A 71,179-nucleotide genomic window follows, 5' to 3' on the forward strand; every position below is an offset into this window, starting at 1 on the left:
ATATTTGTTGAGCAGAAATTGGGAAGTGACGGGCCTGCGTGGTTCTCCTGATCCGTCGTCTTCATCCTCCATCCGCCGTTTCCCCTTGACGTCTTCGGGTGCCGCTTGATTTCTGGGGTCCACGGCGCCGCTTTTCTTAGCCGATTCAGATGTCAGCACCTTGGTCTGGAGCGAATGCTTCCCCGTGTCAACCATGTTGGTGGGGAAGGGGTGCTGATCAATCTTCATCGACTTGGCCGGCTTTGTTGGGACTTCAAATTTGAGCCTGCCTTGTTCGATGGCTGATTGTATCTGCTGGTAGAGATATGAGGCAGGAGACCCTGGAAGGCTATGTCGGCCAATTGAGCATCAGTCAGGGCTAGGAAGTAGCATTTGTTCCTGATCTCCCTGAACCTCTGCACATACGAGGATACCGGTTCATCACTCCTCTGTCTGAGGCTGGTTAAATCAGAAAGCTTCATCTCATGTACCCCCGTGTAGAAATACTTGTGGAACTGCCTCTCCAGGTCAGCCCATGTAATTATTGAGTTGGGTGGCAGTGTAGCGAACCATTGGAAGGTCGACCCGGACAGGATGACGAGAAGAGGCGCACTCATAGAGCATCTTGCGCTGCTGCTTCTCTGCATTGGATGATGAATCTGTTCACGTGCTCTACAGTTGAGGTGTCATCCAACTCTGAAAACTTGGTAAAATCGGGAACTTTGTACCGATGGGGAAACGGCAGTAAGTCATAAGTAGGTGGGTATGGTGTCTTGTATGTGTAGGTTTGCATCTTCGGTTTTAAACCGAATTGCTCTTGAATCACCTCCGCTATGCGTGCCGTCCAGTCTGGTTGTTGTTGATGGACTATCGGCTGCGGAACCGGCACGTGTTGGTAGACCGGCGACGGGATGACCGGGTGGTGGGCGAGAACGTGTGGCGCTTGATGTGATGTGGCCGGCTGCGTAATCGGGATCGGCTGTCTGAGTGAACCGGCCACTTCGTCATATAGCACGATCGGCGCAGCGCCCCGAAGTGCTTCCGTTGCTTCTGCCCCCCTGCTCATCTCCGGCACGATGGGCTGATATTGCGGCATCATCGGCCGCGCAGCCGATTGGAAAGGTGCCTGGATTGGAACGCTTCCATAGCTGGCCGATTGATCTTGGACGGCCGACGCCGATGGTGCCCCCCAAGGCATTGCATTCGAAGGAGACAACTGCACGGAGGATAACTGAATGGATTGCGGCTGGAGATATGGCGCGTTGTTAGGCCCCAGAGGGATTGATGATGAGGAGGTGCCGGGACCTCCAATTGGAGCCTGGATCGGCTGAGGAGCCGAGTAGGGTATATTTGAATGACTCCTGGTCGGGGCCATAATAGGTGGGGTATACGCCGGCCCCTGATACCCTTGGGATAGGCCGTTGGCCAAGGACCTGATGACGGCATTGTATACCATATTAGAAACCACCGGGGATTGATCAATGAAAGCTTGATAGACAGATTGTTGAACCATCTCGGACATCTTGCCCGAGTCCTCGGCGATTGTGATTTGGCGGGGAGTTGGAAACGGAGTCTTTTTGACAGTTTCCCCGCTCCTGGTGCGACTGAAGGATTGCAGGCACGTCTTCCGGTAGTATGCAATCTGCTTTTCCAATTCTTCCTTCTGGTCGTCCTTGAGGTCTGCTTCTGTCACCTCGATGACGTTGTCTTCCGAGACTTCGGCAGCTTTTGACATAGTGGCGGTTGTATTGGTCCCACTAGGCGTGCCAAAAGTGTGTTGGCGCTAGAAATCGACTGATCGAATCCCCAGCGTCGGACACATGACCCGGGAGAATCTGCTTAACTCCTGTTCGGGTGATCGCCCTGGTGCGGTTCGCGCGGCGTGCTGGCCAATCTGACCTGTTGATTAGCAAGAAAAGAAACGTGTCAGATCCCAGAGGTTGCGATCGGCTAAGGTTCCGATCTCGAGATAGCTTATCAGCGAATCGGCTGATTTGCTATAATAAATAAATCGGCTATAATGCGGCCGATTACCGGGTAGCGTTAGTAAAGAAAACTGCTAGAGTAATCTAAACAACGCTACACTAACAACACTAGGAATAGATCTAAATTGGCTATGCAGAAAACAATAGATTGAATAACGAAGTACAAGAAAGCCGAAAGTTCCAATTCCTAGCTGGATAACTGGTGATAAAACTAGAACGACAGGCAAGACCTAGGATTCTAGTGAATATCGATAACTAGTGAATAAATCTAAATGAAACAACAGCGATGCGCCCGAAGTTAAAGCTTAGATATTACTCGATAAACGGAACTTACAGAATCAGCCGGAGGTCAAATTGATGCAGCCCCGCCAACCCGTATGAACTCGTGAAAAAGAAGAAAAAAGTATTGGCGAAGTCGCCTGCTCGAAAGTAAGTGCGAGAAAATAGTAGTTTGTTGTATTGCTTTTTGGTGTTGTTTACAGATCTATGAAGGTGGCTATTTATAGCCTGTTACAAACGATTCCTTAACCGACTAGAACTCTATCTCTAATTTTAAACGAAAATGAATATTTACAAGTATGATTCATACTGGAGTTGATCATCATGCTCTCATGGGCTCACTCCCTCTTTATCTTCACAGCTCACTTTAAGCCCATACCGGCCCAATTGCTCCAGCCTCCTAATCGGCCGATTTCTACCAACTCCATCAACAAAGGACAGCCGAGTAACACCCGACACTCGGGACTACTACAAGCCAAGCTTAGCCTACATGTCGGGGGCTCCGACTACTCCGACCCTGGGACCTAAGGTCGGGCGAGGCGGAGTTCCACCCTCGAACGACAATCGGCCGATCCTCAACTGTAGCACCAATCGGCCGATTTCCAACCGTGACCTCTGTGTCTGGCCACATCTCCTGATTTCTTCCTTTCCTGACGCCGATTTCATACATGTCAAAATCTGGCATCAACACTAGGGTTTAACACCTTTTGGCCGAAGCATAGACACCACGCCTCCCACACCCTCGCCCTGTTGCAATTCGTGGACCTAACAGTCCGGCTTGTGATGCTTCCTCCCTTCACATGTGGATACCTTGGAGGTGTTGCACCTGCAGCACTTGGACGAGCCGTCGAGGAGCCACGACGAGCCAACGACAAGCCGCGGCATGAGGAGGACCTCGCTGTACGTGGACGAGCTGCTGAGGAGTTGCTCGACGTCGACATGATCGACTACGTGTTTGACTACGCTGATCGACTTCGCTGCCCCGACGCGATTCTACATCTTCCACACCAGTGCGTTAAGTGGTAATCCCGTGATCCATGTACGGCAGTTTTCCTGGTTTACGTGGTAGAAAAATTTTGTTCTGCGCTAGCGTAGCCTGCCTCGTATCCCTACAGTGGTATCAGAGCCATAGTTGTTTTGTTATGGATTCGGGATGTGTGCATATGGAGATATGCGAGTTTTCAGATTGATCTATGGTCTGTTTTCATGTTCTTGCTGCAATGGTCGTGTAACGACATACTCCTACCGGTCGGATTTCCACCATCGGAGTTAAGTGATACACATAATGCTAGTTGCAGCAAGCGAAGATTAATGTGATTGGTCGAATCGAAATCTAGGTTCATACGCCAGGCGCATGAGATGTGCAATAGTAGATTGGATCTACTACCGGGTCGGAATTTTTCCGTATGCGTGTTCTTCGGTAAAACAGCCGTAACTTTTCGGTACGATCTCGGATCGAGACGAATTTATATGCAAATTGATCTACAGAAAAGGTTACACATAAAATTCAATGGCTTCGCCATTTTCGGTGAAATTAGATTTCCCAAATTCGGTTTGGAAGATGGAGTTATGGGCCTCTGAAGTTTGGAACGTTAGAACGCCTAACTCTGTTTTGCAGGATGGATGGATCTTGTGATCAGTATAGCCCCTTTGTGTATGTCATGCATGTGTGTAACTCATTCGTGACCTGCGTGTCGCGCGTACAGCAACACGGCTGGAGCCATATATGTTGTCGCTTTAATGTATTTAATGGTCTGCGTACCAATCTGTGATGATCCAAGCAACTATGTAATCTTCATTACTAGCTATTAGGTGCAATAGCATGTTGTAGTTCTTGGAGGACTCATCACCAGGAGGATGACGCGCATGGAACATGGAGATGGAGATCACCATGGTGAACAGGTTCTATGGAGATGGAGATCACCCTAAGAAAATGGGCCATACTGTATCACAACTGTGTGCATGTTGTTCTTTATGTTTTACTTCCTGCATGATGTGATGTTAGAAGTAGAATGATCCCTCGCAAAGTTTAAGTTTGTATGCCCTCCCAACTAAAAATTGCACCGTCCCATGTCTTGTACAACTGGTGGTGGGTCTATGAAATTAGGGTGCCACTAGTTTTCCTTGACTAGACAGGTTTGTGTCGGACACTTACATGCATAAGGGTTGGTTTGCTTAACAAGGTTATCTTAACGGTTATGCATGAAGAGGCACAACTACTGAACTGCATACGCCAGGTCAGGTCGAGTCAGAGTGAGGTACTAAAGAGCCCCAGTAAGACTCGGATACTCAGAGCCGTCCTGGAGCTTGGCACCATCGTGTGTTGAAAGTTTGGCATGGGTGTCAACGGGAGTCGTTGTAGAGTGACACTCAGCCATACCAGCCACTGAAGTAGATCCAGGGCGTACTATCACTGAGACAGGAACAGGCCCTAGGAGGAACATGTGATGGAGATGCTGAGGAAGTGGTGTAGGTCACCAAGATCCGTGATGGTGAACTCGGAGTCAAGACGCCCCATGATGTGCCGAAGAAGAGTCGAGGATGAGGCGGTGAGGATGATGTCGTCACCGTAGAGCAGCAGGTAGGCGATGCTCGGCCCTCTTTGTATACAAAGAGGGAGGTGTCAGAGGTGGAGGCGATGAAGCCGAGCTGGTGAAGGAAGGAGGCAAACCGCTGATACCACATCCTCGGGGCCTGCTTCAATCCATACAAGCACTTCTGCAAGAGACAGACGTGATCGGGGGCGGCACGGGTCGATGAAGCCAATAGGCTGCTGGCAGTAGACAGTCTCCGTGAGGTGTCCGTGAAGAAACGCATTCTTCACGCCCAGCTGGTGGATCGGCCAGGCGCGTGAAGTGGCGATGCTGAGGATGGTCCATATCATCGCCGGTTTGATGACCAGACTGAAGGTCTAGTCATAGTTGATGCCGTGACGCTAGGAAAAGCCACGAACCACCTAGCGTGCCTTGTGCCGGGCAAGGGACCCATCGGCATGGAACTTATGCCGGAAGATCCACTTGCCCGACACGACATTGGCACCGGGCGGCCATGGGATGAGGTGCCAGGTGTCATTGTTGATGAGGGCCTGGAACTCATCGACCATGGCGGCGCGCCAGTTGGCGTTAGCCACAGCACTGCGATAGTTTGCCGAAATCGGAGAGGGCGGAGAAGAAGTCGAGGTTGTCATGCCGTGGTAATGGTGCTGCTGAATTGCCCCAGTCACAGACCGAGTGACATGGCATAGAGGGGCAGGTGGCGACAAGGAGGATGCGGAAGGCGCTAGGGCCACAGGCGTGGGGGGAGGACCGTGGGCACTTGCTCGACCGATCAGAGCGCTCGCCGGTGCGGTCGGGGTGCTCGCCCGACCAATCAGAGCGTGTGCTGGTGCGGTCGGGGCGTGCGCCCGACCGATTAGAGCACTCACCGGTGCGGTCGGGGCGTTCGGCGGTGCGGTTGGGCCGCTCGCCCGACCGATTAGAGAGCGCGCCAGTGCGGACGGTGCAATCGGGGCTGCACCCACGCGTGACGCGGTCACAGTCGAAGCAGTCGGGAGTGCACCCACGTGCGCCATGGTCGCGGTCGGAGCAGTCGGGAGCATTGTCGTCGAGGTCGGGGCCACACCCGTGTGTGTCGCGATCATGGTCGGAGCAGTCGGGGGTGCGATCGCGGTTGGAAGCACTGCAGTCGCGATCGGAGCAGTCGGGAGGGCGATGGAGAGCGGCGACCCGCCCATAGATAGAGCGGGGTACACGGTCGGCCCATGGAACAGGATGGCGGGGTCGTCGTTGGTGAGTTCCTGCAAAATAACTGGTGAGGGCTGCGGCTGCTCAATGTCTGACGACAGAGCGACCGAGGTGGAAGCAGGAACATCAGAGGGGCTCAACAGAAGGAAGTGGAGCTGTGATGGGTGAGTAGGATGGAGGAGAAGGGAAAGACGAACTTGTCGAAGACAACATTGCGAGAGATGATGACTCGACGGGTGGACAAGTCAAGGTAGCGGTACCCCTTGTGAGAGGAGGGATAATCGAGGAAGACACAGGCTGCGGAGCGAGGAGCAAGCTTATGGGTGCCGTGGCTAAGAGGTTGGGGTAGCAAAGATAACTGAAGGCACACAAGTGAGAGTACTCGGGAGTCTAGGAGTAGAGGAGGTGGTAGGGGATGTCATTCTAAACGGAAGAAGAGGGGCGCCGGTTCAGAAGATAGGTGGTAGTGGCGAGCACCTTGGCCCAGTATGGGACGGCCATGGAGGTATGAATGTGCGAGTCACATTATTAAGGGTGCGTAGGACACGCTTGGCTTTCTCATTTTGGGGAGAAGTGTAAGGACACGAGAGGCACAAGTGGATACCCCGAGAAGTCAAAAAGGATGTGAGAGTCTTATTGACAAACTCGGTCCCATTGTCAGCTTGGACGCTTCGAACAGGAAGACTAAACTACATGTCAGCTTAGGTGCAAAAATCAATGATGTGTGAGGTGACTTCAGACTTGTGAACTAAAGGAAATGTCCAACAAAAATGTGAGAAGTCGTCCAAAATGACTAGGTAGTAGTGATAACCAGAGATGCTTGCTACGGGAGAAGTTCAAACATCACAGTGAACTAACTCAAAAGGAGCAGAACTACAGGAGCTAGAATGTGAGAAAGGTAACTGCACATGTTTCCCTAACTGACATGAATGACATAGAGTATGACTATCTTTATTACAAGCAATGGACGAAGTTTGTCTAAGTGTGGCGATGGCGGCAGGACCAGGATGACCAAGATGGAGATGCCCCAAACTGGAGGAGATGGTGAGGCCGACGTGGGGCACTACAAAGTTGGTTGTTTGAGGCATGGTGTAAAGATCGCCAGTGCTATTGCAGCAAAGAATCACGCGTCTGGTCGGAAAATCCTTGACTGAAAAACCAAAAGTGTCAAACTCTATGGTGCAGTTATTGTCCTTAGTAAACTAACGAATAGAAATTAGATTACGAATCAGAGAAGGAACAGCAAGGACATTGTTAAGACAAAAGTGAGAGGTGGGGGTGGTAAGGGTCGAGTTGCCATGGTACGTAATAGGAAGGGTGTGACCGTTACTGACAGTAATGGAGGAGTGAGAGGGAGGGAGTCGGGAGAGAAGAATACCATCCGAGGATGACATGTGCCGGATGCACCTGAGTCAACCACCCAACCGTCGTTCTGCAGCACCATCTGGTTCAGGGTAGCAACCAGACCTGCCTGGTCCCGGGTTGACGCCTGAGTGGGCATCTGAACAGGGGCGTAGGCGGCGTGGGCCTGCGGAGGGGGGGCAAGGAGACCAGGGGTGCCGACGCACCAGCCCCCACCACCCGACGGATGCTAACCACCAACCTGCTGGAAGCCCGTGGTGTCATAGGAGTCATCCCTGGATTGAAGCAGAACCACGGGCCGATGGGCTGTGGGGGCCCGCCGCCGTGAGAGCTGCCGCCACCAAGGGGCACCTGGAAGCTGCCGCTACCCTTCTTCTGCCACTTCTTCTTGCCGCCGCGGCCGCTACTGCCGCCGTCGCCAGTCTGGACAGAACCAGACGGCGGGTGACACCCGCCTGTATAGCTGGAGGACGAAGAAGACGAGGAGGTCCTGGCAAGGAGGGCGGTGGAGTTGGAGATCTTCTCCTCGTTGGTAAGGCGAAGTTCCTTCAGGGCGAGCATGTCCCGCGCCTGGGTGAAGGACGGGAAGCCAGCAGTTGAGTTGGCAATGTCGTCGGCGGTGTTGGAGAAGTGCAGGTTGAGGCCGCGGAGGAGGTTCAGGACAAGCTGGGAGTCCTGAACGGGATGGCTGACGTCGCGGAGGGCGTCGGCGAGGGTCTTCATGCGGCTGCAGTACTCGGCAATGGAGGAGTCACCCTGTGTCATGGAGTGGAAGTCGTGGCTGAGGAAGATCGCCCGGGACTGCTTGTTGGCGCGAAAGAGGCCCTCAATGGCGAGCCAAAGATCCCGGGCGGTCTGATTGTCGTCGGTCATGGCGAGGTTGAGGATGGAGTCATCGATCGAGCTGAAGAACTAGGAGTAGACGCAGCAATCCGCTTGATCCCAGTCGAGGTGCTGGGAACGGGGCGCCACCGTGCCATTGATATGCGACTTGAGGCTGAACTTGCCGCACATGGACTTGAAGAAGGACGCTCATCTGGAGTAGGCGTTGGACTTCATCATCAGCGTCACGGGGACGTGAGACTTGACGGAGACGGTGGCGTAAGGGTGGACGGCGGGCGCCGCCGCCAGGTACACGATGAAGCCGTCGCCGCCGTTGCCGGGCGCGTCGCCGGCAGGAGGAGCTTGGGGCGCACTGCCAGAGGAGCCATATGTGCCAGGTGGTGGCACAAATGCACCGCCGTTGATAGCAGGGGCCGGTCCAGGATTAGCACCAGGAGCGGTGGTGTCGCCGGACACAGAGGAGTCGGCAGAGGGCATAGCGCACGACTGGGGGGGAGCCGATCGGGGGAGCCGGTCGGGGAGGTGCAGCGGAGTGTGGGTGGCGGTGGCATAGGGGGGGCGCCTAGGTTGCGCGGATCAGCGGGGAAGGCCCAAGGAGAGGAGGCCCACAATCTAATCTCGTGATACCATGTAGAGAAGTAGATGGAAAACACCACACACCCTAATAAGGGGGTGACCTCTATATATGGCCAATATAGCTTGGAGTACAAGTAATACATCAAATGTAAAAGGAAAGGAGAAATACATTTATTAGTTCCTTCAGTGTTTGGGAGCTTTCGAACGGCTGTCAAAGACATCGAATACCAGGGCTACCACATCGCCAAAGACTGGAAAGTAAGTGCCTTTTGCATCCCCTCTTTCTATCAGAAGTCAGAACTCACTCACACACTATGGTTCCGCTTGCGTTCATAATGGCGCAAAGCTTTACACATTTAGATGACAATTCTTCCTTGAGCCAGGAAAGTTCGATCCAATACGGTTTGAGAACCATGTTCCTGTGAATTGTTTTGTTCCATTTGGGGGAGGTCCAAGAATGTGCCCTGGAAACGAATTTGCAAGGGTAGAAACAATGGTGGCTATGCACTACCTGGTGAGGCAGTTCAGGTGGAAGCTGTACTGCAATGAAGAAACTTACAAAAAGGATCCGAAGCTAACACCGATCATTGGGCTCCCGGTCCAAGTCAAGTTGAGAAGTCCACTTGCAAGTGCTGAAGCATGAATAGTTGAAATGCTTCATACATTATTTCAAGTGAATAAGAGTGCCTTGATACATGGTATATATATGCTGCGTTGCTGTCCGCATGGTTGTAAAGATTTACCGAATACAAATTGTTAACCAATGTGATTTTGTGAGTGAAACTTTTAAGATCCATTTGTTAACCGTATGCTCTGAGTTTACAAATAGCCACGCAAACAACAAAGGGTTTCTTATCGCAAATCTTTACTTTTGTATCATAGCCTATAATGATTAGCTCATCCTCGATCTTTACTTCAATCAGACCTCTTGTTTTCTAATGTTGAGTGACAGTGCACCCTTTTTAAAAGAGGATTGTTCTAGGCAATGTTAGTTCAATTGAATTAAAATGAGGAATTATATCACATTGCCCACTATCCAAACAGACTGACATGCAGCAGTCTACAGCTTTGTCTGTGGCTTTATCTAAGAGCAAGAAAACTCAATTGTACCAATAACCTTTCAGGAACTTTTGGTAACAGATCTAGGCTACATACAAGAACAAATTGATTGTATCTTAGTACTCTAGTCCATATACTTGGGGGTGTGGACATGATCAGATCAAACTTTCGAGACTTTAAAATAGTTTGGAAAAGTCATGTGCATATTCATCTTGAAAACTGCTTCTGTAATATATAAATTTGTTGGATTTGATAAATATAATCAAGTGCATAATGGTGATCAAATATTTACACTAGAGACCAATATTTCATGTACAAAACAGAGACAAGTAGGAGACTGTTCTGTAATCTTATATATGCAGGATGGAGGAACACAGCTACATAGCTAGAGCATCCGTGCCCTGGCGCCTGAGCACACTTGTTAAAGAAAGATTCCTAACGTCGGCCAGTACAAAGGCAGTGATATGAAATTAAAAGCATCAAAAGAATGTTGAATCAGCCTTGATATCCAAAATGGAGTATACTCTGACCAGCGTTGTCAAACATTCATAAGGGCCTATGCCATTAACCTGTTTTCCCAAAAAAAAAGAGCAAAACACTTACAACTACAGTATTTACACGAACGGAAGATGAAACAATCATGCATAATCTCTACTGGGTTCTGATTGTGCACCTAGTTAAATTTAGTTCGAAAGGTTTGTCCTTCAAGTTGCGAAGACAAGCAGCATATTTACAATTTGGAAATATAGCTTCAGGCCTCAAGCTCGTCATTTACACCTTCATCTGTTGCTGAGGCAATCTCCTCTGATGCACTCTTATACGGTTTAACACCCTCCTCATGTCTATCTAGCTGCGATTCATTTTGCATCATCTTTTCTCTTAGCATTGTCATTAGATCTTCCTGGGCATCTCGGTTTTTGGCAAGATAATGTTTGATACCGTCTTTGCCTTGGAAAGTTTGCCCATTCATATGATAGAACACTCCTGATTTTGTTATGAAGTTGTGCTTGCAACCTAATTCAATGAGCTCTGATTCACGGCTTAAGCCCTTGCCAAACTCAAGCTCAAGCTGTACGGTCTTAAATGGAGGAGCATGTTTGTTCTTCACAATCTTGACTTGAATTTGCGCACCAATAGCCTTTTAAGTACAACTGAATTGGGTTAGGAAACAGCTTATACTGTTCTCAAATAAGGTAAAGAACAACAATGTCATAACCGCTACATGACTGGATCAATAGTGACTAAAAATTCATCAATAGGCATTCAAAGTATTCCCAATTCCTGTTTATTCACCATTAAAAAAATTAATTTTAGTTCGCCAATACTATGCTGGGTATGAGTTCACAGTAAACAAATGTATACATTACTAGATGCCCTATTAGCAAGTCAAAGTATTTCCTAAATTCGAAATGCAGCACTATGTTACATCTCACACTTAGCAAAGTTCAAATAGTACCATGATGATGCTTTACAAAGTTCAAATACTACCATGATGATGTTTTACCTCTTCACACCTTTTCATAAGACTTATCCTTTTGGTGTTCATGCGAACAGAAGCATAAAATTTCAAGGCATTTCCTCCACAAGTTACTTCTGCTGGTACTCCAAACCCACTAAATGTGCTTAGCTTTGATCTTACCTGTACACATTCCCAGGGATAAACTGTTATCCTAGATAAATATGGAAAATGAACTGGACATAATATCAAAACTTGAGTAAATTGAGAGGACTAGAGGAATTTTGAACATAAGATATTTTGGTCAAACTATTAAGCAACTACACATTTAAGAACCAATTTCACAAATCTAACTGATTTACTGCAATTTGTTGTGTTGAGCTATAGGATGTCACATCATAAGTATGAATGAAAATAGCATCATCGGTATTAGTCATGTACCACCCTAGCCCATTCCATTCAAAAACTCTACTTAGAATACTCCCCAGTCACAAATAAGTGACATTAGTATGTCACACATGGCCTTCAAAACACAATTTTGACCACTATTTGTCATAATCTATTAAAAGTTAAAACACATATCAAAATTATATTTGTATGAAACTACTCTTTGATACAGATCTACTCATCTTATTTTTCAATATCTAAACTCAAAACACAAAAAATAGTTTGTAATTGAAGTTTCAAATTGTTGACTTAGTATGGACCCAAAAAGCCACTTATTTGTGACTGGAGGGAATAGTTCCTGGATATTTAGCAATATGGTTGGCTAATAGTATTAGATATGCTCAGTTGTACTCCCTCTTGTACTACTAGCCTATACGGCTTCCACTTGTACTACTAGCCTATATGGCTTCCACTTGTACTACTAGCCTATACGGCTTCCACTTGTAACTGCCAGCCTACATGGCCTATATATGAAAGGACCCCCCCCCCCCCCCCCCCCTCCTGTGGTGTGGTGTGTTTTGCCCAACTCTCAATATGGTATCACGAGTCCGGGTCCTCTAGGCCGGCCGTATGCCCTCTCTTCTCGGCTGCCCCAGGCACCCTCTCCTCTCCTCTACTCCGCTGCCCAGGCGCCTTCTCCTCTCCTCCACCAGGCGCCACACCATCAGCACTGGTTCTTCTCCTTCCTCCAGCAGTTACTGCTGTTTGTGTCCACTATCACCAGCAATTCTTCCCTAGAAGCTGCTGAAGCCATGTCGGACGCAGTGAGTCCCTATGCCACCATCGCCGTCAAGTCCCACGTCCCCATGACGTTGGAGCTCTGTTCCTCCAACTACAGCAAATGGAGCTCCTTCTTCAGGGCCATGTACAGCAAGTTTGGTCTTCTGCGGCATATCAACAGGACTCCTCCCAATCCCATCGATGCTGCCTGGTACCAAGCCAATTGCTGCGTCCGCAGCTGGCTGTATGGCTCTGTCTCCGACTCTGTCCTGGACTTCACCATGACAGATGACCTGACGGCGCGCCAACTTTGGGTCGCCATCGAAACTCACTTCCAGGCGAACCAAGCTCCCCGCGCCATGTTCATGAGTCACGAGTTCCACTCCATGACTCAGGGCGATCTGTCTGTTGAAGACTACGGCAAGAAGATGAAGAGGGCTGCCGATGCCCTTCGCAACATCGGGCAGCCCGTTGCAGACTCCATGCTCGTCCTCAACCTCCTCCGCGGCGCCAACCCCCGCTACAGCACCACTGGGGACTTCATCACCGCCACGCCGAACATCACCTTCGCTGCAGCACTCGATCAGCTCGCCCTGAAGGAGCTGCATTTGGCGAACGCGGACAAGGTGGTGGCGTCCACTGCTCTCGTCGCCTCCACCCCTTCCCCTGGCTACGGCTCCAATTGCCGCTCCTCCTCTGCGCCTTCTGGCTCCCAGCCACGGTGCAAGAGGGGTTCTGGCAAGCGGAACAGCGACGGCGGCCAGCAGCAGCCGCGCGCGCCCTATCCCACCGGCCCGTGGTTCTGTTTCAATCCATCTGCTCCACAGCAGGGAGGCCAGGCCGGCGGCTCGGGCAGACAGGGCTGGCACGGCGGCCCTTCATGGGCTGGGTCCTCGGGCGGCCAGGGCTGGCGTGGTGGCCCGGGCCTCCTTGGCTCCGCGCCACAGGCCCACGCTGCGTTTGGGTCCCCTTCCCATTCTTTTTGTTCATTATGCTGTAAAAACAAGATGTCATGACAGTAGTGACCTACTGGCTACATGCTCTGGATAGTGTGGTATGCACTGGAACACAAGTTGTGTGTTTAATAGGTAAACATAAGTCCTCAAAAGTTCTGGACTGGAAAAAATGGAGTAGCAACTTAGTAGAGTGGATGGAGTGTCTGTAAGTGTAAAAAGTGAGTGAACAAAGCCAAATGGTGCATCGGATACCATTCAACATTAAGCGAGGATTCCAAGCCAACTTTATTCAGAATAAACAGAGGCATGTACGTAAGTTATGAAAACAATTCATCAGTAACATACTAACATTTTGGCCATCAAGAAGCTTATTTCACTAATACTAGCTCAGTCTAAATAAATAGCCAACCTGATTAATAAATAACAGGATTGTCCTGGAGCGAGACAGAGAATGGCTCAACTTGCGAAGCGCTTGACTCATAAGCCTTGCTTGAAGTGCAACATGTGCATCTCCCATCTCACCATCCAGCTCAGTTTTGGGGACAAGAGCTGCTACCTGTATTATACTGTGAGTGTCAGCAGTAAACAACCAGAACAACTGTTATAAATGGCAGTTTTGTTATGGGGTGTGCAGCATTAAGTTACTTTGGTAGGTAGTACACAATTCTAGAGTTTATCAGAAGTATAACAACGAAGAGCATTGAAGTTATATGACAACAATAAGCATTGAAGTTATATGACAACGAAGAGCATTGAAGGTATATGGCAACGAAGAGCATTGAAGCTATCAACTACAGAAGTCTCTAGGAAGACAAGTTTTCAGATTATTATTATTTAAGATAAAAATTGTGTGCTTCAGATCCTATCAGTAACTCCCAAGCACTGGAACACCACCCAGTAGGCAAAAGCAAAGCATTGAGAGCTGAAAGTACTAACATTCTACGTACACTGTCCACAACCACAACATCAATAGAGCCACTTCGAATTAGGATGTCAGCGAGGCCAAGAGCCTGTTCACCACAGTCAGGTTGAGACAGTAGCATGTGCTCTGCCTTCACACCTATAGATTCTGCTAAGGCTGGATCCAGAGCATGCTCAGCATCAATAAAAGCACAGTTTCCTGGACGAACATAAAACAATGAGCTGAGATGCAATCATGACAATGACATAGAAAACATATCCCCAAGGAGCATACAAGAATTTTGAAATGTTGATGCCCCCCACCACACACACACCCATGCCCACTCTTTTAGGAAAAACTAATTGTCACTGCAAAGAGTGTGGTGGCATCTCTCCATGAAAGGTTAGAGAAAACTCAAGAAACAACTTTCTATTTATCTCCATGTAACCTCATAAGCTATTAATTCTTGTATGGCTAAAAAATTCTGGTGATTAACTCCATCTTTTAACTGTTTAGATTATATGCTTTTGAACTTTTCTTTAATACAGGTATATGACAGAAGTGAATTAATTATGTGTGAGATATATTAGCTAAGCATATCTTTATCAATTTGCATAGTGCAATATGCAAATAGTTTATTTAACAAGAAAAAATACATAAAAGGTATACAGCCTAATCATTTTACTATTTGCAAGATAGTAGCCTTATGAATGAAATCCCTGTTGACATGGTTACGCATCAGTAGAGCACAAATAGTGGAATTCCTAATTCTCTGTATAGTGAAGAAAATTCTAAGGATATAATTAAGTTATCATGGTACAGCGATACATATTGCCAGAATCTCATTCACCAGATTGGTCTGTTTGAAAAATGATACAATTTTACATAATTGTCCTCAAAAGCAGTCTGTTTCCACACGCATGCTAGATAACATATGGTGTTAAAACGAGAATGTAATATTCCAAATGCCCATCCAACATCATTCCTAGATGTGTGATGCCCTTCAAGAATGCCACACTTAATCACATGGCTTTCTACAACAGATCATAAACCCATGATACGAAGCTCTTATTGTTTGCCCTCCTTTGTTTCTATGGTTTTGAATGCGAAGACATCTTTGTTGAATCATGATGCGAGATTATTAGTAACAGACGCTAACACTGATGACCCAGCCATTAGCCTCCAATACTATTTGTACTACATTTTTTTCCATTCATAATAACTTAAGAAGTATACCCTAGCTAAAAGAAACAAAGTCTAGTAAAGGTCAATAATGTGTTTCAGGGTAAGCACTTAACACAAGATCAGATGTCAGGATAACTAACTTACCTCCAGTCTTCTGAGCTTCAGCTATGACATGAAGTGCTAAAGTTGTTTTCCCTGAAGCCTCTGGTCCATAAATTTCAACAACCCTTCCCTGCTCGTAAATGTAAAAGATAAATGTAAAAGTTTAAATGTGAAGAAAAGAGCATAAGTATAATGCAAAATAAATCCTATTTGTGATTAAGGGAAAATTTCCAAAATCTTATTTAACAAACAACATAAGCAAAGATGTGAATATCCTTAGCTAGATGATCATTACCCTTCATTCTTCTGTGCGTATGGTTTAACTTACATGTTAACTTAGTGACATCGAGCTAATCACTATGAGTGAGTGTCAGATGTTCAATCACATTATCAATAATAGGCCAGTGGAATGGCAAGTGCAAATCATGCAATAATTACATCCTGTATCCCAAATCCTAACCAGTTACCACCTATAGTAAACCTTATTCTCTGTGTGCATGAACTTATATCTCAACTTATTGAGGTTGCAGGTTGCTGCGAAATTACTACTTATTGGTATAACACAAGTGGGTTCACATGATGAATTAGGCCAGTACACTGTCAAGTCATCTAATAATATGGCCTCTTTCCAAAAATTCTGAATTGCACATAAATTTTGTTGACAGAATAATTAGTATGAGAAACTGACCTTTGGAAGTCCACCAATTCCTAAAGCTGTGTCCAACGTGAAGGATCCCGTGGATATGACAGGAATTCCTTTACGACTGTAAGCATGATTTAACCACATTATTGACTCCTCACCAAATGCAGATGTAATTTGGTCAAGAGCTTGCTGAAGTGCAAAGTCGTTTTGCTTAATATTTTTCTTGCCATGTTCTTCTGCTTTTGATTGTTCTCTCCCTAACAAGCAGATAATAAAACATTGTGTCAGTGGAAAAATCATGACTGAAATAATCTGTAAATCCAATGAAACTTAACACATGAGATCCTTTTTGTTATTTTAAACACAGGTTCGAAATATCCAGAATCCACAAGCAAACATGAGCATCGTACAAAATTAGACAGGATATAGAAGGTTGGAAACCAATAACCACCAGTAGCAGCCATGTTCCCGTTCCCGTTCCCAGAACGTGGCACGACACTTATGAAAGGTTTTTACACTAAATTGTTCCCGTTCCCGGAACGTTCCCTGTAGAGAGGCAGGATTAGGGAGAACACAACACACCCTAATGAGGGGGGGTGACCTTTCATATATAGCCAATATGGCTTGGTATACAAGGTAATACAATCAAGTATACATGGAAAGCGTAATCAGCTATACAATCTCTAATATTACCATCCCGGAACGATGTTCCCAGAATGAGGAACGTGGCCACGTTCCACATTCCCAGCTGCTAACCAGTCCACCACATGCGTTGCAATGTATAAACAGAGAAATACATTCAAGAGAAAGCACACAGCATGTAATGTTAGTCCAAAGAATTTTACTAACGAAAATTGCAAACAACATTTACGGTTCTACCAACTTCGCCCAATTTTTATGCTGCATTCTGAATAGAATTTACGTATTGTCCTTGCAAGACAAGTCGTAAAAATTAATTTCTCTCACCTATGTAACAGGTCACCTAAAGGCAGTGTCCTTACCACAAGATAATTTTGTTCATTCTCCAACATACAAAAACATTTTACTAAAAGAATGCTGCAAAAGTGCCTCTGAAAAAAATATCATGTAACTCAACATCTTGTTTCTATCAGTTAACATAATAATATGATACAAAAATATTACAGGTAGAAGAGAGTAGATTCAGAAAATGTATCAAACCGAAAGTCATATCACTAGTTTAGTAAGGAAAAAAAAAGTGAGTAGCATATATACACCTTCTGCTGACAAGCTTCGCAGCTGAACTGTACACAGCACATTTTGATTGCAGCATCCCTGAAAAAACAATAAGAAGATGATGAAAATAGGTACAACTTGAACATGACTTTTTACTAACCACTAATTCTTCTGCTTATTCAAAATTTGGCTGAAAGCATAACATTATTTAGTCAGTTTTTCACAAATTAGCAAATACATAGGATTACGTTTGCCCCACTTTTGCAAATAAGGAGCAGGGATGAGCATACTTAGGCAAGAGTCACTGCTTGAATTCCATGATAGTCATGATATTGTAATATAGGAAAAATCAAGAACTATAGGATTAATCATGAACCAAACGGAAATGATTAGTACAGAACTATTATTAGAGCCGTGGAAGGTGATTTCAGGACCATAAACAAAGTTAAAAGTAAACACAACCGCAACATATCAAGACAAACTGCATGAATGGAATAGCGTGATACTGTACCAAATATAAATATAGGGTGTACACAACCACATGGTACCAACACCACAATGTAAGCATATGCTGCACACAACTGTGTCTGGGGCTCATCCAACTGAAGAGGTTCCAATTTCAAAGAAACGCCACCAGGACAGATTTCCGTCCATCACGCCACTTTGCCTTAACCGAACCAACCAAACACGCAAACCTGACAACGCCTGCGATCCCCCGTACAAAGTCCCCATGAGACCATGACAGCACCAGACACGGCCCGCATCTTGTAACCAATCAGGAACCGAAAGGGGCGCCCAAATCGACCACACCAACGAGGAACTGGGGCAAGCCCCGTACTCCCTTGATTTGAATCGAAAATCGACTCGTCTCCATTCGATACCCTTGGTTGGGGATTGAAACACAAAGCAAAAGGGAAGGGTGGGGTTGGGGTTTTAGGAGCTGAAGGCGGAGGGAACGAACCAGCGCGGAGGACGCCGGGGAAGGGGAACGGGCGGAGAGGAGTCGGCGGAGGAGCGGCTGGGCGCGCCGGAGAACCCTCGCCATAGCTCCTGCAGCTTGGCGCCTGAGCTGGCGGCGGCAGCAACTAGCACTAGCAGCGCAGCAAGTAACACCAGAACTTCTCTGCCCTCGACTCCTCGAGGAACTAGCAGCAAGTCTCGAGCCGGGCCGGGCCTCGGGTCTGTGAGAGCCTAGTTCTGATCTTCTTTCTGGACTGTGTGTCAGAAATCTAGCATATTTTGGGACATTTTAATTTCAAAATTAAACATGTAAAATATTATCATGAATATGTTCATGAATACGTTGAGTGATTCAGTGACAACATAATATGTGCTAGTGTTCAAATTTAAACTTCTAATAAACAAGAACAAACATAGCTACAGAAGATTTAGGATGTACCCTGAGGCGGGGTCAGTGCTGGAGGCACCGGATGCGCCGTTACCATCTGGAGTAGTCATACTAATCGTGGGATGGCCTCAATCGATGTAGTCGTACAAAAATGATGCTGGAAGGGGGTCGATGCAGTGCAGTCCCACAAACGGCCTCCGGGAAGTAGCAGGAAGAAGACGACGTAGTCGATCAGCGCAGCCACCAGGAAGAAGACATTGCATACGAATAGGTACTTGGCCACCAGGAAGTAGACGATGTAGCGGCTGACCACCAGGAAGTAGATGTTGAAGTCAATCAGGAAGGGAGCGAGCAGTCGCGTTCAACGCTCCCCAAAAACCTTATCGCCCGCCTATCCCGAGCAGGATCTCTAGCAGTAGGTGAGGTTTTGAAGGCTCTACTCTCGCCAGTACTTGTGCGCGTAGTGTTTGGCGATGGGAATGCAAAAGAGCAGCAGATGACAGAGGGAAAAGAGAGAGGTCTCCTAAAAGAAATACCTTCGTGCATCTCTGGGAGGAGTAGGAGGGCGCCTTATATAGGCGAGCGGTGAGGAAGGGGGGATGAACCCGGACGTGCAGTCGACACAGTCAATCAATCCAGTAACCGTTGGAATATTTCAGAGGTTATTCCTTAGCAATTATTGGAGTGAATTCTCTCAATTAATGACCCTGATGACTGCATCTAATGACAATTTACTGGAGTGGATTCTCTCAGTTGATGACTCGGATGACTGCATTCAACGGCAAAAGGATGACTGCATTCAACGGCAAAAGGTTCACCGCACCGCAGCACATCATGTCACATCGCACATCTCGTCTCGACACACCATGCCCCGTCCCGGCCCAGCGAGGCGAGCGCGCGCGGCACACTAATATCTTTTATTGACTTCACAATTGGTGTACACAAAGTCCACCTTTTAAGTCAATTAAGATCCTCCTCAAATCCCCATGTGGGACTAAACACATAGCTCTCTAGCATTTATTAGTGGGCTTTTAATTCTTTTAATTGAATTAAATAAATGGGCCAAGCCCATATATTCCAACAATCCCCACCAAGAATTTCAAGCCACACTAGAAATGCTCTCAAATCCACTATAATCTTTGATATACTAGTATTTGATGGAGACTGTTAAGTTGAACTTCCATCTAGAGCTAAGGCTACACTTATTCACAACTGTACAATAGACTATGCCTTGACTTGACAGTCTTGTGCAAACAAGTTTGACCAGAGCCCTTCACTAATACTAGGCTGCGAAAGCATCCCCGCGGTTTGGAGCTTATAAGTCATACTCCAGGCCTTTTATGAGTTTTTAGAGATCACCCACATCTCATAGACTATGACCAGTAGTCAGACTCATATAGGTGCATTCTTCAAAAGATGTTCTGTAGGACAACATCTTTGCTTCAAAGAAACAACTCCCTTGTTTCAAAGAGGTCACTCGGAACATATTAAGGTATAAACCAACCTACCATATGTTGGGATACGAGGTAGGCTACACTAGCGCAAATCAAAATTTCTACCGCGTATAACCAGGAAGAACTGCCGTATAACAATCACGGGATTACCACTCGACGCACTACTGGTGCGGAAGATGTAGATGTGCGTCGATGCAGTGAAGACGATCACGTAGTCGTACGTAGTCAATCAACGTAGTCGTACGTAGTCGATCTCGTCACGTCCAGCAGCTCCTCAGCAGCTCGTCCACGTGCAGCAAGATCGCCTCCGGTGCCGCGGCTCGTCGTCGGCTCGTCGTGGCTCGTCGGCGGCTCGTCGATGGCTCGTCCAAGTGCTGCAAGCGCAACACCTCCAAGGTATCCACACGTGCAGGGAGGAAGCGTCGCAAGCCGGACTGCTAGATCCGCGAGTTGCAACAGGCGAGGGCGTGAGAGGCGCGGCAGGTGTGTTTTGCCAAAAGGTGTAAACCCTAGGGCGCCCCCACCCCTCTATTTATAGAGGTTCCTGACGGGCCTCTGGATCCGAGGCCTATTAGAACTTCTAAACCTAATCCAACTCTCAGATCCGAATTGGGTTTCCAGCCCCTTAAGTGTGTGACCCTATGGGTTCGGATACGTATAGACATGGCCCGAGTACTCCTACTCGGCCCAATAGTCGGTAGCGGCCTCTAGCAAGACGTGCCAACTCCTATACACACACGAAGATCATATCAGACGAACCATCACAACATAATATACATGCTATTCCCTTTGCCTCACGATATTTGGTCTAGCTTCAAGCCGACCGCTCTTTCTCGATCCTGTGATTCGGAATCCCTTTGTAGGTTAACTCTTAACCGTACGTAGCATGGCCATGCATTTTCGGATCCGATCACTCAAGGGGCCCAGAGATATCACTCTCAATCAGAGAGGGGCAAATCCCATCTTGATTGACCATGTCTCATAGCATGCTTCTTGACAAACCCGAAAACTACCTTTATAACTACCCTGTTACGGCGTAGCGTTTGATAGCCCCTAAGGGGGCGTTTTCTTCCTGTGTCTTATTTTTAGCACGTGTCACATCGAATGTTTAGATACTAATTAGGAGTATTAAACGTAGACTATTTACAAAACCAATTACATAAGTGGAATCTAAACGGCGAGACGAATCTATTAAGCCTAATTAAGCCTAATTAATCCATCATTAGCAAATGTTTACTGTAGCAACACATTGTCAAATCATGGACTAATTAGGCTTAATAGATTTGTCTCGCCATTTAGATTCGTCTTATGTAATGGGTTTTGTAAATAGTCTACGTTTAATACTCCTAATTAGTATCTAAACATTCGATGTGACGGGTGCTAAAAATAAGTCAGTGGAAGAAAACGGGGCCTAAGTAGGTCGATCCACATCTAAAATACATGCGACAATCTCAGGTCTAAGGACAGAGCGTATATGTTGTTTAAATAGAGAACTACTTCTCGTGTTGGGTCAGTCCTAGCACATGTCTCCACATGTGTCCACATTATTAGTTCAACATCTCCATGTTCATGACTTGTGAAACATAGTCATCAACTAATACATGTGCTAGTCTAATATTCATGTGTGTCCTCACATGAACTCCGACTAGGGACAACTTTAGAATAACCATACAAGTAAAGAGTTTCACATACAATTCACATAATTGCAAATCAATTCAAGTAGCCTTCAATGGATATTCAATGAACACAACATACAAATCATGGATACAAATGGAATATCATCATCTCTATGATTGCCTCTAGGGCATACCTCCAACACATACAGGAATGAAGAGAAATGCATCTTTCACTGGAATGAGCCTATTCAAAGGTTCTCTTCTCTCAGCCAAACTATAACTTGTTTCATCATCCTACTTCACGGGATCTCCGATCACATAAAACATGTTACCACTATAGAGTAACTCACGTGGGTCTCAAGACCAATTCCATAGAAGCATTGTCTATCACATTTTGTGAAAGATCCTTTGTGAATTGATCTGCCAGGAACATAATCCAAAGCTATAACTCTGGAGTTTCTTAATTTCCTAACAGATTTCAATCGCCTCTTAACATGCCTTGATGAATTCATGTTATCCTTTGAACTGTTCACCTTGACAACCACAGTTTGATTGTCACAGTTCATTAAAATTGTCGGTATCTTTTTTTCAATTATCGGCAAGTCCATTAAGAGTTCATGATGCCACTCAGCCTCAACAGTGGCGGTGTCTAATGCTGTGAATTCTGCTTCCATTGTTGACCTCGTTAAGATGGTATGCTTGCAAGACTTACAGGAAACAACGCCAACTCCAAGTGTGAATACATATCCACTTTTGGGTTTTATCTCATCAGCATCAGAGATCCAATTTGAGTCATTATACCCTTCAAGTACCCTTGGGTGACCAGTATAGTGAATCCCGTAGTTCACAAAGCCTTTTAGATAGCTCATCACTCTCTCTAGAGCATGGCAATGATCATCTCCCGGATTTGAAACAAACCGGCTTAGTTTGGTCATAGCAAACGAGATGTTAGACCTCGTAGCACTAGCCAAGTACATAAGTAAACCAATAATTTGAGAGTATCTTAACTAATCTCTCATTATCCTTTTATTTTTCCTTAAAATTACACTAGGTTGAAATAGGTTTGGAGTCCCTGTAACCAAAAAGACTTAGAACCTTTTCCACATAATGGGATTGCAAGAGTGTAACCCCACCATCACCTTCTCTTACTAGTTTTATATTAAGGATAACATCAGCCTTTTTCAAATCTTTCATCTTAAGGTTTTGAGACAAAAATTCCTTAACTTCCTTAATCACATCAAGGCTTGTCCCAAAAATCAGTATGTCATCGACATACAAGCACAGTATCACTCCTTCACCCCTACCAAAACGATAGCACACACACTTGTCGGCTTCGTTCACAACAAAGCCAGCAGACGTAAGAGTTTTATCAAACTTCTCATGCCACTGCTTAGGAGCTTGCTTGATGCCATACAAAGATTTTAACAACTTACACACCATTCCTTCTTGACCTTTTGCTACAAACCCTTCTGGCTTATCCATATAGATCTCCTCCTCCAACTCTCCATTTAGGAAAGTTGTCTTAACATCCATTTGATGGACGAGAAGACCATAAGAGGTTGCTAGGGAAAAGAAGGCGAATTGGACCAAGGTCCAATTAACAAAGTTGTTGTAGGAACTTCGTTCTCCAACTTCTGTAAAGGGATTTCTTGATGTTCAGCTCAACTTTCCAAAGATAAACCTTCCCTAAGGTGCTAGGTTGGGCTGATTTTTCCAGACTTAGCCAGAATGGCTGAAGGAGTCTGAGTCAGCCAGATTGGGGGACTGGTCTTAAGATTAAACTCGGCTGATTTAAATCTAGGTCGTTACACCAATGCTTCGATTCCTTGACATCAGACGAATCCCAATGCTCCGCTGCTTTCGCATCCACGGACGCCATGGCTTCTGGGATGAATTGTGTCTGCGCAGAAGGCTTGGGGGGGGGCACCATTGTGAAACAGGAGGAAACCTGAGTGTAAGCAAGGAGAGGAGTCGCAGGAGAAGCTAGGGATCTTCCTGCGCCAGCCACAGCTGCGCCGGTGGTGTCTTCCTAGCAATCCCGCCGCCACCACACGTGCCGCCAACAGACACTCGCGTCACCGCCGCCGCTAGAAACCTACCGCCGAGGATTGCTGAATCTGATACCATTGTAACTACTCGTAGTCGGGAAGAGATCAATTTCACCGACGTGAGCAAATCACGGTAGAACTCAGTAGTATCTCAATAGGGAAGAGGGGCGATGAGCCCCTACCTTTCGTGTATCTGGTTCAAGTGTTTACAAGCGAGAAGACATATCCCTTTCTCCCCCAGCACCTGGTTAAGATAACCATCCCCGTTCCTCCTCAACCTTGGGCCCACTTACAGGTTCAAAACGCAATTACACACAGGTAACAATACGTCTTCACTCTTGTGAGCCATCACCAGGCATGACAGGATCATGCTGCTCCGGGAGCAGCTCATGGTCCTCCACGAGCCGCGGTGAGCTGCGTCCGCGGCTGCCCATGGGGGAGCAGCGAGGCTACATCATGGGCCATGGTAGCTATGAGGCTTCGCCCGATGGCACATAGTGGCCGGCTGACAGGAGCATGACGAGGAGAGGCTCAACGAGCTCCACCTGGCAGTGCACAGCAACGGAGCGACGACGTGCGATGCAAAGGGGCTCGAAGAGCTCCGTCGGGCCGAATCTGCGAGCCGGCGGGGCCGGCCGTGTCGGATGCCAGTTTTTTCCTTCGATTCGTTTTGTTTCGATTTTTTGATATTTTTAAAAAACTTTTTGTTCCTTATGTTGTTCATAAATTTCATGTATAACTTTTTTTTTTATGTTTGTTCCAAAAATTTCAGGTCCAAAATTTATTTCCAATTTTTTTCTATTTTTTTTCTTGGATTTTGTTCAAAATTTTTTTGTTCCTGAATATAACTTTTTTGTTTTTTAGTTTGCTTGAATTTTTTTATTCAAAATTTATATTTCAAATTTTTTCTTCCAAATATGTGTAAAATTTTTTTAAAATATTTTTTGTTAGGCGTGTAGTGCGGGTCATGGGCCTCACAGAAGACTGGAGCTCGGGAGATTAGGGTGCCATTGGTTCCCTGCACCCCGCATCCAAGTTCCCCGTATGCGACCTCCGTGCGATTGGTTTCTGAGCTCCTTGTTGGGCCTAGCCCGCGGCATGCAAAAGGGCGCCTGGAGCCTGGCTCCTAGGGTACGGCAAGATCCCTCGGGAGACAGGCTCTCGGGATGCGGCAGCGGACGCATGGGGCGAGCGCGTAGGCAAAAAAAAAAGCAGATTAGCGCTTGCGGAGCAGGCAACCGAACAAGTTCCCACGTGAGTAAACATCAACCAATCAAAAGAGACGTGCATCTGGTGAGCCTAGCCAGCGGGAACCTAGATGGATGGTGCGAGCCGAGCCACACTAGTCCGAAAACCAATCAGGCCATTAATGTTTGGCCGTGGGTGGGGGAACGGTGGGCTCACGAGATTAGTGTGCTGGTTGGAGATAGCCTTAAACTTGACTGCCTGGACGCGTGATTGTTAACATAGAGGACGCGATATTAGGGGTGTTTGGTTACAGGGACTAAACTAGGTATTAAGGGGTGTTTGGTTACAGGGATGAAGTTTAGTCCTGTCAATATTAATTAGGAGTATTAAATATAGGTTAATTACAAAACCAAATGAAGGCTAATTCGCAAGACGAATCTATTAAGCCTAATTAGTCCATGATTTGACCATGTGATGCTACAGTAAATATGTGCTAATCATAGATTAATTAGACTTAATAGATTCATCTCGTGAATTAGTCACGTCTTATGCAATTAGTTTTCTAATTGGTATCAAACATGCGACGTGGCCCGAACTCAAAAAATTAGTCATAGATCCTTAGTATTGGCATGCTACTTTAAAATGTAGTCAAAGAGACAAAATAATTGGCACTTGGCACCTACTACACTAACATTCTACTACGTACCCAGCTGGCCAGATCGATGGTGCTAATTGCCTAATTAGTGTACCAATACCACCTCGATGGATCGGCCCCGGCAGCAATGGCATGCAGCTGGATTCTCGCCGCGCCGTTCTCGGTGGGCGATGGGAAAAGACCACACAGCCGGGCTCGGCGCGCTGGAGCACGGACTCGTCGTTCCCGGTGGCCGCTGTGCCGGAGAAGCCTCGTGTCAACCGTCCAGGTCAAACGGTGGCCGCCAGGCGAGCAAGCATACGCGTACACAAGCTTTCAAAAAAAAAAAAAGCATACGCGTACACCCGCCGTGGCGTCGCCACCCTCCGCCCACGTACGCTCCTGTCAGTCCCGCCGCATCAGTCTCACTGCATCACTGTATCACCACTCCACGTCTCCCTCCCCTCTCATCGCATCGCTGGACGCGCCCGCTCCCAGAGTCCCGCGCCCGCCGCGTGCCCCTCCATAGCCTCCATCCTGGCCGTCCGTCACTTCCACCGCCAGCCTCGGGAATCGAGCCCCCTTCCCACCACCAAAACCCCGGCCCCTCCATCGCTGTCTCCGCCTGCCCCCCTCACAATCCGCTCCGGAACCCCACGCCCTCCTACGATCCCAGCGTCGGTCGGAGCGCCCAAGAACAACCGTGCACGAGCTCCACACCGGCGGCACGCGATGGTGCAGCCGCGCCCGCGGAAGCGGGGCCGGCCCCGCACGGAGCTCGGGGGCGGCGAGGCGGAGGCGGTGGGGGAGGACGGCGAGGACCCCGCGGTCCTGTTCCCGCTCGGCGCCCTGGTGGAGGTGCGCAGCGACGACTCCGGCTTCGCCGGCTCCTTTTACGAGGCCACCGTCGCCGGGTACCAGCGCAGCGGCCTCGGCTACGTCGTGACCTACGCCACGCTCAGCCGGAGCAAGGACGGGGGCTCGCCGCTGCGGGAGCTCGCCGCCGCGGCGGACGTGCGCCCGCGCCCGCCCCCCTCGCCGCCGCGGGGGTTCGCACCGCACGAGATGGTCGAGGCTTTCCACAACGACGGCTGGTGGGCCGGCGTCGTCTGCGCCGTCCCGACTGAGGCGGAGGCCGCCGCGGGGCGGCGGGTGTACAAGGTGTGCTTCCCGACGTCGCGGGAGCTGCTGGAGTTCGAGGAGACGGCGCTGCGGCCCAACCGCGTGTTCCGGGGCGAGCGCTGGATTCCGGCTGCAGAGGTGGTAAGGGATCAAATCCCTTAGCTAACATTCTAAACAAAACTTGGGGGATCAAATGTTACTAGTACTTCGTGCTTATATGGACTGTTACATTACTTTTTTTTGCTAATTTCTTACTGTACAGTGTAATGACTTTTAGAATACATCATGTTTGTTACAAACATTGTATCCATCTGCATTGTCCGCCACTGGATTTCACCATCAAAGTCTCAAAGTGACTATTTAATTAACGTGGAAACTGTTACTCGTCTTGTCTTTGTGTATGCCAGAAGGATTTAATTTTAAAGTAAGTCATTTATTTGTTATTTTTAGTTTAGACCGGTGGTCCCATGCCTTGACAATGAGGAAATTACCGTAGCATAATTTTGGTTTCATTCCTTTCAAGAAAAAAATAATTATGGTTGCACAAGTTCTTCCCAAACACACAGGCCTTGTCATTTATGAGATGTAAAATGTTTTTTATAAGTTATGAGATGTTAAATTGAGATAAGTGCAACATTCTATTATTGGAATGGTAGGTTAGCAATGGATTTCATTTTGTTGCAATAGGTGCCTATTTTAATGATTTTTTGTCTTCAAAATATGGTTTCTCTTGTAGTGAGGTTCATTCCATCCATCATCCCACTATCACCACCCAACCAATCACCATTGCAGATTTCACCCATGTGGGCCCAGTAAAGAATCACAAGAATCAGCTGCGCCAGGTCATACATGGGCACATAGTCATTCTCTTAAATTAAATGTTTATATAGTTGAACTGTGCGCACAAAATTTCTTAAGTAAAAAGCGTTTGAGTTATTGTACTTAAGCTGGTTAAAATTCTGGGTCCTGGTAGTGAGACAAATATTTTCAACATTATGATTATGTTGAGAACAATGTAACTTCACTTAAGAAAGGGTCTTAGCTATAGCATAACTTTTTTTTTCATTCCCCACTTTGGTGACAGCTATACCAAGTTACAAAATTTGGAGCAAATTTGCGCAGATATTATTAATCTATTATGTTTGTTACTGCTAATGGTTGTGAATTTGGTAATAATGCACTCTGGAAAAAAAGGGTGCCAGCTATTTAAAAACCGTTGGTAAGGACAATCTTTTCTTTACAATACGCGTGTCCTTAAGAATTTTAATTGAAAGCCTGAGATGGTATGTGGCAAAGAGATTAATACTAGCTAAAGAAGAGTGCATTGTAATAACAGAAAGGGAGCTGAACTATGTACATTCTAATGCTCTTATTCTGTGCAGGAAAGTGGAACACCGCTATTCAGAGATGGAATCCAAGTTGAAGTGAGTCGGTCTGCCAAAACCTTTGGCAAATACTGGAGTCCAGCTATTATTCTGAAAGTAATTGGTGCTACAAGTTTTTTAGTACAATACAGAGATGCAAGAGAGGATGGGGAACAGGTTACTGAGATTCTAGATTCTCAATATATTCGGCCAACACGAAACATCATCCACATGGACTCTAAGTATAGATTTCTCCCATCTTCTCATGTGGAGGTTTTTCATGAAGGTAGCTGGTGGACTGGTGCTGTTTCAGAGGTTTTGGATAATGAATCTACCAAGAAGTATGTTGTTAAAATCAATAACGAAGAGGCAGACATGGATGATGTGGAATGTGTGGATTTGTTGACTGTTGACCATACACAGCTAAGGCCAAAGTACAATTGGTATCGTGGAAAGTGGGTGCGCTGCTTGGCAGAGGTACACATAATTTATATACATTGTTTTCTTTGCAAGTATTTATGTGCTCTGCGTTGCCTTCTTTTAAACATGTATAGTGTTCTTTTACTTATTGAATGGTTGAATGTGGTTAAGTTTTGCAAGAGTATGTATTCTTACTATATGACAATCTCAATACTAGCTTCCTTAGAACATTGTCCCTTTGTTCAAAATGTATCTTTGTGCATTGTTTGTGTTATTATCAGTGACACCTTCCATCTATTGTTTGATCTTATTAATTGGTCCAATTCAGCTGAGTCATGATATTAATTTTTCATTCTTATAAAACCAAACATTTAAATACAAAGTGGGGTCATATAATACTTCTTTCAAGTCATGGTTATAATATTTTCTTCTTTTAATATGGTTAAAGTACTTTATTCCTTCATTCATTTCAATAATAATGACCTCTTAAATTAGTTCCTAGTTCTAACTAACACAAATTTTGGGTTTCCAGATTCCTGGAGCAATGGTGTCTTGATAGCTATGCTTCAACTGTATTAATTTTGATCAAGAATTTCTTAATGATGGTGTGATGTCTGTTCCATTTCAGAAACCTGGTAATAGAGGGCCTCAACTAAAACCTCGTAAAAGGCCAATTTCTGCTGCCTTGGAATCAAGTGGTGACAGTGTTGAACTTACTGCATCAGGACCATGTATTGACAGTGAAGATATCAGTGATGAACCTGGCTCTTATCTTAAGGACAAGGGTAATGATGAAGATGTAGTACTGAAACAAGTTTGTCCTGAGTTTTTGGTGCGTAATGAAAATGATCAAATCAAGCATATGCCAAGCTCTTTTCCAGAAAGAGTGGTCAAGCAACAAAACACAGTATTATCATTCGAGTCCCACTTGACAGTTCCTTCACAGTCATCAGTGACAGGATTTCACAGTTTGAAATATGATCCTAAGCTTTGTCTAAGTGGTCAACTTGAACTATCCTCTTCTCGGGTGATTACCATGCCCTCTGTGCCACAGACTGGACAGTTGCAGGCTTCCTTGTTTGGAGCATTTGGACAACTAAGGCCTCTCCCGCAGGGCCCAATTTTCGGAATGCAATCACATACTATAGATTTTAGCAGCATTGTAGGATCAGAAAAGACATTTACTGATCAGGGAAAGCAAGCAAATTATAAATGTGGTTATCTGATGACTGGTTCTAAACAGAAGATCAAATTTGGATCGTTTTCTGGAACTGATCTGGCCAGGAAAAGACTATTTACTGGTCAGGGAAAGCAAGCAAATGATAAAGGTAGTTATCTGATGACTGGTTCTCAACCGAACATCGATTCTGGATCATTTTCTGGAACTGGTCAGTCCAGGAAAAGACTGAAGGAGAGTGTTTCTCCTCAAACACCAGAGCAACTAAGAGGGAGCCCTAAAATCGTGAGTTTTAAGTTTTTAGCACAATCTCTTAACTCTTTCAATCATAGCACTGATGATGATTAAGTTTTTTATTAATCCATGATTGCTCCTTACATTTGTAGATGCGAAAAAAGAAAAGGATGGCTGATAAAAAAGTTAAGGAAGCCAGCAAACTTGCAGCTATCTCTGAAGAACGTAAGTTTTGTACTACTAGTTTTCCTTGCTGCATAAATCTCTACAATTAGCTAACTACAGTGATTTCACAGCCACTGAACTGAACAACAATAATGGCAAAGATCTATCAAAGAACAAAGATCCTGGGTCTGTATTACTTCCGCAAGTTAATACTGTGACTTGCACTGACTCAAAGCCACTAAAGGATGATACAGGTATATGCTCTACTATTACAGAGAAATCAGTAACGTCTTCATTTACTACAAATTCTTAGATGATGTGCATTCTGTTATTTCAGATTCACAGGGAATTAGTATTTTTTTGAGGGAGAGTAGTGTTGCAGATGAGATCATACCAAGTGGAGTACCAATTGGAGCAGATAAATTTCACCAAGAGGATTATATTGGAGCAGCACAACATGGTGCAACTAAAGTTAGTGTTCTGACTGAGAAGTCAGTGTTATCTATGACTTCAACACTGAACAATCCTGGTGAGGCACAAGTGTTGCTTTCAGATTCTTCAACTCAATGTGGAAAGGAGGCAGCCAATGCTGAGGAGTCTGCAATAATCATGGAACAAGGCACTAGTGAAGAATATTGTCAGCAATATTCTGTTATGAATGATGATGCTAATGTCCATTTGCTGCCTTCAGCAGAGAGTTGTAAAGATACTGGGGATAAAGATAACAATAAGGCCATGGTGGAGTGTGTTCCAACTGATGATGTCTCTAGTATGGGCGGTGGTGTGGCTCCGAATCTGTTACCATCTAGTGAGAATTATGAGGATGGCAAGGATGGTATGGGCAAGGAGGATCATCAAGAAAACACCTGTAATGTGCCTGAAACTAAGCATGCCAATGCTGATGGTCTGTCCTCAGCTCTATCCTTACCTGTGTTCAAGAAATTCGCAGCTCCTCATGAGCAACATGGAGTGTCACAACAGGATCATGGTTCAGCCATGGTAGGGTTTGCAGCTGAAGCTAGCGAATCCATGGAGAGTTCAGAAATAACGCAGTTGTCTTGTATTGGTATCTGCAACTCTAGTGAAGCAGAACAAGGTGATACATTGATTGATCCAAAAGATTCTGAGCATACTCCAATGTCCAAGTATGCTCCAAGCAGAACACAAGGCTCTTGCCTCTCCTTGTCGCAGAGATCTCTTGATGCCCATGAGAGCATCATGGCTGTTCATGGTACAGAACCATTGGCTAGCATGAATCTTCCATTCATGAAGACCTCCTCGTTGTGGGAACAGATTGAGGCAATGGAAGTTTTCCGCAATATGCCCCAGCGACCAAATTTTCACAAGTTCCAGCAGCATGTTCCAGAGCTTCGTGAAGGAATGGCTTTGGGTTTGATGCTCTCCTTTGCCAATTTGGCAGAAAGCATAAGAAGACTGAGCATTCACGATGAGGATGCGCTTTTCAAAGAGAAGATGAAGGGCCTTTGTTTGTTGGAGGCAGATGGTTTCGACGTCAGGCACCTGCGATCACGGTTGGAGACACTGGTGCACATAAGGAGCAGCCCTGCCGTATTGCAGGGCGCTATTAAAGACTTGGAGAAGAAGATTTCTCACAAAGTAACTGATGATAGGCACCTGGGCGCACAAATTCGTGTGCTAAATATGACTGTCCGTCATCTTGAACTGCAGGCTTATCTCTTCCGCTGCATAATGCAGTCTGCTGTTTCACAGAAGATGAACATTGCTTCAGAGATTGGAAGGCTGAAAACAGAAGCCGGCACGCTTGAGCGGTCATATCTGTCTGCCGAGCAGAGCTTCAGCAATGCCGCCGCAGCACCATGGTAAATCCTCGTTCCACGAACCAGTTCAGCTGTACGGTGCAAATAATCTTAGTAGCAAGTGGAGAACTCGATCCAAGGCCTTTTGTGTAAATATCTGCTAGGGCTGCCCTGGTACCGGTCTAAACTGATGAACCTATGCCTGTTATGTTGCTGGCATGTCGCTGCAACTGCGCTTTTATGTGAAATATATCGTATATACGGTCTAGTCTCGGTGTGTTAAGCATGTTGAGCGGTTCTGTCCAGGTCACCTATTTTGATAGCATGAACACACCTGTGGTAAAACGGAGTTGTTCTGTTACGCTTGCATCCTCTTCCAAACCCTTTGGGTTGGTTCTAAAAATGAACCAATCTCCTCTTGGTAGCACTGTGAGATCATCGTCGAAGCTCTATATCTTCAAACAAGTCCAAGAGAAGAATTTGAACGGTTTGAAACGAGTTCGTTACAATCATCGGTATAATTCTTGGCGACTTGCCCATTTTGCTTGCCAAGAGGATGAAGAGGATTTTGAACGACCGAGGAAAAATGTGGAACATCCCGGTCGAGAAGAAGCTTGGAGTAAACTCAATTTGGCAACTCTTTCTCAGAATGGGATCCCTTGTCGTCACAACTCACAACAAAAACAATTTGGAGTTAGCTCGGGTTACACTAAACTTGTACACTTAAGCCCACTTAAGCCCACTGTTACTAAGCCTGTACTAAGTCTAGAGTAACTTCAAGAGTTTCCTATAAAAAATTCAAGGGTTTCCTAAAAAATTCTTCAAAAGTTTCCTAAAAAATTCTTCCCCAGAACGAGGTATTGGGAGCTATGCTAAAATTCCCCCCTCCCAAACATATCGGCCCATAGCAGAACGCTGAAAACTAACCTCCCAATATTTTAAATTAGACCATATATCATCGTATTGGACCCATTAGTTAGGCTGCTCATATGTTTTGGTCCGTATTCGGATCGACAACTACCTCTTCGTGTGGATACCATGGACGCGAGGAAACGATCACTCCAACACGGTAAGAATATCGGAACACTAAGGGCATTCACACCTGGGACAACACACACAATATCTAGTATAAATCAGATGCAGAATTGGCGGCCTTTCAATCTGCTGTGAGTCCAAGGCCGGATGTAGGGCTCCGTGAGCTGCTCTTCATCTTCTTTGAACTCCAGAAACCTGATGGAGGGCCCCATGATTGCTGTGGCTGTGAATTCATCTCTGCTTGCTGGGACGGCGGCCTGGGTTTACCGTAATCGGCAAAAATAACCCATCCATCAACTAACTGCACCAAAAATGGAGCTGTCAGGGGGAGAAAATAATTGCATATCTATACGCAATGCAGCATGACTGAAAAAAAACTGAAAGAAAAATCTTGGGCGGCTGCTGCTCATCAATATCTTTCAAATAGGGATGAAAAGAAATGATAGTAAGACAGAACCCAAAAAGAAACCAAACCAATTTAAATTCTTTTTCTTGGTTGATATGCAAAAGCTTCTGCAGGCTGATAGTTCAAACATAATAAAAAGCCAAATACATAAGCTGAAGCAAAGTTGCATATCATCTGGGCAACAAGGCAACATTAGAAGAGTGATCCACAAAATGACAGAACAAGGCAACATCAGAGACTACAATGAGAATTTGAAGAGCGATAAAAGATACTACTCGTAGAAGATGCTACTCTGAAGGCTGACAGATTCAAGAGCACGATAAAAGAGCTCCTTTTCTAGCTGTATAGACTCCTTATGCTAAATAACTAGGTAACCATACTGAGATGAATAGATAGAACTGGAGGAACCAAGTTCTACAAATTTTACCTCGCTTTTTAATAGTATAATCACAACATAGTTTCATTTATGTGTCAGGTCATGCAAGATTAAGCAGAAACAGTAGTTGCTAACTTCACACAGAAACATTGAGCACCGTATTCCTATGAGCCAAACTGACACTAAAGCAAGTCTGATGGAAAGGCAAGATGTCCATAAAATTATGGTTAGGCCACGACGAGATCCAGAGCTACGAGGCCTAATCGACAGGTAAAATCAAGACCGCATGACCACCCACCGGCATCACTTTTTTTTTTCTAGAATACGCAAGAGAGCTGCATATCATTCAATTAAGAAGAGAAGTGGATTTTTACAACACGGGCCAACCGAGCACACGCACACGGGGTGATCACATAAGTCGATTACATGCTCGATCTAAGCACCCTAGACAATAGAGTTAAGACGGCTAGGATGGGGCAGTTGCCGTACATCCCGGCCAACCTAAGTCTATTAGGGACTTTGCCCCTGCCAAGCACCACACTCTAGCTTCCGATGAAATTTCCTCTGTGAGCTGTTGCGGCGTCTTAGGCGATCCCTTGCTGAAAACCCTATTGTTGCGTTCCTTCCAAATCATCCATGATACAAGCATAAGGGTGCAGTCCATACCCTTCCTCCTGTCGCTATTAAGCCCCGCACGTTCAACAACCACCAGTCCATCAGAGCAGAATTTGCAGCCGGGGGGGTCGAAGGAACGCCTATCAGCTGACCAACAGCAAGCCAAACTTGTTGTGCATAGCAGCAGTGAACAAGAAGGTGCGCAACTGTTTCTGGTTGTTGGCTGCAAAGTGTGCAAGCATTATCACTCTGGAGGCCACGCCGCTTACGACGAGCTGCTGTCCAGATCCTTTTCCGGAGGGCCAGCCAAATAAAGAATTTAATTTTTAGAGGAGCCCATGCTTTCCAGATGACCCTATAAGCCGGGTAATTAGTGGAGCCGTAGAAGAAGGATTTGTAAGCGGATCGCGCAGAGTATAGCCCAGAGCTCTCCCATCACCAGGCTATTCTTTCCTCGACTCCGTGGCGCAGCTGGATGTCAGAGACCGCGTGCCACAGCTGAACATACTGGTGCAGTGTACTCACTGTAGACCGTCCGGCAACATCTTTGATCCATTGTTTCTGGAGCAGTTCATCAGCTATTGTTCTGGTTCTCCTGATCTTAGGTGTGACCAGTTGGCAGAGCTCCGGAGCAAGTATGCATGGGGAAGATTGGCCCAACCAATTGTCAGTCCAGAATAGGGCAAGTTTTCCATCCCCCAGCTCCACAGTAATTGATGCCTAGAAGATAGCTAGCAGGTTTCTATCATTGTCGAAGTCCGTCTGCAAATGTCTCCAGGGTCTTTGGGCGTCAGTTCGTCTTAGCCATAGCCATTGTAGCCTTAATGAAAGTGAAACAAGACGCAGGTCCGGGACACCAAGTCCACCGAATTTGAAAGGCCTGCACGCTACAGGCCAAGCAACTGCACACTGTCCCCCATGAGCTTTCTGTTTACCGGCCCATAAGAACCCCTTTCTCATTTCATCTATCTGTTGCAAAACTGAGTTAGGTACCTTCAACGCTATCAGATTGTGTGTGCACTTGGAGCTCAGGACAGACTTGACCACAATATGTCTACCTGCCTTGTTCATGAGTTGGGTCTTCCACGCTGGGATTGAGTTGGAGATCTTGTCAATCAGCAGTTGGAAGTGGGATTTCCACAACCGGCCAACGGTTAGTGGCAGCCACAGGTACTGGACTGGGAAGTTTGCAACCTGAGCAGGGAAAATGTTACTCACTCTCACTATCTGCTCATCTGTGCAAGCGATGGGGATGATCTGGCTCTTGTGCAGGTTCGTCTTTAGGCTAGAAGCTTGACCGAAAAATTCCAGCACCTCCCTGATGGTGACGATGTCTTGAATTTGTGGTGATGCGAAGATGATCACATCATCAGCATAAATTGAGCATTGATGTTGGACACCCTGTATGGCAGGCTCAGCCAGAACACCTAGCTGTTTAGCTTTCTGGAGAAGTTTATGCAAGACCTCCATTAGCAGAATGAAAAGCATAGGTGATAACGGGTCGCCCTGTCTTAAACCTCTTGCATTGTGTATAGTCCTGCCAGGTGACCCATTGAGTAAAATCCGGGTAGAAGCAGACGAGGTAAGGACGGATATCCACTCCCGCCATTTCGCCCCAAAACCCTGAGCCTGAAGGACCTGTAACAAGAATGGCCAGCTAACAGTGTCGAATGCCTTCGAAATGTCTAGCTTGAGTAGGAGGCTTGCTTTTTGTTTTTGGTGTAGGGTCCTAGCAGCCTGCTCAACATATTTGAAGTTGTCGTGGATGGACCGGTTCTTTATGAAGGCACTCTGGTTAACATCTACCAGCCTGTGCAGGTGGGGCGCTAGCCGATTTGAAAGAAGTTTAGCGACTATCTTTGCGAAGCTATGCACAAGACTGATCGGGCGGTAATCAGTCGGGGAGGCAGCATCCTGACGCTTTGGCACCAGAGTTATGAGAGCTGTGTTAAGGTGGCCGAACTGGGCGCAGGTCGTTCTGTAGAAAGCATTAAAGGCAGCTAGCACCTCATTTTTTTTATCACAGACCAGGAAGCTTTGTAGAACTCCGCGGTGAACCCATCTGGACTGGGCGCTCGTTCATTTGGTAGGCTTCTGATCGTGTCCCAAATCTCACGCTCTGAGAATGGCGCATCCAACTGACTCAAATCACAGGCTTGCATGTCCAAAGAGAGGATATCAATGGCCTCAGTTGTAACAGACGGAGTGCCCATAATAGCCTGGAAATAGGAAAGCAACTGTTCCTCCTTTTGTTCATGCGTGAGAGCAGTGACCCCATTATGCTCGAGCTTGGAGATAAATCTTTTCTTCAGACGGTAACTCGCCTGCATATGGAATAGCCTCGAGTTAGCATCCCCATCCTTGAGAAATAACAGCCGAGAGCGCTGTCGTGCCATGTTCCTTTCGAAGGACGCCAGACCCAGTGTTCTGAATTTCAACTGTTTCCTCAACCTTGCTTCATCATCTGTTAGTGTCCTTCGTTCCTGGGCGTGATCTAACTAGAGGATCAGCGTCTTAGCCACTAGGAGCTGTGTCCGGATCTGCCCAAGACATCGACTGCTCCAGCTTTGAAGAGCTCTCGCTACGCTCTTGAGCTTGTGATCCAGGGAGATGAAGGGGTCGTTAGTTGGGCAATTGTTGGACTAGGCATGGGAGATGGTGTCCAGGTAGCCTGGTAACTTCGGCCACCAAGGCTCAAAATGGAAACGGCGCTTAGGAGAGAACTTGGCATTGGTTGCCAGAAGGAGCGGGCAATGGTCGGATGCTCTCGACGACAGAGCTTGGAGGAGAGCTAGGGGGTAGCGTGTCTGCCACACAATGGAGACCATAACACGGTCGAGCTGAGCCATGATAGGTTCGTTACGCTCGTTGCTCCAAGTATAACGGCGGCCGTGCAAATACACGTCGTTCAGGTGAAGCTCATCAACCAAGCGCCGGAATCTACCAATGTTGCGTTGGTTGATATTGGACGTGTTCTTGTCAGTAGCATGCAAGATCAAATTAAAGTCTCCAGCTATCATCCACAAGGGTAAGGCCATTTGTTTAACTGCTCAGAGTTCATCTAGGAATTCGACTTTGTCACTATCAGTCTGTGGTCCATATACCGTTGTGAGGCTCCACTGGTCCTCATGTCCCGCAAGTGCAACGGTGACTGTGATAGAGTGGCGTCCAGTATGCAGTAAGGAGCACGAGGCTATGGGTCTTTTGCAAGCAACAAGAATACCGCCTCGAGTGCCCAACGATGGCAAGAAGGAAAACGTGGAGAAGTCACTGCCCAACATTTCAGCAATAAGAAAAGGGGATATCATATCCAGCTTTGTCTCTTGCAGATAGACAATAGCGGCATTTGTCCCTAAGGGTGTCACGGCGGCATCGTGCATTCAGACCGCGCACGTTCCACACCAGGATTGCAACGTTGGCGGCCGCTTCCATGGCTTGCGGACGCGACCTTTGGCGGAACAGAACTCCCAGCACGCTAGGCGCAAGCCCCTCCAACCTAGCCAGCGATCTGCATCAATTGTTCATCGGACAGATCATTAGACAGTGGCAGTATGTCACGGAGCGCATCAAAGTGCTTAGGCTCCATAGTGGTGTTAAGGAACTTGTCAAACTCGCAAGGAGTTAAACAGTTGGGGTCGGCATCCTGCGGGAGGACGCCCAGTTTCTTCATGGCAAGTATCTCACCCTTACATGAAGGGCGTACAGTAACGTTGAGCGGCTTGCTGGCCAATCTTTGACTTCTGCGTGGCGTTGTGGTCGGCAGAGTTGGCACCGTGGAGGTAGCAGCCGGGGGGAGTTCTGCAAGTGCCGGTCGGCGGGCAAGCCGCATGCTGTTGATGAATGCCGCAGCTTTCTCCCTCGCAACCGTGTAGGAATCCGGCTGTGCAGGTGACATGGGAGGGGCGGACGGGCGTGCAGGCGTGGTAGTGTCATCCAAAACCCTGCTCTCACATGGTGGCATTTACGGTAGCGGCGAGGGAGCAGGAGAGGCTGCTGGGGCATCCTGAACCAAGGCGTGGCCAGGAGTGGGCGCCGTCTCAAAGTAGAGGGTAGGTTCGCGAGAATCCGGAGCACCGGAACAGCGACTGGTAGCTTCCAGGATCATAGGGTCTTCCAAGTCTGGGGTCAGGCAAAAGCACCTAGGTAGGAACGAGTCGGGCTCAGGATCAGACCTTGGTGGGTTAGGCGTAACAGTAGCCCATGAGCCCACAGCCAGGATTCCTTCATGCAGAGACCGGGGCTGTACCAGAGATGTCGCAGGGCATGAGTGCGCCGCACGTCTAACACCGTCAAAGGGGCCGAACCCCGTTCCAGCATGTCGAGCTGACCGTCCGTTTCGGGCAGAGGGGGGTAGTACGACCGAGCGAGAGCCCCGCTCCTCCTGCGAGGAAATTTACTTGGTCGTCACCATCGAGGTGGTCGTCTGCTGCCCCAACATCATCACCGGCGAACGCTTGTTCTGGGAGTACACCTGCTGTACAGGAGGAAAAGCACAATCCTCGTGGTGAGGGGCGGAACGCGCCTGCGGTGTTAGAGTAGACAGCGGCGGTGTTCCGGCGGTCCTTCTGTAGCTTGGCCCGGCACCCGTGTCACCAGGGTAGCAGGAACCATCCTCGAAGCCGGGCCTAGTGTAGAAACCGTGCAGCACAGGACTGTGGCTGCGGTTGCCGCTGTGCCCGTGATCAGGGTCACCGTCATGACCCGAATCGCTGTCGTCACTAGACGGCGGTGAGGGGGAAGGTGAAGGGGAGCGAGAGCGGAAATCGGCGATGTGGCGAAGCCGGATGACGACATCGTAGGCCAAAAACTTCTTCTGGCGCAGATATGGGGGTAGGTTTCCCTAGATACGCTGCATCATTGGATCGTCATATTGGGTTAGCAGCTCATGCTCGGGAATCGATAGCTTGACGCGACGCGGGATCCTACTGGGGTCGTCCGTCCATGCCTGGACCTTGATCTTGCTCATGTCGGAGTGGTCAGCGTGCACCTCTTCCACGCGTTTGACCCAGCAAGAAGGGGCCAGCACCTTCCTCACCACCTGGCAGCCCCAAGCATGCGGCGGCACCCTGTCGAGCTCAAGGGCAACACAGTAGAACAGCGTCCGCTGCTCAACACGGGCAAGGCACGTCCAAGGCCGTAGGATGAACCGGAAACCGCTGACGGGGACGTCGCCCGCGGCCAACGCAGCGTCCCTCGCGCACTGCGCGGTGAAGGAGATGATGAAGTTCTCAGGCCAGAACCGTCTAATAAGGAAGTTATCCTGACCGGCGACCGGCAGCTCAGACAGAGCGCGACGCAGCCCGTCGAGTGGGAAGTTTGGTGGGGCTCCCGGTGCGACCGCAAGCAAGGTGAACCGCAGCCGCTCCTCCTCCGCGTCCATGAGCTCATCCTGAGAGAGGAAGCAAGTAACCTCAGCTGGCCGGCTATCGGGGAGGCCCAGGGTGGACTCATCATCATACAGCACCAGATCACTGGCGTCATCAGCGCCTGAGCCTGACGGCCCCTCCCGCAGAGGAGGCCGTGGTAGGCTCGGGTGCTGGGGCAGTGGCATGTGTAAATGATGCGAGGAGCGCGGGAAAGAGCCCATCCCCGAAGACGCCCGGCGGCGGACAGCCTGATGAGACGAGGAGCGGCCCCTGGTGGTGTGGCCGATGCTAGGGGAGGGTGGCGAAGGAGTACGAGAAAGGGCGTCGCAGCCGCGCGGTTTAGGCGGAGAGTCGTGGCGCGTCCGCACGAAACGATGAGGACCCCCACTGGTGCCGGAGGAGGCGGAGCTCGTGGGGCTTCGGGGCCGCTTGCAGTCCCGCGCCAGATGCCAAAAGTCGCGGCAACGAAAACATCGGGTTGGTCGGCGGCATTGCGCAATGAGGTGAGTGGAGGAGAAGCAGTTGAGACACTTCCCGTAGAGCTCCTCCAGAATGCGTCAGCCGGCTGGGGGGGTGCAGGACCGCCTCGAACTGGCGCTGGGCCCGCCGCTGTCGACGTCGACGGCGAGATCTGCTCCGCTTCCCCTCCGCCGTGGACCAGCCCTCCCCGGGAGGCGTCACCTGGGATGGCGCAGTCCCTTCCGTCGGGGGGACCAGGGAAGAATGGGGCTTGTGGGGCCCCTCAGCAAGCTGAGGGTGACGTGATAGGAGGCCATGGGCGAGGAGAGTCGAGCCGCGACGTCCCATCGGACGGCGGTCGGAATCCGTCACCGGGCCAGATCTAGTCCCGTCCCACGCAGCTGGGGGGGCAGAAGCGGCATGGTGGGGGGGGGGGGGGAGAAGGGGGCGCATCGACCGCGGCAGCCGCGGCCTTTGTGGTAAGTGGGGTGCGAAGGAGGATGTCACGGTAGCTGGGGTGGGGCGAGGCGCACATGGAGGTATCGGAATCGGATTCGTCGAGCCAATGAACATGCTTCCCCCTCCCGCCCGAGGCGTTGCAGGGGTGGAAGGGCGCCACGAGGGGGGAGAGCTTGGAGGTTGGGGAGGTGGTCGCCGGCGCCGGGGTGGTTGCCGGCGAGGGGTGGTCATGGGGACTGAGGAGGGGGGAGCGAGGGGAGTGTGAAGGAGCCATCCTTTTTCACTGACATCCCCACCGGCATCACTGATTCAACATTCGAGCTAAATCAACAAAGCAGATCACCTCCATAGGTCTCACCAGAAAAGCGGAATAGGGAGGAGGAGGGATAGTACCTGTTGGGGGGAAATATTAACGATCTCCCCAAGCCCATGGAAACAACAAAACGTAAAGGCCCAGGCCCACCTAAGGTAGCAAGATTGCCGTCGGCCCAATATGGGAGGGAGAGGCCACGTTCCGCCTCGCCCGACCCGGTGTCCTGGGGTCGGACATTCCCGACCCCTTGAACACTAAACTCCGCCTCGCCCGACCCAGGGGACCGGGGTCGGGAGCGCCCAACCCCCGCCGCAAAACTCCGCCTCGCCCGACCCTGGGCACGGGGGTCAGACTCGTTCGGGCCCACAAGACAAATATCCGCCTCGGGCGCAGATCGGAGGATCAGGGCGCGGATCTCGTGGGTCCCCCTATCGACCTCACCATAAATGCGCCGCGGCACTGGCATGCAGAAAGGAGCTGGCGCTCCCAATGCAACCTGTCACGAGTACCCATGCGTGACCGTGCGGCGTCAGCTGCAGTGGCCGCGGCTCCCTCTGATTCGCCACAGGGTACTCATGGCCCGCACCATCCAGCACAGGAGGGCGTTCCGCTTGTTCTCGTACCCCGCGCTCCCGATGATAGGGACGCGACGTCCGCGTCTCACGGGTGATCAGCAAGATAACAGAATCGACCATCCTCCTCGGCGGGCACAGATGCCAAGACTGAACATCATCATCATGCTCGGCAGCAACGGCGACCGGAGAGATCATCGACAGGATCTGGAGGAAACCACCCTCTCTCGACGGGTGTGCTAACAGGAGCCGGAGGCTGGAGCAAGGGGCGGCGGCCCTGGAACTTGGTCCCTCTCTTATGTTGTATTTTACTTAGCTTTGTTCGTCTCTCTCACTTGCCCCTGACGCCCGGTCTCACCTGTAACCCCGGTGGCTCCCTTGCGCTATAAAAGGAGAACCGGGGGCTTGAGACAAAGGGGCTCAAGCAAACAGAACACACTTACACCCACTTAGAGCATCAGTGCACACCTAAGAGACCTGGGATCAGCTCCCTCTCTCACACTCCTGTAACCCCTACTACAGAACCCCGCGTGGGCAACACGAGCAGCTCCCGATACTGGACATAGGGCGTTCCCTTGCCCGAACCAGTCTAAACCCCTTGTCTCCCACGCCACCATCCGAAGCCTTACGCGCATAAAAGAAATTTACTAGTCTAAGTCTTGACCCGCTAATCTTGACAACGACAGTTGGCACGCCAGGTAGGGGACCTTTGCTCGTACATCTCCGGCTTCAGATGGCCAGCCACGACGCCAGCTTCGCTTCGGGCTCCCTGATCCGCTTCGGGAGTCTGGACTTCCTTGCCACCGGGGAGGGGATCGAGCTGATCCCTCTCCTCGTCTTGCCCGCTCGCCCCACCATCCCCGGCTCCGCCGCCGGGACAGCGGCGAGCAGCCAGGCGCGCGCCGGAGGCCCTTCCTCAGGGGGGCGGCTCTTCGGGCTGCGCAATGCCGCGGTGACCTACGGTCGCCTCCTGATGCGGTCCATGACCGTGTTGCCCGTGAGCAACGAGCTCGTAGGCATGGCGAGGACGATTTCCGACACCGGCTCCGACAATGGGAGCCACCACCCTCGCGCGAGTGCTTCATGGCCGACGTACACTTCGAGGGTCCAACGACGACGGCGCTGAAGGGAGGAAAAGGACTCCCCTACCGTGCGCCACGGCTACGACTGGAGCCCTTGGCAAGGCCCCGGTGCGACCCCAGCAGCCGGAGGCGCGCGCGGCGTCCTGCCAGGAGGTCGAGCACCCCCGCTACGAAGGCGGGGCACGACAACGGGCACGCGACGTCCAGCAGCGCATCTGCACGGATGAAGAACGCCCTCAGCTCTTCACTCGCGCCAGCCAGAACATCGCCACCGCGGCAGCCCTACTCCGATGACTCCCCGAGCCGGCAACGCCCGAGGAGCGTCAGGCGCGCCAAGAGGTGCGCAACCTGCTCGAGTGTGTCGCGTCCAGCAGGCGGAAAGCTCCGTGTTCTGGCGACGCGGGCAAAACGCCAGCAGGGCAATGCCCGATGCACCTCCAGAGAGGTGGGGGGAGTCTGTTCACCAGCCTCCTCCTAGGGCAAACCAGGCCGCGTCCGCTTGACGGACACCACCGCCCGCAGGAGGCGGGGCTCGGTCCGTTCACCGACGTGGCGGCCCTGTTCGCGACGCTCGTGACACCCTAGATGCGTGGAGGTGCTCCCGCGCGGACAAGGAGGAGAGGGTAGATCGCGGCTACCACGTCCACCACGGCAGGCGCTACAACAGCGAAGAAGACCGCAGCCCGAGTCCCGACCCGGCGGGGCCCCGGGCCTTCTCCGCGCGCATCCTGAACGCGCCGTTTCCGCCGCGCTTCAGGCAACCAACGAATGTGGCCAAATACTCGGGGGAGACGAACCCCAGGGTATGGCTTAGTGACTACCGGCTTGCATGTCAGGCCGGTGGGGCGGACGATGACTTGTTCATCATCCGCAACCTTCCACTCTTTCTGGCCGACTCGGCACGAGCCTGGCTGGAACATATCCCTTCGTGTGGGATCCGCAGCTGGAACGACCTTAAGGAGATATTCGTGGGAAACTTCCAGGGCCCGTACACGCGCCCCGGAAACTCAGGACCCGCCGCCAGGGATCAGACGAGTCCCTCCGGGACTACATCCAATGCTTCTCTAGGAAGCGCACCGAGCTCTCCAACGTCACGGACGCCGACGTCATAGGGGCCTTCCTGGCAGGAACCTCCTGCCGGCCCCTCATCCCCGAGCTAGGGCGCCAAGGCCCGCGGACCACGGAGGAGCTCCTCAATATTGCCACCAGCTACGCCTCAGGCGAAGAGGCCATTGGAGCAATCTTCGACCACTCCAAGGGCAAGGCAAAGCGGGAGGAGGGTGCTGACGAGGGCACCTCAAACCGCCAGCAGAAGAAGAAGAGCAAGCAGCGGCACGAGGCTCCCCTCGTGGCTGCTGTTGAGCGCAAGCAAGGACAGCCGCCCCCAGAGGGCACCCCTGGCTTCTTCGACAAGCTGCTCGAGGGGCTGTGCCTGAACCATGAGTTCCCTGTGAAGCATGCCTACAAGGACTGCAACCTGGTGAAAGGCGACTGGAGACAGAAGCCCGATGAGGAGAAGAAGGATGACGAGGAGAAGGAAGACGGCTTCCCCAAGGTGGACGGCTGCTTCATGATCTTCAGCGGCCCAGCAGCGTACGACTCCAAGCGCTGTCAGAAGCTGGATGTAACAACTCTACCTAAATTAAGTGCTTTTTAACTCTAAACCAGTGACAAATCAAATCCCTAAGTTTGTGTGGAGTGACAAATGTGAAGAAGCTTTCCACACCTTGAGGCAATTATTGACTTCTGCGCCAGTTTTAGCTCAGCCCGACACCACTAGGCCATTTGATGTGTATTGCGATGCCTCTAGCACTGGACTTGGTTGTGTTCTTATGCAAGACAGCCGAGTCATTGCCTATGCCTCGCGAGCATTACGGCCACATGAGTTGAACTACCCTACTCATGATCTTGAGTTAGCGGTGTTCATGCTCTGAAAATGTGGAGGCATTATCTCATGGGAACCCGATGCAACATCTATACAGATCACAAGAGTCTTAAATATATATTCACTCAAGCAGACCTCAACATGCGTCAACGGAGATGGTTAGAATTAATCAAGGATTATGACCTAGAAGTACATTATCACCCAGGAAAGGCCAACGTAGTTGCAGATGCACTCAGCCGCAAGGTCCATTGTAACTGCTTATCGGCGGTTAATTATGCCGAGACCCTGTGTCACGAAATGGCTAAGCTTAACTTGGAAATTGTTCCACACGGCACCTTAAGTCATATTTCTCTGGAGCCCACCCTGCTTGACCAAATAATTCTAGCACAGCTAGAGGACAAAGAGATAAACCTTATCAAAGCGAAACTTGCACAGGAGGACGAAGGATATAAACGTTTCCGACGGGATTGGAAAGGAGTGGTACTTTATGAAACTCGACTTGTAGTTCCAAATGATCCCGAGCTTAAGAAACAAATTCTGGACGAAGCACACCTGTCCAAGTTCTCGATTCACCCCGGCAGTACCAAGATGTATCACGATCTCCGACAAAATTTCTGGTGGAGTGGGATGAAACCCGACATTGCTCGATATGTTTCAGAGTGTGATACCTGTCAGCAAGTTAAGGCAAGCCACTTGAGGGTAGCTGGCCCCTTGCAGCCGCTGCCTATTCCCTCGTGGAAATGGAAAGACATAAGCATGAACTTTATAGTCGGACTACCCAATACCTCCCGCAAGCATGACTCCATATGGGTTATAGTAGACCGACTAACCAAAACGGCACATTTCCTTCTAGTACACACCACCCACACCATACATAAATATGCAGAACCGTACCTTGATCGGATTGTTTCCTTGCATGGTGTACCTAAAACGATCATCTCTGATCGAGGTAGTCAGTTTGTAGCACACTTTTGGGAGCAGTTGCAATTTTCACTTGGCACGAAGTTGATCCGCAGTTCCACATATCACCCTCAGACCGATGGGCAAACTGAAAGGGTTAATCAGATTTTGGAAGATATGTTGCGCGCCTGTGCTATTCATTATGACAAGAACTGGGATAAATGTTTGCCATTAGCGGAATTCTCCTACAACAACAGTTACCAAGCTAGCCTGAAAATGGCACCTTTCGAGGCCTTGTATGGACGTAGATGCCGAACCCCTCTGAGCTGGTCGCAACCCGGAGAGAGAACGGTGTATGGACCTGACCTGGTCATAGAGGCCGAAGAAAAAGTGAGAGTCATCCGCGAAAATCTCAAGGTCGCCCAATCTCGACAGAAGAGCTATTCCGATCAAAGAAGAAGACCCATCCAATTTAAGGTTGGAGATTTTGTATACCTACGGGTTTCACCGACCAAAGGCGTACAACGTTTTGGAGTAAAGGGAAAGTTAGCCCCGCGCTATATTGGTCCCTACAAGATCGTAGAGGCGTGTGGACCCGTAGCGTACCGAGTAAAACTTCCAGAGAAGATTGCAGCGATACACGATGTTTTCCATGTCTCGCAACTCAAGAAGTGCATCAGGATTCCAACTGAGATCATTACCCCGGAAGAATTGGAGATTGAACCCGATTTATCGTATAAGGAGTATCCAGTTAAGATCCTCGATCGGAAGGAAAGACACACTCATCGGCAAATGGTCAAGATGTACAAAATTCAGTGGAGTCACCATACGGAAGATGAAGCGACATGGGAGACGGAAGAATATCTCAACGCTAACTTCCGCGGTTTTCTTTTTGGTCAAGGAGGTACGTTGCACCAGCCACACTAGTTCTTTCTGCACTTGAATCTCGGGGCGAGATTCCTTTAAGGGGGGTAGGCTGTAACAACTCTACCTAAATTAAGTGCTTTTAACTCTAAAGCAATGACAAATCAAATCCCTAAGTTAAGAAGTGAAATGACCTTTATAAACCTAAGAAGCTCTCTTTTGGAGTTTGGTTTAAAGCTTGAAATTCTATATACAAACTTAAGTTTCTGCCCAAATAAGAGTTGTAAAACTTTTAAATTCCAACAACTTTTGTTAAAGGCACTTTGACCATTTCGGAGTGAAAGGAAGTAAAAAACAACAACCAAAGCCAGCTTTCCTAAAGGACCCTGAAAATCTCTTAAGTCTTGAAATTCGAGTTTTCCTCCATCTTTGCAAGCTTTCATCTCCCGTTTTTCTATCTAAACTCGAGTCAGAGCCTTAATAGAAGTTGTAGTACCTCAAGAGTGTTCCAACTTTGTTACACTGACCCAGATCCAAATCAGACCCGAGCTTGTGCAAAATCCCGATCACAGTGAGGTAAACCAGTCAACTCGCCCCGGATGCTCCAAAATCCTAAGTCTGGAATCCCAGATTTTTGGCTAACTTTGGTCGGAAATATCTTTGAATCCTCTTACAATCAAAACCGACACCTTAAACAAAGTTTGAAGAACGATCAGAGTTGGGCAAGTTTGTTTAAGGGAGTTTCGGGAGTTGTGTTGAAAGATTCGGAGAAGGATCGCTCCAAAGCTGGTCGGGCTTGCTGCCCGAAGGGAGCCTCGACACCCGCGCGCCCGAGCATGTTCGCTCGCGCGCTGCGCGCCGCGTGGCCGCCGGCCACCGGTAGCTCACCGGTGCCCTATCACCAGCGCGACAGCGACAGGATGAGAGCCACGACGCCCAACCCGCACCCGCGACAGGACAGAGCGAGCGCAGGGCGAGCCAATCACCGGCCGCGCTCAGGTCGCCTTCCGCCTGCCACGGCTCTGCTCTGCCCACCCTATTCCGCCCGTTTGCCGAGAAAGCTGAGATGCCCCTGACGTCCCGCTTCTCCGCCCGCTCGCCCAACCCCCACGGTAGCCTTCCGCCTCGCCCGCCCGACAGATCGGAAGCCCCAGACGCGCGCCTCCCAAGGCCAATCGCCGCCGAAGACCACCCAGAGCTCCGCCTCCTCTGCCCAATGGCGTCATCGGCCAATGGCCGCCTCGCCCGAGCACTCGCCGCTCCCGACCTTATGCTTTCCCCACCGGAGCCCCGCCTCGACCCTCCGCGCCACCCCGGCCCTATAAAAGGGAACCCCCTCACCGGCAATGCCACCCTTTTGCCACTGCCCGCACCGCGCCGCCGCTTTCTCCTCTGCGCCCTGCTTTCTCCTCTGAGCCACCCCTTTCTTCCCGCGCCGCCGTTGAGCTTCCGTGGAGCTCACCCCCTTGCGCCACCACACACTCTGGCGACTTTGCCGCCACCCTCAAGTCGCTTCTTCCAACACACCAGCCGCCCGCTCCTCCGCGCGGTACTAGAGCTTGCTTGTGTCCACCAGAAGCACGCCGCCGCCGAACCACCATCAAAGTCTCGCCGCCGCCCAAGTCTTCGTGCGTACAACCTTCCCGCCCCAGCCTGCTCCTGCTCGGCCCCAAGGCTTCGCCGGTAGACCTGGAGGTAAGCTACTTAACCTCCCTGTCCTTTTCGTTTCGCCCGACCCCTGTCCTTTTTCGCTTCGTCCGACCCCTTTCTGTTCGGTTCGTCCGACCCCTTTCTGTTCGGTTCGTCCGACCCCTTTCCGTTCGGTTCGTCCGACCCTTTGTTTCGGTTCGCCCGACCCCTTTTCTTTTCGTCTCGCCCGACCTTTTCCCGTTCGTCTCGCCCGACCCTGCCAAGTTCGCCGACCCTTTCTCCGCCTCGCCCGAGGGCTCGGTTGTAACTTTTTCTTTGACCCGAGGGTATCGGTGAAATGTTTTCGGGGATTCCTCTGTGTTGAGTCTGAGGACCTCGGTACGGTTTTCCTTAAAACCTGAGGGTCAGACCCTAAGTTTTCCCCAATCCGACCCTCTCATCCTGCTCTCCACCAACCGAAGTTGAACTCCCCCACCTTTTCGGTAGCTTTGCTACCAGTGTCCATGTTAAAACATGAGTGTGTGAAATAACCATCTAAAATGTTTAACCCCTGCATTGCATTTCCGTGTAGAGTTGAATATCACCGACGGAACGTACGGCTTCATCCCGCACCGGAAGAAGACCTCGCCGAGGAACTGCACCCCTTCGAAGGAGAGCCCGAACCAGCGCAAGACCCCGACGACCCGCAAGCTTTTTATGAAGGCAAGCCCCAGTGCAGGAACTCCCTGTTTTACTTTCATGCCACTTATTGATCACTTGATTGCGCATTTACATTTCGAGGAGTTGTAATGGAACCTTAGATGCATAACTTAGTATCTTGTTTTTGAATACTAGTTGCTAAGACCGAGTAGTTGCATTGCTTAATAGGTTTTGGTAAAAGTCGAGTGATCTCCTGTCACTCGCAAGCTATAGGAGTTGAATGTTTCAGATTGTCGCAACTATAAGGACGACGGACGGGGTCAGGCTAGTGTTCGATGCTTGGTGGATTGCCCCGTCTGTCTAAATGAAACCGAACTAAGGTCGAAACGTGTCGGCGTTCGTGATCAAGTGTTTGAAAGTACTAATCTCATACCTAGTATGGGATGGGGAAGCCTAGTACCTGACTGAACTGGGGCGTGGCATACCTTCCAGCTGTCCTTGGAACGTCGTTCCCATGGTGCATCATGTGGGTGCAAGTGCGGTCACAGTGCAACAATAGGCCGGGACTGTGGAGCATTGCATGCCAAAGGAAGTTGGCCCTGACACGTGCCTAAGGGATCGATGGGGACGGCTGACAAATGAAGCGACCCTTCGTGGTGCGCGGATGTCGTGAGATTAGGTTTGCCATGCATGGTTAATAAAATTCGAATCGATTCGTCTACCTCTCACAGATTGGGACTACTTGATCGCTATTCTGCACTGAGTAAAGAGGGAACATGATGATGATTTTAATCTTGATGTTTGTTAAGTAATTGCTTGGAAACCATGTTTGTTTAGTATAAGTTGCTAATCTAGAATGAATAAAGAACATAGAACATGAGCTAAAAGGTTGAAAGTAAGGACCGACTTTAGACGCTTTTGGCAAGAAAACCCCAGAGCCAGAAAGCCTTGCATGTCTAGGTCTCGGTCGTGTCTTTCCGACGGGTCAGTCTTGCTGAGTACTAGTTGCTCAGCCTTGTTGTGGCTAATCTTTTTTAGGTAATGCCAATAGCTTGGGTGTTGGAACCACTTGGCCGACCGAGCTTCCTCCAAGCTGGACCGTCGAGTGGGATCCTTCCTCGGATGGCGAAGGAAGGAGTTTTTGATGTCATGATCGGCTCCGTCATGATGTCATGTATCGATGTTTAGCTTCCGCTAGTTTTTCCTTTGACTTCGAACCATGCAAAATTTCGGTTTGAATTTCCAAAAACTCTGATGTAATAAATTGTTGAACTATGTTGTCATGATGGAATGTTGTAATCTCTGTGCTACTCACCTTCGCGTGAGCGATGCTTCTCGATCCTGTTATGTGGTTTATCGGAGGAAATCCGACGATCGACCAAGTTGACTTGCTTAAAGTGCATAATCGCGTGTCAGGCGACTTCAATGCATTTTAGTCAGGTTAATTTGGGCGGTTCCGCCACACTGGAGCGCCGTGAAGTCTACGCGGCTGAGCCTGCGACACCGACCTTCCTCGACTGGTCGGGATCCGCCATCACCTTCAACCAGTCCAACCACCCGGGACGCGTCCGGCATCCGGGACGCTACCATCTCGTCCTCGACCCTATCGTCGGCACGACGCGCCTCACCAAGGTGCTCATGGATGGAGGCAGCGGCCTCAACATCCTCTACGCCGAGACCCTCGACGCCATGGGGATTGATCGCTCCCGCCTCCGCCCCAGCAAGGTGCCATTCCACGGTGTCGTGCCTGGGAAACAGGCAATGCCTCTCGGGCAGGTCGACTTGCCCGTCACTTTCGGGACCCCTTCCAACTATAGGAAGGAGGTCCTTACCTTCGAGGTGGTAGGATTCCGTGGAACCTACCACGCCATCTTGGGGTGGCCGTGCTATGCCAAGTTCATGGCCATCCCCAACTACACCTACCTCAAGCTCAAGCTGCTGGGGCCCAACAGGTGCGACGTCTTTCCAAAAGGCGTACGAGTGCGACGTAGAATGCTGCGAGTACGCTGCGGCCATTACCTTCACAGAAGATTTGGCGGTCTAGCTCGCGGAGGGCGCCGAGGACCAGCCCGACTCCAAGCAGTCGGTCACCTCCTTCGAGGCCACCGAAGGCATCAAGGAGGTCCTCCTCGACCCCAGCAGCTCCGACGGCCGGACCGTGCGGATGGGCGCTACCCTATCTCCCAAATAGGAAAGCGCGCTTGTCGACTTCCTCCACGCGAACAGCGACGTTTTCGCGTGGAAGCCCTCGGACATGCCCGGCATTCCGAGAGAAGTCACTGAGCACTCCTTGAACATCAAGGCCGGCTCCAAGCCAGTAAAGCAAGGTCTGCGCCGCTTCGATGAGGAGAGGCGCAAGGCCATCGGCGAGGAGCTCCAGAAGCTTTTGGCGGCCGGATTCATCAAGGAAGTGTACCACCCTGAGTGGCTAGCTAACCCTGTTCTTGTATGAAGAAATAATGGGAAATGGAGGATGTGTGTTGATTATACCGGTCCCAACAAGGCATGTCCAAAGGATCCGTTTCCTTTGCCACGCATAGATCAGATAGTTGACTCAACCGCCAGGTGCAAAACCCTTAGCTTCCTTGACGCGTACTCCAGCTACCATCAGATCGCGATGAAAGAATCCGACCAGCTCGCTACCTCTTTCATCACCCCCTTCGGCCCCTACTGCTACGTTAAGATGCCATTCGGCCTCAAAAACGCGGGGGCTACGTTCCAGCGATGCAAGCTGAAGTGTTTCGGGGACCTCATCGGGCGAACCGTTGAGGCTTACGTCGACGACATCGTAGTCAAATCCACGGTAACAGTTGTTTCGTCGTTCCCACTCGGCGAAGTGATACGGAACCAGGACGCCACGGGACGGATCGCGAAGTGGGCGCTTGAGCTCATGGACCAGGGAATCACCTATGCCCCCCGCACTGCCATCAAGTCCTAGGTACTCGCCGATTTCGTATCGCAGTGGACGGAGATCCAGACACCATCGGCGCCGGAGAAGCAGGAGTACTGGACAATGTACTTCGACGGATCGTTGATGAGGGCCCGCGCCGGAGCGGGCCTCGTCTTCGTCTCTCCTCTAGGCGTGCGCATCAGGTACATGATCCGCCTCCACTTTCCTACGTCCAATAATGTCGCCGAGTACGAGGCCCTCCTCAACGGGCTTCGCATCGCCACCGAGCTGGGCATCAGTCGGCTAGACGTTCGGGGCAACTCTCAGCTAGTCGTTGAAAAAGTCATGAAGGAGTGGAGCTGCCACGACCCCAAGATGGCAGCCTACTGTAACGAAGTTCGCAAGCTTGAGGACAAGTTCGACGGGCTAGAGCTCAACCACGTCGCAAGACGTTTCAACGAGGCAGCCGATGAGCTGGCGAAAGCAGCGTCCGGCCGAAAGCCCATACCCGACGGTGTCTTCGTCAGCGACCAGTTCAAGCCCTCAATCCGTTGCCAAGAACCGGAGAGGGTCGGCGACGCGCCACCAGCTCCAGACTCGGGCCCCGACCCAGGAGAGGTCGGCAACACGCCACCTGTCCCGGGCTCGGGCGCTGGCCCTGACAGGGTCAGCACTGCTTCGCCTGTCTCAGACTCTAAAGCCGACCCCTCCGACCCCGTGGTCATGGAAATCGCTGCAGACCCCACAGCGGGGGCTGACCCCCCGCCCGATTGGAGAGCCCCGTACCTCGACTACCTTGTCCGAGACACGCTCCCAGTGAACAAAACAGAGGCACGTAGGATTGCGCGTCGCGCCAAATCCTTCGTCATTATCGACCAAGAGCTGTACAAGAGAAGCCACACGGGCATCCTCCAGCGTAGCATCCCGATCGAGCAGGGAAAGGCACTAATTCAAGAAATCCACGCCGGAGCCTGCGGCCATCACGCCGCGCCAAGAACCCTCGTTGGCAACGCTTTCCGGCAAGGTTTCTACTGGTTGACAGTGGTCGCCGACGCCACCAACATGGTCCGCACCAGCGAAGGGTGCCAGTTCTTCGCGCACCAAACCCATCTGCCCGCGCAGGCACTCCAGACCATCCCATCACGTGGCCCTTCGCGGTCTGGGGGCTGGATCTCGTTGGGCCCTTCAAGAAAGCGCCCGGGGGCTTCACCCACCTGCTTGTCACCGTCGACAAGTTCTCCAAGTGGATCGAAGCACGACCGGTCGCGCAGATCATGTCCGAGCAGGTGGTACAATTCTTCACCAACATCATCCATCACTTCGGAATCCCCAACTCCATCATCATGGACAACGGCATGCAGTTCATCGGAAAGAAGTTTCTCCAGTTCTGTGATGACCACCACATCCGAGTGGACTGGTCGGCCGTGGCACATCCCCGCACGAACGGGCAGGTCGAACGAGCCAACGGCATGATACTCCAGGGTCTCAAGCCACGGATCTTCGACCGCCTCAAAAAGTTTGGCGGACGGTGGGTCGCGGAGCTCCCTGTAGTCCTTTGGAGTCTGAGGACAACCCCCAGTCGGGCGACTGGCTTCACCCCGTTCTTCATGGTCTACGGGTCCGAGGCCATCCTGCTCACCGACCTGGAGTACGGATCGCCGAGGGTCAAGGCATACAACGAACAAGGGAACAAGGCATTGCTCGGAGATGCACAAGATAAGCTCGATGAGGCACGCGATGTGGCCCTGCTGCACTCGGCCAAGTACCAGCAGGCCTTACGACGCTACCACAGCCGCAAGGTGCAAGGCTGAGCCTTCAACGTTGGCGACCTGGTGCTCCATCTCGTCCAGGATAACAGGGGTCGGCACAAGCGGACCCCTCCGTGGGAAGGTCCCTTCATCGTCGCGCAGGTCCTACGGCCAGGCACCTACAAGCTGGCGACCCCCGACGGACAGATCTTCAGCAATGCTTGGAACACAGAACTGTTGGAGGTATGCCCTAGAGGCAATCATAGAGATGATGATATTCCATTTGTATCCATGATTTGTATATTGTGTTCATTGAATATCCATTAAAGGCTACTTGAATTGATTTGCAATTATGTGAATTGTATGTGAAACTCTTTACTTGTATGGTTATTCTAAAGTTGTCCCTAGTCGGAGCTCATGTGAGGACACACATGAATATTAGACTAGCACATGTATTAGTTGATGACTATGTTTCACAAGTCATGGACATGGAGATGTTGAACTAAAAATGTGGGCACATGTGGAGACATGTACTAGGACTGACCCAGTACGAGAAGTAGTTCTCTCTTTAAACAACATATACGCTTTGTCCTTAGACCTGAGATTGTCGCATGTACTCAAGATGTGGATCGACTTACTTAGGGGCTATCAAACGCTACGCTGTAACAGGGTAGTTATAAAGGTAGCTTTTGGGTTTGTCAAGAAGCATGTTATGAGACATGGTCAATCAAGATGGGATTTTCCCCTCTCTGATTGAGAGTGATATCTCTAGGCCCCTCGAGTGATCGGATCCGAAAATGCATGGCCATGCTACGTACGGTTAAGAGTTAACCTACAAAGGGATTCCGAATCACAGGATCGAGAAAGAGCAGTTGGCTTGAAGCTAGACCAAATATCATGAGGCAAAAGGAATAGCATGTATATTATGTTGTGATGGTTCGTCTGATATGATCTTCGTGTGCGTATAGGAGTTGGCACGTCTTGCTAGAGGCCGCTACCGACTATTGGGCCGAGTAGGAGTACTCGGGCCATGTCTATACGTATCCGAACCCATAGGGTCACACACTTAAGGGGCTGGAAGCCCAATTCGGATGTAATCCGAGTTGGATTAGGTTTAGAAGTACTAATGGGCCTCGGACCCAGAGGCCCGTTAAAAACCTCTATAAATAGAGGGGTGGGGCACCCTAGGGTTCACACCTTTTGGCAAAACACATCTGCCGCGCCTCCCACACCCTCGCCTGTTGCAACTCGCGGATCTAGCAGTCCGGCTTGCGACGCTTCCTCCCTGCACGTGTGGATACCTTGGAGGTGTTGCGCCTGCAGCACTTGGACGAGCCGCCGCCGAGCCACGACGAGCCACCGACGAGCGACGACGAGCCGACGACGAGCCGCGACACGAGGGCGATCTTGCTGCACGTGGATGAGCTGCTGAGGAGCTGCTGGACGTTGACATGATCGACTACGTATGACTACGTTGATCGACTACGTACGACTACGTTGATCGTCTTCACTGCGTCGACGCAAATCTACATCTTCCGCACCAGTTGTGCGTCGAGTGGTAATCCCATGATCCTTATACGGCAGTTCTTCCTGGTTTTACGCAGTAAAAATTTTGATTTGCGCTAGTGTAGCCTACCTCGTATCCCTACAGTGGTATCAGAGCCGTAGCTGTTTAGATTTGGATTCAGGATGTGTGCATATGGAGATATGCGAGTTTTCAGTTTGATCTATGTCCTGGTTTCGTGCTCTTGCTGCAATGGTAGTGTAACGACATACTCCTACCGGTCGGTTTCCGCCATCGGAGTTAAGTGATACATGTAATTCCAGTTGCAGTGAGCGAAGATCAATATGATTGGTCGAATTGAAATCAGGGTCATACGCCAGCCGCATTAGATGTGCAATAGTAGATGGGATCTACTGCCGGGGTCGGGATTTTGCCGTATGCGTATGCTTCGGTAAATCAGCCGTAACTTTTCGGTACGATCTCGGATCGGGGCGAATTTTATATGAAAATTGATCTACAGAAAAAGTTACACATGAAATTCAATGGCGTTGCCATTTTCGGAGAAATTAGATTTCCCAAATTCGGCTTGGAAGATGGAGTTTCGGGCCTTTGAAGTTTGGAACGTTAGGACGCTTAACTCTGTTTTGCAGGATGTATGTATCTTGTGATCAGTATGGCCCTTTGTGTATGTGATGCATGTGTGTAACTCATTGGTGACCTACGTGTCGCGCGTACGGCAACACGGCAGGAGCCATATGTGTTGTCACTTTATTGTATTTAATGGTCTGCTTACCAATCTGTGATGATCCAAGCAACTATGTAATCTTCATTACTAGCTTCTTTACTAGCTATTAGGCGTAATGGCATGTTCTAGTTCTTGGAGGACTCATCACTAGAAGGATGGCGCACATGGAACATGGAGATGGAGATCACCATGGTGAACAGGTTCTATGGAGATGGAGATCACCATATGAAAACGGGCCATACTGTGTCACAACTGTGTGAATGCTATTCTGTTTATGTTTTACTTTCTGCATGCTGTGATGTTAGAAGTAGAATGATCCCTCACAAAGTTTAAGTCAGTATGCCCTCCCAACTAAAACTTGCACCGTCCCATGTCTTGTACAATTAGTGGTGGGTCTATGAAATTAGAGTGCCACTAGTTTTCCCTGATTAGATGAGTTTGTGTCGGACACTTACACGCATAAGGGTTGATTTGCTTAACAAGGTTATCTTAACGGTTAAGGACCTTGGGGCATATAGGTTGGGCGCCGACACATAGAGATGTCACCCAACAACAGGAGTCATATGTGATATGATTAGCAAAAGTTGCTTACCGATCTACCTTGTTTGCTAGCGGTGATGCTAAAGCTCACTAGTAGACTTGTTAGTTGTGGATCCTGAATCACTAAGTTTCAATAGAGGAATATTGATTTTAGTGGGAGTAGATTCTGTTAAAATAGTTTAATGTGATTTGCTCTATCATGGATACGTTTGTCTTAGTGTATTTTGCATTACTTTTGTTGTAGATTAAATGGCACCTAGCAGCACTACACCATTTGCTTTGCGTTCGGTCCTTGAGAAGGACAAGTTGAATGGAACAAATTACTTGGATTGGATCCGTAACCTGAGAATTGTTCTCAGGACTAAGAAAAAGGAAGATGTTCTAGAGAACCCACTACCAGAAGAACCTGCTGATGATGCACTCGCTGCTGCTAAGAATGCTTACAAGAAAGCATGTGATGCTAACCTTGAAGTAAGCTGCCTTATGCTTGCTTGCATGGAACCCGAGCTGCAGATGCAGTTCGAAACAAACCATGAGGCGCACGATATGATCGTGGCACTTAGAGACATGTTCCAAACACAAGCCAGGACTGAAAGGTTCAATGTGTCTAAAGCCTTTGTGGAGAGCAAGCTAGCAGAAGGCGCAGCAGTAGGACCACACATAATCAAGATGGTTGGTTACACTCAATGGTTGGAGAAGCTGGGCTTCCCACTGGGCCAAGAGTTGGCCACTGATTTCATTCTTTTGTCTCTTCCGCCTAGCTATGGGAACTTCATCTCGAACTACCATATGCATGGGACGGAGAAGGGTCTGAATGAGCTGTGTGGCATGCTTAAAACAGCAGAGGCTGACATCAAGAAAAGCGCTAGTACCAGCCATGTGATGGCTATACAGAACAAGCCTAGCTTTAAGAAGAAGGGCAATTCTTGGAAGAAGAAGGGCAAGGCTTGAACGTCCAAGCCAAACCCAGCGCCCAAGGTTAAAGCTGGACCTGGACCTGCTCCAGATAAAGAGTGCTTTTACTGTCATGAACTTGGTCACTGGAAGAGAAACTGCAAGCAGTACCTAGCTTCATTGAAGAATGGCGGAAGTAAGAGTACTTCTACCTCAGGTACGCTTGTTGTTAATGTTATAGACAACATTTTTCTCGCTGATACAATTATTAATTCTTGGGTATTTGATACCGGATCGGTTGCTCATATTTGCAATTCGATGCAGGGAATGATAAGAAGTAGAAGCGTGGAAAGAGGAGAAGTTGATTTCCGCGTGGGCAATAATGCAAGAGTTGCTGCGTTGACCGTTGGGACGATGCAACTCCACCTCCCGTCAGGATTTATTATGGAGTTGAATAATTATTATTTTGTTCCTAGTTTAAGTCGAAACATTTTGTCTCCTTCATGCTTGATGAAGGATGGTTATTCATTTGCGAGTGAAAACAATGGTTGTGTGATCTCTAAGAATGATAGGTTTATGGCTTTTGCACCCATTGTGAATGGATTATTTGTTTCAAATCTTGATGGTTCACCTGTCTGTAACATAAATGCTAAAAAGCCTCGGCCTAATGATTTGAGTCCCACCTACTTGTGGCATTGTCATTTGGGTCATATAAGTGAAAAGCGCATGAAGAAGCTCCATTCTGATGGACTTCTAACTTCGTTTGATTTTCAATCATACGAGACATGTGAGGCTTGCTTGGTAGGCAAGATGACCAAGACGCCTTTCACAGGATTTCCTGAGAGAGCAGTAGACTTGTTGGAACTCGTACATAGTGATGTATGCGGACCAATGAGCATGACGGCTAGAGGAGGATTCCAATACTTCATAACTTTCACTGATGATTTTAGTAGATATGGCTATGTCTACTTGATGAGGCACAAGTCTGAAACCTTTGAAAAGTTCAAGGAATTTCAGAATGAAGTTGAAAATCAGCGTGGCAAGAAAATTAAGGCCTTACGGTCTGATCGTGGAGGCGAGTATTTGAGCCACGAGTTTAGCAATCATCTAAAGAGTTGCGGAATTGTTCCACAACTTACACCGCCTGGAACACCTCAGAGAAACGGTGTATCCGAGCGACGTAATCGAACTTTGTTAGACATGGTTCGATCAATGATGAGCCAGTCGGACCTACCGTTGTCATTTTGGGGATACGCTCTAGAAACAGCAGCTTTCACACTTAATAGGGTACCATCTAAATCCGTAGTTAAGACACCATATGAGATATGGACTGGAAAGGTTCCTAGTTTGTCTTTTCTAAAGATTTGAGGATGTGAAGTGTTTGTCAAGTGACTTCAGTCGGACAAGATCACACCCAAGTCGGATAAGTGCATTTTCGTGGGATATCCAAAGGAAACTTTGGGATATTATTTCTACAACCGATCAGAAGATAAAGTGTTTGTCGCTCGGAACGGAGTTTTCCTAGAGAAAGAGTTTCTCAAAGGAGAAAAGAGTGGAAAGACAGTGCATCTTGAAGAAGTTCAAGATGAGACGATCGGGCAAGAATCAATGAGTGATGCTAACGTAGTAGAACAAGTTGAGATACCCATGGCAAGAGAAGCACCACCACAACCATGAAGGTCGGCAAGGCTCCGTGAAATGCGGGAAATATTATTGTTGGGCAATAATGAGCCTGCGACATATGCAGAAGCAATGATGGACCCAGACTCCGAAAAATGGCAGAGTGCCATGCAATCCGAAATAGAGTCCATGGGAGACAATCAAGTTTGGAACTTGGTTGACCCGCCTGATGGTGTTAAAGCCATAGAGTGCAAGTGGATCTATAAGAAGAAAAAGGACATGGATGGAAATGTTCACATCTATAAAGCATGACTTGTCGCAAAAGGTTTTCGACAAGTTCAAGGAGTTGACTACGACGAGACCTTCTCGCCCGTAGTGATGCTTAAGTCCATTTGGATTATTCTAGCTATAGCTGCATATTTCGATTATGAGATATGGCAGATGGATGTCAAGACAGCTTTCCTGAATGGAAACCTAGCTGAGGACATGTATATGATATAGCCTGAGGGTTTTGTCGATCCGAAAAATGCTGGAAAGGTATGCAAGCTTCAGAGATCCATTTATGGATTGAAGCAAACATCTAGGAGTTGGAACATTCGTTTTGATGAAGTGGTCAAAGGGTTTGACTTCACCAAGAACGAAGAAGAGTCTTGTGTTTACAAGAAGGTTAGTGGGAGCTCTGTAGTATTTCTAATCTTATATGTGGATGACATATTACTGATTGGAAATAACATTCCTATGCTTGAGTCCGTAAAGACTTCACTGAAAAATAGTTTTTCGATGAAGGACTTAGGGGTAGCGGCATATATTCTGGGCATTAAGATCTATAGAGATAGATCGAGAAGGCTTATAGGTTTAAGCCAAGATACTTACATTGACAAAGTGTTGAAGCAGTTCAGCATGGAAGAGGCAAAGAAAGGGTTCTTTCCTATGTCACATGGCATACATCTCAGCAAGACTCAGTGTCCTTCGACTGCTGATGAGCGGGATCGCATGAGTAGAGTGCCATATGCCTCGGCTATGGGATCTATCATGTATGCAATGATAAGTACTCACCCAGATGTTTCAGATGCGCTAAGTATGACAAGCGGACACCAATCTGATCCAGGTGAGAGTCACTGGACAGTGGTGAAAAACATTCTTAAGTACTTGAGAAGGACTTAAGATATGTTCCTCGTCTATGGAGGTGAGGAGGAGCTCGTTGTAACAGGTTACACCGATGCTAGTTTCCAAACCGACAGAGATGATTCAAAGTCACAATCAGGATTTGTGTTCACGCTAAATGGTGGTGCTATTAGTTGGAAGAGTTCCAAACAGGAGACGGTGGCCGATTCTACGACAGAAGCCGAGTACATCGCGGCTTCGGAAGCCGCGAAGGAAGGTGTTTGGATAAGGAATTTCCTCATTGAGCTTGGTGTGTTCCCGAATGCGTCCAGCCTATTGAATCTCTACTGTGATAATAATGGGGCAATTGCACAAGCAAAGGAGCCAAGGAACCACCAGAAGAACAAACACGTAATGCGGTGATTTCATCTCATTCGAGACTTCGTTAACCGGGGTGAGATCAAGATATGCAAAATACACACGGATCTGAACATTTCTGATCCGTTGACAAAACCAGTCCTGCAGGCTAAGCATGATGCGCATGTAAGAGCTATGGGTATTAGGTACCTTCTAGATTGACTCTAGTGCAAGTGGGAGACTGTTGGAGGTATGCCCTAGAGGCAATCATAGAGATGATGATATTCCATTTGTATCCATGATTTGTATACTGTGTTCATTGAATATCCATTAAAGGCTACTTGAATTCATTTGCAATTATGTGAATTGTATGTGAAACTCTTTACTTGTATGGTTATTCTAAAGTTGTCCCTAGTCGGAGCTCATGTGAGGACACACATGAATATTAGACTAGCACATGTATTAGTTGATGACTATGTTTCACAAGTCATGGACATGGAGATATTGAACTAATAATGTGGGCACATGTGGAGACATGTACTAGGACTGACCCAGTACGAGAAGTAGTTCTCTCTTTAAACAACATATACGCTTTGTCCTTAGACCTGAGATTGTCGCATGTACTCAAGATGTGGATCGACTTACTTAGGGGCTATCAAACGCTACGCTGTAACAGGGTAGTTATAAAGGTAGCTTTCGGGTTTGTCAAGAAGCATGCTATGAGACATGGTCAATCAAGATGAGATTTTCCCCTCTTTGATTGAGAGTGATATCTCTGGGCCCCTTGAGTGATCGGATCCGAAAATGCATGGCCATGCTACGTACGGTTAAGAGTTAACCTACAAAGGGATTCCGAATCACAGGATCGAGAAAGAGCGGTCGGCTTGAAGCTAGACCAAATATCGTGAGGCAAAGGGAATAGCATGTATATTGTGTTGTCATGGTTCGTCTAATATGATCTTCGTGTGCGTATAGGAGTTGGCACGTCTTGCTAGAGGCCGCTACCGACTATTGGGCCGAGTAGGAGTACTCGGGCCATGTCTATACGTATCCGAACCGATAGGGTCACACACTTAAGGGGCTGGAAGCCCAATTCGGATGTGATCCGAGTTGGATTAGGTTTAGAAGTACTAATGGGCCTCGGACCCAGAGGCCCGTTACGAACCTCTATAAATAGAGGGGTGGGGGTGCCCTAGGGTTCACACCTTTTGGCAAAACACATCTGCCACGCCTCCCACGCCCTTGCCTGTTGCAACTCGTGGATCTAGCAGTCCAACTTGCGACGCTTCCTCCCTGCACGTGTGGATACCTTGGAGGTGTTGCGCCTGCAGCACTTGGACGAGCCGCCAACGAGCCACGACGAGCCGACGATGAGCCGCGGCACGAGGGCGATCTTGCTGCACGTGGACGAGCTGCTGAGGAGCTGCTGGACGTTGACGTGATGGACTACGTACGACTACGTTGATTGACTACGTACGACTACGTTGATCGTCTTTGCTGCATCGACGCAAATCTACATCTTCCGCACCAGTAGTGCGTCGAGTGGTAATCCCGTGATCCTTATACGGCAGTTCTTCCTGGTTTTATGCAGTAGAAATTTTGATTTGCACTAGTGTAGCCTACCTCGTATCCCTACAAGAACAGCTAAGGCGTTTCTACCCCTAGATTTCATTTCCAAGTTCTGTACATAGACATCTCTGTAAATTTAATGATTTTTGCGGAAAAAAGAATTTTGAGCTGGTTCCATTCAAGTTTCACGTCGAACTCAGGGATATCCGAACCTAGCTCCGCTTCAGGGCCGCATATCCCTCGGGGGCTATCAGGGGCTCCGGCCCAAGCCACTTGACACCCTCTCAAAAACGCTTTCTCTTTCCGAGTCGACCCTCTTTCTGAACCTTCGGGCATGAAAAGGAGAGAGTGCATGAACGGCGTTCAGGCAAGACTGATCGGATTGCAAAAAACCTACGCCCCAACGGCTATGGTGCCTTCGCTCATCAACGCTTACTGACACACCTGACAACGTGCTCTAAACTTTCCAAGTCTAAAAAACAAGAAAGAGGATCGGAAAATTTTTTACGACAAGTTATAGAAAAGGCCCCTATGGCCATCACAAAAAGCAAGTCTTTCACTAATGTATTTACATCTTGGGCGCCAGCCCGATACAGCTAACTCGTCCAGGGATCTTCGGGCGGGACAGCCTCATCCTCAAGGAGCCTCGCCAAGGCCTCCGTCGGGTTGAACACTGACGCATCGATCTCCTCCAGCTCAGCCTCGGAGTAGCCAGCAGCGTACCCCCACTCATCCCGGCGAAGTTGATGCTGGAGTAGTAGGAGCCGAAGACCCCGAAGGCTCGCCTCACGCTGGTGTGGAGCGCTTCCATGGCGATCTCGCGGGCCTGGCGGTACGTCCCGAGGACACGAGCCGTCAGCGAGCTCGTCCCCTCCCCCTAGACCACGCTGAGGCCATCGCAGACGACGCGGACCGCATCCCGCAGGTTGCCGTGCTCAGCGCGCTCCGCGTCAAGCACATCCCTCGGCCGGGCGATTTCGTCTGCAAGGACCACTCGGAAGGACCCACCAAATCAGAAACCACCGCAACTCCACAGAGACAAAGAAACAAAAATAAGTCTTACCCTCGGACCGTGCCTTCAGCTCACGCTCCCGGTCGACCCCTTGGGCCACAGCGGTCTGGAGCCCCTGCACTTGCGCTTGGAGCTGGCCGACCTCCGCGCCAAGCTCGGCCGCCACTTTCTCAGCCTCGTCCTTCTGGGCCGCCTCGAAGTCCCGCTCCTGCCAGGCCTTTTGCCGCTCGCGCTGGATGTGCTCGACGGTTTTCTGAAGGGCATCAAGATCTCCCCTCAGCCGCGCAAGCTCCTCGGCATCAAGGCAGGCCCTCTCGGCAACAGCGGCCTGGAGCTCCTCACGGTCGAGGTGAGCCTTATCGACGACGGCTTGGAACTTGGCCTCCGCCCGCCGCGCATCCTCCTGCGCCACTTGCTCGCGCCTATGCAGATCATCAATGACCTGCTGGGCGGCGGCAACTTGCATGGTCAGCTCCCTGGTCCATTGCCTCTCCAAGTTGAAGCGCTCCCAGAGCCCCCGCTCCAGCTGGAGGAAATCGGATTTCCCCCGACTGCATTCTTGGAGAGCCTGCAAAACAATATGCCATTAGGGGTGGAGCAACGGAGAGGAAACAACCACCAACGGAGAAGGTACCGTACCTAGCCACCGGGGAGGACGACGCCATCCAACTCCCCCAATGCCGAGGATAGAGCCGCGCGGATGTTAGCGAGGCCGCCCTGCATCGCCTGCCACTTGCCCCATTCCGTAGCGTCATCCAATGTGAAAAGGGGCCTCTGCGGGTCATCACGAGACGACCAACGCAGGACGGACCCTCTCCACGCCTTGGGAACGGGAGTGGCCGAGGCAGAGGCGGGAGCCGACCCCGACGCCGCCGTCAAAACGGGCACCACCATCCTGGAAGCCGCTAGGCTCACCGACGGTCCCGGCGCATGCGCCCCTGCCCCCGTCGAGGCTGTCGCGGGCCCGCCCGTCGGCGCCACCGCCTCCGACGCGGGCGCCGGAGCGAGTGTCCCCATGGCCGCCTCGCCCTCTATCGCGACCACCGAGGCAGGCGTCTCCGCCCCTGTCGGGGCCTCCGGAGCAGGCACCTCCACCTCCGCCGCAGGTGCCACCTCCGCCATGGCTCCCCGGGCGGAAGTCCCCATCTCCGTCGCCACCGACTCCTCCATCGCATCCGCCGGGGTGGGCGTCCCAGCCTCCGCCACTGCCGCCATCCCCGCCGTGGCCGTGGGGGCAAGCTCTCCTTCCTCCGTCGCCACCGCCGTCCCCGTCGCGACCGGTGGGACATCCGTCCCCGTCTCCACCGCCGACGTTCCCTCCGCCTCATCGGCATCGAGGTCGATCACCTCCTCAGCCTGAGGGCCCTAGGGAGTGACACTCTGCACCGTGGGGTCGGCCGAGGAAGCGGAAGGCGGCGGCACCACTCCACCGGTCGCCGCCACGGGGGCCACTTCCACGATGGGACCCGCGACCTCACCAGGAACCCCGCCGCTCACCGCGGGCGGGGCCGCGGTCCACTCCGCCGGGGCGGACAACACCCGCAGCGCCTTCTTGGGCGCCAACTGCGGAACGAGGCCTCGAGGGGCAGTGCTGCGAAACAATCAACAAACATCAGCGGTAACAACAATGTATGGAAAGGAGTGAGGTTCGCAAGAAAATTCAACTCACGTTCCCCCAGCGCAAGGACGGCGTGCGCACTTCGCCTCCGAGCCGGACGCCGACCCCGAGGCATCCAGCAACAGTCGCTTGTCGCCGCTCCTCTTCTCCTGGGCCGCAGGCGCGGGGACGGGGGAGGGCTCCGTAGACCCCAGGGGAGCGCTTCGTGCCGACCCCTGAGAGGCGCTCCGCGCCGACCCCTGGGGCATGGTCCCAGAGCTTTGCGGGACCAAGTCCCGGGCGAACGGTCCACCCGCTTCATCCCTCATGGCCATTTGGGAGTGCGTCTCCCGAATAACGAGCTCGCTCGACCGGGGGGATAGGACAAGGTCCTCCTCCTCCTTGTCATCCTCCTCTTCCTCCTCATCGTCATCGTCATCATCATCGTCGTCGTCTGACACGACCGGTCCTCATCGCCGCCGCTGGAACTCCTTGGCGGCCCTCTTCTTCTTCTTCGTCGTCTCCTTGTCCTTGCGGCACTTTTGCTTCTTAGCAAGGAGACGGTTCTGCAGCCGCCACTCGGCATCCTCCGGCACCGGCGGGCGCGAGTCCACGACCTGGGTCATGATGCCCTGCAAACGCAAAAAAGCACCGTGTCAGAGCGGCGAACCAAGAAACACGAAAAAAGAAGGTTGGCGCACCAAATCCTTACCAGATTGATGAAGTTCTCGTCTGGGCACATCAGAGGGTGTTCGGGCACCGGGTAGTCAGCGTCCTTGTCCTCCAGCGCCTCCCGAACCTGCTGCTGGATCTCGGAGGCAGTGAGCGCACCCGTCACGAGGACGGTGCCCTTGGTCGGCGCACCGGGGGTCATGTCGGCGAGCGAGCAAACCCGGAGCATCAGCGGCGCCACCCGCCGGGTGTGGTACGCCCCGATGACTCCGGCTCCGATCAACCCCCTCCCCTTCAGGTGCTCGATGGCCTGCAGCAGACCGTTGATCCGCTTCTTCTCCTTATCAACCGGGCCGTACGCCCACACCTTCGGCGCCGCCTCGATAATATGGCCGGTGAACTCCGGCAGGGGGGAGTTCGAGTAGTTCTTCACGTAGAACCACTGCTGGTGCCACCCCTTGTGGGACGCCGCGGTCTTCATCGCCATGTACTCCTTGGCGCGGGTATGGCGGAGGTGGATTCCGGCGCACCCTATCAGCACTGGGGTCGACCGCTGCTGGCTTCCCCTCTTCTCGGCCTTCTGATACAGGTTGACCGTGAAGAAGTACTTCCACAGCGAGAAGTTGGGCTCAATGCCCAGGAACCCCTTGCACAACGCGACGAACGCCGCGATGTGCTGGATCCCATTGGGGTTGAGGTGCTGCAGCTCAAGCCCGTAGTAGTGCAAGAGCCCGCGGAAGAAGAGGCTCGGCGAAGTCGCGAACCCCCTCTCGTGGAAGTGGGCAAAAGATACGACGTGGCCGGCGGGGCAGATTCGGCACCTCCTCCATCTCAGGGAACCTCCACTCATCCCTCTCCGTCCTCTCGCAGAGGAGGCCCTTCTTCATGAGGCCATCGGTGCGCGAGGAGCTGAAGTTGGAACGCGCCCAGGATCCCATCGCCGGAGGGAGAAGAACTCGACGGGGGATGGGGAGAAAGGGTGCGGCACTGGGCGGAGGAAGACGAAGCGGGTGCAGAGGAGCTGAGGGTGTGCGAGGAGACGAAAAGGCTTGAAGGTAGATGGCGGGCGGAACCAGCGAGGCGAAGTCCTCGTTTTATAGGGAAGGCGCGAGGGAAGCAGAACAGACGCCCTTATCGTAATAAATGTGGCGCTAGGTACGCCCCCGTCACGCCCGCTCCCTTTTCGGAAACCGTGCGCACGATCTGCAGCAGAAACATCCCCTCCTCCCTCGATTTGCGGGTCGGTGCCCTCCACCACTTCGTCTCCTGGAAGACATGCACAGGACGTCCTCCACGTTTGGCCCAAGACGCGACATCCACTACAATTCGGCCCAAGGCCCATCAAAAGGTAAAAAGGGATATGGGGCTGAAAACGCCCCTACGGCCCATTACAATCCCGAGCGAGGGGTGAGAAGAGACGGGTCCGCTAGCGACCATCACCCGGGCGCACGACAGCCCAGGGCGTCTCAATCTCACATTCGAGTCCGGACCGGCATCAAAGTTCATGGTTTTTCCCCGAAGAAAGGCAACGAGCCGCCGGATCCGACCGAACGGACTTGGGAACTATATGAACTGGTCGACCAGAGCCTAGGGTACGCCACCAGCTTGGCCCAAGCCGGACCCCCCCCCGAACGGGGACCGGGATCCCACTCGAATCAACCCGTTAGTAGCTCAACGAGCACCACGGTTCATCCAATGAGGATAGCGTGGCACGGCTCGCCCCCTCCATCCTAGCGAACGGACGCTTGAGGGGAATGAACAAAAGTCAACCCAACCTCCGACTGGTCCCCTGCAACGCGCGGGGGCTCGGGGGCTGACCTCGCAACCTAAGGCCACGCGGGTGGTCTCAACTTAAGGCTCGCAGACGGAAGGGAACAACAAGAAGTCCCCCTGCGCCGAGTAGCTTACAGGATGAGTCACCTAATTAATCCCCTAGGTCAAACCATCCGAACAACACCCCCTGTCCCAGATCAACCGCGAGGATCCCATACTGGCAATCACAGCAGCCTCTGGAGGAGCGTCCCCGCTCCACCACAGGCTCGGGGGCTACTGTTAGGGGGAAATATTAATGATCTCCCCAAGCCCATGGAAAAAACAAAACGTAAAGGCCCAGGCCCACCTAAAGTAGCAAGATTGCCGTCGGCCCAATATGGGAGGGAGAGGCCACGTTCCGCCTCGCCAGACCCGGCATCCCAGGGTCGGACATTCCCAACCCCTTGAAGACTAAACTCCGCCTCGCTCGACCTAGGGGACCGGAGTCAGGAGCATCCGACCCTCGCCGCAAAACTCCGCCTCGCCCGACCCTGGGTGTGGGGGTCGGACTCGTTCGGGCCCACAAGACAAATATCCGCCTCGGGCGCAGATCGGAGGATCAGGGTGCGGATCTCATGGGTCCCCCTATCGACCTCACCATAAATGCACCGTGGCACTGGCATGCAGAAAGGAGCTGGCGCTCCCAATGCAACCTGTCATGAGTACCCATGCGCGACCGTGCGGCGTGAGCTGAAGTGGCCGCGGCTCCCTCGGATTCACCACAGGGTACTCATGGCCCACGCCGTCCGGCACAGGAGGGCGTTCCGCTCGTTCTCGCGCCCCGCACTCCCGATGATAGGGACGCGACGTCCACGTCTCACGGGTGATCAGCAAGATAACAGAATTGGCCATCCTCCCCGGTGGGCACAGATGCCAAGACTGAACATCATCATCATGCTCGGCAGCAACGGCGACCGGAGAGATCATCGATAGGATCTGGAGGAAACCGCCCTCTCTCGACGGGCGTGCTGACTAGAGCCGGAGGCCGGAGCGAGGGGCGGCGGCCCTGAAACTTGGTCCCTCTCTTATGTTGTATTTTACTTAGCTTTGTTCGTCTCTCTCACTACCCTCTGACGCCCGGTCTCACCTATAACCCCGGCGGCTCCCTTGCGCTATAAAAGGAGACCCGGGGGCCTGAGACAAGGGGGCTTAAGCAAACAGAACACACTCATACCCACTTAGAGCATCAGTGCACATCCAAGAGACCTGGGATCAGCTCCCTCTCTCGCACTCCTATAACCCCTACTACAGAACCCCGCGTGGGCAACACGAGCAGCTCCCGATACTGGACGTAGGGTGTTCCCTTACCCGAACTAGTCTAAACCCCGTGTCTCCCACGCCACCATCCAAAGCCTTACGCGCATAAAAGAAATTTACTAGTCTAAGTCTTGACCCGCTAATCTTGACAACGACAGTACCGGAGACGAAGAGGTTCGGAGAGGGGTCGGCCTGGGGTCGCGGGACGGGTGGCTTCGGCGGCGCGAAGGCTGATATGGAGAACATGCACCGGAAGCCGGACCTTGCCACAGCTGCCGCCCCTCGCTCTGCCGGCGCCACCCTAACCCCGCCGCCAGCACCCCTCGCCGCGCCCGCCACCGCCGCCCCTCGCCCCACTGCTGCCGCGGCGCGCGCGGGAAGAGGCCGTGGGGGAAGGGTGGTGCTTGCGCGTGCGGGAAAGGTCGGTCTAGCGCGCGGGAATCGCGATTGGGGGATGAATCCTAATCCTAAAATATACGCGGTGGGTGGCTGTTTTTTAGCGTCGCGAAAAGATTGGGGAAGGTTTGGAAAAACTGTTGAAGTTCTCTTTTTTCAGTCTAAAGAAAAGAAAAGGCATTGTGATTTCAGTACAACAAATATGACCTTCCATGATGTACATCTCGTAACAACATAGCTATTCATCATCGAATCATTCCGTTAGGACGGTTTGTAGGAGCCAGTATAACATAGTGACAAGAATATAGCATTCGTTATTGAGACCAACCAGAAATCGACAATAACATATTCCAGTACCATATTTGTGACGGAAATATTGACAATGCTAGACTGTCATATTTTTTTTTTCTAAATCTTTTAAGAAATGCACATCCCTAGCAAGCATGGCCTACTTGTCATTGGGGGTCCCACTGCTGTTATGTGGGTCCCTAGGAAGCATTGAAGATTGATTTTTGATAGTCTGCTGCAACATAGGTCAAAAAAATGTAAAAGTAACTGCAGGAGAGGGAGAAAGAAAGCTACTATGAATGCTTACAAGAATCTCAAGATTGATGAAATTATAATCACTGTTGATGGGTACATCAAGTACCAACGAAAGAAATGTATGCATTGACAAGACACGGCTGTCATTTTTGATCCCTAGTTGGTACGGCTATAATCACCTCCATTAACTATCTCAATTTCCAACCATTTCAGCAATTCTTGGTTACGAGCTGGCTTATAAATTTACTGTGATCATAATGTTGGCGCTGAAATTCACAGGCATTCAAGGCTAAATTTCAGTCATCTGTTGCTAAAAATCTCACATATATGTTACTGTTGGCGGTTCTAAGCTGTTAGCTCTTACAGCCCAACAATACCCCACTACTAGGGAAAATCCTATTACTACCGGTTGGGAATCCCCTTTAGTACCGGTTACGAAACCGGTACTACTACTTCGGTACTAAGGGGGCCTTTAGTACCGGTTGAAATAACCGGTACTAAAGGGGTATTAAAAAAATAAAAAAAAGAAATCCCGCCACCGCCGTCCCGCCCACCGGCCCCGCCGCCGCCCTCCTGCCCGCACCCGCCACCGCCCTCTTGCCCGGCCCCACTACCCTCCCGCCCGCACCTGCCGCCACTCGCCCACCGGCACCGCCGCCGTCCTCCCGCCGGCACCCGCCACCGCCCGCCGGCCCGGCCTCGCCGCCCTCCCGCCTGCACCCGCCGCCACCCTCCTCGCCTCCACGGACGTGCAAATGGGCCGCCCGCGGTGGTCGGCGGCGCTTGGGAGGCCCCCGGTGCCCTGCAGCCCGCGTGCCACCAAGAGGAAGAGGAGAAGGAAGAGAAGGGAGAGGGGAGGAAGCTGAGAAGGGAGAAGCAGTGCTTGGAATAAATGGAGAAGGGATCGAGAAGGGAACGAATAAGACGATGAGGGAGGTACCTCTAGTACCGGGTGAAAGTTTCACCCGGTACTAAAAGTTGTGCATTAGTACCGAGTGAAGCCTCCACCCGGTACTAAAGGCCCTCAGGCACATTAGTACCAGGTGGAGGTTTTAACCGGTACTAATGTACAACCTTTGAGTACCGGGTGAATACTCCACCCAGTACTAAAGGGGTTTACGACAGTCTTGTCGGGGACTATCCGTTAGGCCTGATACTAATGCTCACACTAGTATCGGATCAAAATGTAACCAGTACTGAGCTTCAGACGAATGCTCAGTTTTCCAATAGTGCCCGTTGCGTTGATTCCATGGACATCTTTCACCATCCTCAGCAACTCTCTTCTCATTGTCTTCCCTGAAGGTGGCCTTGGTACGGAACTGACAAATATGACATTCTGGATTGTTTTGTACGGTGGAACCTGCACATGTTTTGCTAGAATGTAAATTCTGTAAATAAGATGATAAACCTACTATGTGGTGTCAAATAATTTTGTACTGTACAATTTATACTAAACAAAAGTCAATTTGCACTCCGTCACACATCCTAATGTTAAATTCCATTACTCTTTGCCACCTGTGACGTACGGTACTTCATGAGAAAAAATAGATAGGCATGCAGATGCATGCAGCCAGACACATATTTACCCTCCATCTGATTTTCTTTACTTCTGTTGTAAGATCCATGATATTTTCTAAAAGAGGAGCACTAGAGCACTTCTGTATATTACCCGGTTTGCAACATAGTCCATGATGTCCTTGTTAGAGACATTACTCCCTTGTTCACGTACTATCAGTGCTGTGGGAATATCTCCGAGTTCTTCATGAGAAAACCTATGCATTGGCCCATAAAACTTTTACTCCAAATAAAAAAGCATATTGTTCCATATGAAGAAAATGAATGGGAAATAAATAACATATCAAACAATTAGGACAAGTTATGTTCTAGCTATAACTCTCGTAAAAACATCTGAAACATTTGCAAAGAGCTAGGTTAACGAATATTATATGTTTAAAATACATGACAAATGGTAAAATGTACAGAATACTGGGTTTTAGATGAATCTTGAAATGTGGTTGTTTTGATGACATCGGCTTCGCTCCCGGCTCCCACATCCGCTTCGGGAGCCTGGACCTCCTCACCATGGGAGAAGGAATCGAGCTGATTTCTCTCCTCGTCCTGCCCGCTCACCCCATCGCCTCCGGCTCCACCGCCGGAATGGTGGTGAGCCGCCGGGCGCGCACCACGGGGCCTCCGTCGGAGGACTGGCCCCTTGGCCTACGCAATGCCGCAGCAACTTACGATCGTCTCGTGGCACGGTCCATGATCGTGCCACCCGCGAACAACGAGTTCGTGGGCATGATGGGACAACCTCTGATGC

The 71,179-nt window shown here is 50.1% G+C and overlaps 3 protein-coding genes and 1 pseudogene across 4 annotated transcripts; 3 read left to right on the forward strand and 1 right to left on the reverse strand.

Annotated features, from left to right (window-relative positions):
- Positions 1 to 10,291: 10,291 nt before the first annotated feature.
- LOC117833459 (DNA repair protein recA homolog 3, mitochondrial) lies at positions 10,292 to 18,603 on the reverse strand. Of its 2 annotated transcripts, XM_034712959.2 has the most exons (8): positions 18,392 to 18,600; positions 17,472 to 17,529; positions 16,282 to 16,493; positions 15,636 to 15,723; positions 14,353 to 14,525; positions 13,815 to 13,961; positions 11,331 to 11,465; positions 10,292 to 10,964 (listed from the first exon to the last, which is right to left on the reverse strand). In XM_034712959.2, exons 1-8 carry the CDS (start codon positions 18,473 to 18,475, stop codon positions 10,578 to 10,580), a joined length of 1,284 nt encoding a protein of 427 aa, XP_034568850.1. In that variant the 5' UTR covers positions 18,476 to 18,600; the 3' UTR covers positions 10,292 to 10,577. The 2 variants fall into 2 exon arrangements, with proteins under 2 accessions (XP_034568850.1, XP_072151673.1); XM_072295572.1 differs by lacking the exon at positions 11,331 to 11,465 and having other exon boundaries at positions 18,392 to 18,603.
- On the forward strand, positions 12,251 to 14,064 carry LOC140223585 (uncharacterized). Its single transcript, XM_072295573.1, has one exon. The coding sequence runs from the start codon at positions 12,482 to 12,484 to the stop codon at positions 13,463 to 13,465; it is 984 nt and encodes a 327-aa protein (XP_072151674.1). The 5' UTR covers positions 12,251 to 12,481; the 3' UTR covers positions 13,466 to 14,064.
- Positions 18,604 to 25,939: 7,336 nt separating the features above from the next.
- LOC117866376 (uncharacterized) lies at positions 25,940 to 32,277 on the forward strand. The gene is made up of 6 exons (XM_034750575.2): positions 25,940 to 26,981; positions 28,223 to 28,681; positions 29,253 to 30,086; positions 30,188 to 30,260; positions 30,332 to 30,454; positions 30,538 to 32,277. Exons 1-6 carry the CDS (start codon positions 26,451 to 26,453, stop codon positions 32,043 to 32,045), a joined length of 3,528 nt encoding a protein of 1,175 aa, XP_034606466.1. The 5' UTR covers positions 25,940 to 26,450; the 3' UTR covers positions 32,046 to 32,277.
- Positions 32,278 to 51,864: 19,587 nt separating this feature from the next.
- On the forward strand, positions 51,865 to 56,023 carry LOC140220228 (uncharacterized; annotated as a pseudogene).
- The last annotated feature ends 15,156 nt before the right edge of the window (positions 56,024 to 71,179 follow it).

Source organism: Setaria viridis, chromosome 8, assembly GCF_005286985.2.
Source record: "Setaria viridis chromosome 8, Setaria_viridis_v4.0, whole genome shotgun sequence".
Classification (NCBI taxonomy): Eukaryota; Viridiplantae; Streptophyta; class Magnoliopsida; order Poales; family Poaceae; genus Setaria; species Setaria viridis.

Bases quoted from the DNA above. Each gene is read 5' to 3' on its own strand.
- LOC140223585 (XM_072295573.1), top strand. From the start codon at position 12,482: ATGTCGGACGCAGTGAGTCCCTATGCCACCATCGCCGTCAAGTCCCAC.
- LOC117833459 (XM_034712959.2), bottom strand. From the start codon at position 18,475: ATGGCGAGGGTTCTCCGGCGCGCCCAGCCGCTCCTCCGCCGACTCCTC. The intron at 13,962-14,352 runs GTACGTAGAATG...AGTATAATACAG, and splicing joins ATGTTGTGGTTGTGGACAGT to GTAGCAGCTCTTGTCCCCAA. The intron at 11,466-13,814 runs GTTGGCTATTTA...GAATGTGTACAG, and splicing joins TCCTGTTATTTATTAATCAG to GTAAGATCAAAGCTAAGCAC.
- LOC117866376 (XM_034750575.2), top strand. From the start codon at position 26,451: ATGGTGCAGCCGCGCCCGCGGAAGCGGGGCCGGCCCCGCACGGAGCTC. The intron at 26,982-28,222 runs GTAAGGGATCAA...TATTCTGTGCAG, and splicing joins GGATTCCGGCTGCAGAGGTG to GAAAGTGGAACACCGCTATT. The intron at 30,455-30,537 runs GTATATGCTCTA...CTGTTATTTCAG, and splicing joins GCCACTAAAGGATGATACAG to ATTCACAGGGAATTAGTATT.